The sequence below is a fragment of the Callospermophilus lateralis genome, chromosome 1 (genome assembly GCF_048772815.1).
Source record: "Callospermophilus lateralis isolate mCalLat2 chromosome 1, mCalLat2.hap1, whole genome shotgun sequence".
NCBI classification, from domain to species: Eukaryota; Metazoa; Chordata; class Mammalia; order Rodentia; family Sciuridae; genus Callospermophilus; species Callospermophilus lateralis.
Window position 1 is genome coordinate 144490273 of NC_135305.1, and position 72089 is coordinate 144562361.

The 72089-nt window shown below is 40.8% G+C and overlaps 4 pseudogenes; 2 read left to right on the forward strand and 2 right to left on the reverse strand.

Annotated features, from left to right (window-relative positions):
• Positions 1 to 16185: 16185 nt before the first annotated feature.
• On the forward strand, positions 16186 to 17802 carry LOC143642046 (KH domain-containing RNA-binding protein QKI pseudogene; annotated as a pseudogene).
• A 5354-nt stretch (positions 17803 to 23156) lies between these two features.
• Positions 23157 to 24280, reverse strand: LOC143637887 (hydroxymethylglutaryl-CoA lyase, mitochondrial pseudogene; annotated as a pseudogene).
• Positions 24281 to 42286: 18006 nt separating this feature from the next.
• On the forward strand, positions 42287 to 46230 carry LOC143642048 (carnosine N-methyltransferase-like; annotated as a pseudogene).
• A 2563-nt stretch (positions 46231 to 48793) lies between these two features.
• LOC143642049 (protein phosphatase 1 regulatory subunit 26-like) lies at positions 48794 to 49613 on the reverse strand (annotated as a pseudogene).
• Positions 49614 to 72089: the final 22476 nt, after the last annotated feature.

Consider the following 72089-nt stretch of genomic DNA (forward strand, 5'->3'; position numbering starts at 1 on the left):
CAAATGCCCTTCAATAGATGAATACATAGAGAAACTTGTGTATATATACACAATGGAATATTACTCAGAACTAAAAGAAAATGATATAATAGCATTTACAAATAAATAAATAGAGTAGCAGAATAAAATTCTAAGTGAATTAAGCAAATTCCAAAATACCAAAGGCCAAATGCTTTCTTTGATATGAGGATGCTGACTCATAACGATGATAGCAGAGCATGGGAGGAATGGAGGAAGTTTAGATAGGGCAAAGTGAAGGGAGGGGGTACAAATGATGATGAGAGAGCATGGGGTACAAATGATGGTGGAATTAGTTAGACATTATTATCCTAAGTACATATGTGAAGACATGAATTGTGTGAAAATACTTTGTGTACAACCAGAGACTTGAAAAATGGTGATCTCTATGTATAATATGAAATGAATTGAATTCTGCAATCATATATAACAAATTAAAATGAATAAATATTTTAATAAAAAAGTGAATAAATGAACAGGGGGAGGATATCCATCTTGTTTTTATGAAATTAAGAAATAAAGGCTGCAGCAACCATGGCAGTGGAGTTTGGTGACCATGCCAGGGGCTTTTGCCACAAGGAGGTGGTCTGATTCATTAATAATGAAGTTTTCCTGAGTGGTGGTGGCCCGGAGTTCTACATGGCCTTTCACTCTCATACCTGGAACAAGGTGGAGGGCCGGCTTCACATTGTGGTGGTGGACTCTCAGGTGCCTGGAGAACTCAAGAGGTTGTGCACCTGGAGCACAATGGTCCTGGCCATTCAAGTGGTGGCCAAGCTGTGGGAGCAGCAGGGGAGTGGGGTCTGTCAGCTACAGGATCAGGTGGAAGAGCATGAGGTTGCTTGCTGGGCTTTGGCCTCTGATCTGCAATAACTGCATGAGGAGCATGATGATGCTACCACTCAGCTTGCCTTGCAGCAGGTGAAGCATGAGTGTCAAGTGCTACATCAGAGGCTACTTCAGGCTGAGAGGACAGTGTTGGCAGATCCATTACTCCCAAAGGTGTTACCTGTTATGGGAGCCCAAAAGCATGGTCCTGTGGCATGGTCTCTGGAAGAAGAGAAGCAAGCAGAGGTGGTGGCAGCTGGAGCACAGGGCATGCCACATTTGGAGGCCCAGATGCCAGCCCCAGCACCTTTGTTTTATGTGCCAGTATACCCATGTCCTTGGTTCCAGGCAATGCAACCCCTTGTGCAAATGTCTGTTCCCCATCCAGTGCCAACCTCAGTGGGATTCCCATACTCAACACCTCTTCAAGCCCCTTTTGTGATGGAATCAGAATCAGCAGGAGCAAAAGTTACAGCAGTGGCAGCAGTTGCACCCCAAGTTCTTCCTGTAGTGACCTATCCACCTGGTTTGTGGGTCCCAGTGGGGTGCCAGGAGGGAATGGCTCCTCAATGTGTCCAGAGTTGCTGTTGTGTCTATAGAGTTCCCAGATTTGCTTTATTCAGAGTTGCCTGAGTTTCTGGGGCCAGGAAGAATATTCTGAGAACCTCCCAGGCAGATGCAACCTCGCAGACAGAAAAAGCCCCAAGCAAAAAGAAGGTCCTGAAGGTCCACAGGGAATGACTTCTCTGAGGGAAAGCATAAGCTAAAGACAGAAAGAGGACCACGAGAGGCCCCAGGGGAAAGATCCCATGTGGGAGAGCACTAGCCTTAGCCTGGTATTTTTAATAAAAAAGAATGTCATTGGGATTTTAATAGGAATTGCACTAATCTTTGTAAAAGTTTTGGTAGTATGGCCATTTTGTTTATTAATTCAACCTATCCAGGAGCATAAGAAATCTTTCCATATTCTAAGATCTTTTTAAATTTCTTTCCCTAGTGTTCTATTGTTTTCATTGTAGAAGTCTTTCATCTCCTTTGTTTGATTGATTTCCAAGTATTCTATTTATTTGAGGTTAGAGTGAATGGAGAGGTTTTTCTACTTTCTCTTGCTGTGGATTCATCGCTTATATAGAGAAATGCATTTGATTCATGGGTATTGATTTTATATCCTAATTTTCTGAATGCATTTATTGGTTCTGGAAGCTTTTGGTGGGAATTTATTGGATCTTCTAAATATAGAAGTATGTCATCAGCAATAGTGATAAATTGAGTTCTTATTCAATGCAAATCATTTTAATTTCTTTCATCTGTCTGATTTCTCTGACTAGAGTTTCAAAGAGAGTATCTCTGTCTTGTTTCTGTCCTTAGAGGAAATGCTTTCTGTTTATCTCATTTAGTAATGATATTGATCTTGGATTTAGCATAGATAGCTTTTACAATGTGAAGGCATTGCATACATTGTTTGTATAGACCCCATCAGGTGCATGTTCAACCATGACTTTTTGTGGTATGACATGACAGGGTAGGATGAGAAGCAAAAGAACGGATTCCACAGCAAGAGTCATAGAAGAGGAAGATAAATTCAAATGACTGGATTAAATCATACTAAATAGAAAATAGTTTTGTTTTCAAATTTCAATAAGGGGATGTGATCTTAAAAGTTCTCCCTTCGGAAAATTTTTTCAACACTTAAAAGATAATACTTTGTATATATTTTCATTTTGAATCAAAAAGATGTTTTAATTTTCTCTATCTACAAATGTTTGGATATTCAGAAAGATTGAGGCATGTGTAGGTTTAGAATTACAAACCAGGAATGGAATCTTTTTTGATTCTCAAAACTGTAGATATGCGTCCCTTTCATCCCATGATTTTATGATCAATGAAATCATTTTGGGAGTAAATCCTTTTTTTCTGATTTAACTTATTTTCATCAACAGGAAATATTAATGTGTGGGTCTAGGTTTCAGTTTTTGAAGCAATACACAAACTCTTCAACAACACACTTGGACATGTAAAATATACTTACTAAGAGTAGCAGCTCAGAATGTGGCATGTGCTAACAATGGAAGTTCCATATTGACCAGTCAACATATTAATGTGGGATGCACAACTTACCTTTCATTTCCACTTAATTGGTTGTTGTGGTGAGTGAGGTGGTGTCAGTTAAAGTTGGAGAAGACTAGGGAGGTTTTAAGTTCTTGATTGATTGTGGGAAATCTAAACTGCTGCAGGGAAGGTATGTTGTCTGTGTTATTTTCAAGGCTGTTTCTTCAAAGGGCAGTTAACCTTCACTGAATATATTTTCCTCTTGATTTTTTTATCTTCTAACACTGAATCTTCTCTCCTGAGATTAAAGTATTTGGTGATATTGTTTTATCACTCAATTTATATATTTACTTGTTCTTTTGACCTGGTTATTAAAAAAGTTCTTCTAAATTTATAAATTTGAACAATTCCTAATGGCAATATCATTTGTGCCCTTAAAGTGAATTTCAGGAGGAGGACATCCACCTTGCTTTCATGAGATTAAGAAATAAAGTGAGAGAGAGTATAGGGATTCTAAGTAAGGCAATATATATCCACAAAAGGGCAATTAGAAACCAAACTCATCTCAATGTATATGAACATCTAAAAATAGTGTTAGAGAGGTCTAAGTCCAGACATTTGTAAAAGAAAAGAGGACTGAGATTTCAGGAAAAGTTTCCAATTGGTTGATGACTACAGGATCCCTTGTGTTTGGGGGCAAAAAAACAGTGCCTTGAGGTCAGTATAGTGGATATCCGATAATGGAGGAAATGAGGGCCTCATTGGTCTTCAGGGAGGATCCATAGGTGGAGGTCTACAGATTGTAGTTACTCATGGGTCCATCTAGGCAGCTAAGTCTCTGGTATGTGGCCCTACAGGATCTAGGAAGAGGCTTGGGAGGCCAGGAGCAGGATCAGAGCTGATGCATCTGGAGAAATGACATTTTATCCAGGCCTTGTATGACTCTTCAGATGATGGCTCAGAATATTAGTTTGCAGACATGGGTGCAGGACAGCTTCTGACACAGAAACATCAAAGCATCAGCCCAGTGCATCTGTTTCCTGGATTGATTCCCACTAATAGGCCATCCAGGTGCAAAAGGCCCAAGGAAATCTTGGCTGAGCCATCAAGTGGCAGTTGGTTTAGAATGTCCCAAATTCTGAAACAGTTGGTGAGCCCCAGAGAGCTCTGATTATTTAGATGGTCAACTTCTTATCAGGAAGGCTTACTGGGAGGCAACTGGCAATGAGAAGACCCTGAAGGTGAATGGCTACAAGTATGGACTCTACTCTTGACCTTCAGATAGGATCCATTTGCATGAAATCGTCATTTTTTTTAAGTCAGTAATTGTAATGAAGAGACAGGAGCCTGGGTTATAACTTGAACATTTCTCATGGTGTCTGCTACTGAAACCTCATACCAAGGAGGCCTGAAGGAAGGAGTATTTGAAAAGAACTGAGAAGAGTTCTGGGTTCCTGGTTCTAGGATATCCACTAGAGGACTCACGTTCTCAGGAATCTCTGGTCCCAAGTAAATAGCTACATTTTGTCCCACATCCACCACTCATAATTGTTGTGAATCTGGGCAAGTCACATAAAATATACAAATTACAAACATCTAAACTCAAAATTGTGGTGGACAGACTCCTCCACCCATCCTGTCAGGATGATATGGAGTCACAGGAGGTCACAGACATTCTCCATGAGCTTTACAGATTTCCATCTGTAAAGAATGAGGAATAGACTTTCTTCACCCATTGCTCTGGAGGATGACCTGTTTGACACCTCTCTGTTCAACCACTGTCAACGATTGAGCTTAATATGTCCACAAATGTAATGAAGTGTCCTATTTAATGACATGACACATTAGCACCCACATGAAGTACCAGTCTTCTTAAGGGTGCCTGGTTGTGATAATTGTCAGCCTTATGCCATTACATGGATCAGATGCACATTTTTGCAAACAATTGAGAGAGAGATGGGTTTATTTAGCTGACAGGTATGTAATGTTTTAGGTAGGATTTGAACAAAAGCTACATAACCACAAACCACAGCTTCTGCTGATGATCACTGTTTTCTCTGCCTTTCTATGATTCCAAATTAGTAATTGTTTTTGCACATATAATATTGTGTTGGGTTGTAAACTTTACACATTTGCAATGTTATCCTAAAGCTCAATCTGACACAGGGGCTTTGCTGCTGCAATGGTGAAAAATGAGTAAAGTAGTGTGAAATCTAATAACATTCAAACCCCTCCTTCAAAATTTATGAAACATAGATTTATTATCTTTTTAAAAGTTTTATTAGTTATTCATGGACCTTTATTTATTTATTTATTTAAATATGGTGTTGAGAATCAAACCCAGTGCTTCACAAATGCTAGGCCAGCACTCTCCAAATGAGCCACAATGCCACATCCAGATTTTATTATTTTTAACTCTGCTCACAGACTTAAAAATACATCAGAACTTTTTTTCTAATATTCAATTGTAACATTGTCTCTCCTGCTCTTCTAACTAATATTCTATTTTCACCTTCTATGGTCACTTTTTTTGGTTTCCACAAAAGAGTGATATTATGCAGCATTTTTCCTTCTGTCTCAGACCTAATTCTGTTAAGATAATTATAATTCTTGTTGAAAATGACAGAATAAAAAATACAAGAAATATTTAAGTTGCTGGGCATGCTATTAGTGTATAATAAATCCTTGAATTCAAAGCTCAAATTATACCCCCAGATATTTACAATTATCACTTATCAATTAAAACTAGTTGAATTGTTATTTGAATTACTACTGACTACCCTATGTTTACTCGCAAGCACATTGTGAATAGCTAACTCTGTTTTATCACATTTCCAGGACGTTGCCTCCTGTGTAAGTATTGGAAGAACCCCCACAATACAGAAGACTTCTGCAGGCCTTGGTCCAGAGGAGTTCACCTCTGGCCACCAAAAAGTGTGTGCCCAAGGAAAAGTCCTACAAAGGTACTGTGGAAATCCTGTCATTGTGTCCATTCTGAAATAATGATTCTAGTTGATTCAGAGTTCCAATTCTTCTTTTAGCAAGTACAAATTTATGTGCTTTGAGTCATTCAGCAGTGCTATAGTTCCAGAAGATCTATTCACCTTTTAATTTTATGCACTTCATTCTTTCAACTGGTGATGGACATCTGTGTTGATCTTATAATGTATTATGGTGAATGCTATAAACATTGAAGTGATTGTATCACAATATCATGCTGACTTGAAGTTCTCTAGGGTATGCAGAGAGGAGTGTAATAGCTGAGTCCTGCGGGTTACACTCTTGGGCTTTTCACAAATCTGCACATTGCTTTCCAGAGTTGTCATAATAATTTACAGTCCCACCAACATTGTGTCAGTGTACCTTCTTTCCACTATCCTTCCCTGTATTTCTATGCTTATTTCCCAGCACCATTTGTTTAAACCATGATGTCTTCTCTAACACATATTTTGGTGTTCTTGTCTGGTATCAGGTGGCTGTATGTATGAGGTGGGTTTTCTCTGTGTGGAATATTCTATTCCATGATCTTCATATCTATTTTCAGTTCAATGAGATACTGTTTTTGCTACTCATCTCTGTAGTAAAATATAAGATTGGGTATTGGGTTGGCTTTCATCTTAATTTTTTTTTGCTCTGAATTGCTTTGTCAAATAATAATATAATTATTATTATTATTATTATTATTATTATCATCATCATCTCAAATAATTATAATTATTATTATTATAATTATTATTATTATCATAATCATCAGAATTTCAGGGCTGGTTTTTTAATACTGTATGAAATATCATTTGTAGTTTGAAGGGGATTATATTGAATTAATTGAATCTGGATATTGCCGTTGATAGTATGGCCACTTTAACAATATTAATTCTGCCTATCCAAGAACACAGAAGTTCTTTCCCCCTTCTGAGGTCTTCTTCCATTTCTTTTTCACGGTTCTATAGTTTTTGTTGTAAAAATCATACACCCTGATTGGTAGATTTATCCTCAGATGCTTTTTCACATTGTTTTAAAGCTCATTCTTTGCGGATTGAATTTGTGTGGTTAGTTCCTCTTCAAAATATACTTTCAATGCTTGGATTTGCTGTCTCATGTCTTCTCTAATATTCCGTTCCATCTGAATTAGGTATGCCTTGATTTCTTTCCCTGTCCATGTTTCTGATTCTTCTAGGCCCTCCTGTAAATTTAGGTTGTCCTCTATTGTTTGTAACCCTTTTTTTCCTTGTTTTTTCATATTGTTCACGTTGCTTTCCAGCTCTGTTTGACTGCTTAGTAACTGCTTTCTCCTATACATTTGTTTTGGCTTTGTATATCTCTGTTGTCTCTCTTTTGTGGTGGGAGATTATGCCTAGAAATGTTGGGCTTTGTTGTACTTTACAGCTGATTCATTCAATTCATATAAGGCTTCTTGGTTCTGTATGCATATAATGTTTTGCTGTTTGTTCTTAGGACTATATGTTTAGGTTGGGTGCTCTGGTGGTACGATGGTTAGTATGTCTTGGCTACTTTAGAAGATTGCTCCACTGAAGGTGGATACTACCAGGCAATTGGATCAGGGTGCTGATAGTAGCTAGGTATTTATGAGTCTTATAGACAGCCTCGAGACATTCACCTATTTGCATTTAGACAATTACACGCAATGGAAGATGTAATGCTTGCGATGAGAGTTGGGGGTTAGGGGAATGAGGGTGCTGTTAAAAAAAGAAAAAAGGTTAGAGGTAGAGATAGATTAGAGGGGAATGAAAAGAATAATAAAACTTGAAATGGGATAGAAAGAGAGAAGGAAAAGGGGAGAAAGGAACAGGGAGAGAAGAAGGAGAGAATAAAATATCGACAACAGCAACAAAACAAAACAAAACAAAACAACAACAACAAAAAAAAAAAAACCACCAAAAAAACACAAAAAAATTAAAGTCTTAGAGATCCACCTTCCTCTCTTCCAGTAGGCGGTGCTGTGCCCTCCAAGAGGAGCGTCTGCTCGCTACCAGCCAAGAGCTGTCTCTGTAGGGCGTCTCCTGGGGTTCTCTCAGACTTGTCAGTCCAGAGCCATTTCACTTCTCCAGCTCTTAACCCCCTTCCTCCTGACAGTCTACCAGCCAGGTCCTGTTCCCCAGAAGTGACTCCCCCAAGGTCTAGTTACACTTGCAGCCCCACCCTGTGTCCCTTTTAAGCCCCAGTGCTGTGGTAAACTGGTGGCTAAGACCTTGGGATTTGCCGCTGGTGATATGTGGGGCTGGGGGGCTGGGATCCCCTCTGCTTCCCTACGGACACGACCCCTGAGAAGTCAATGAGGTTTCCTGGCTGCCTGTATCAGTATGGGGAGTCACACACCTGCTAAAGTGGATTCTGCTGGGAAGGAATTCCGGCGGCCGAATTCCGATGACGTCACCTCTCTGCTATGGCGGGCCCCAGGCTCCTTGCCGGAGTGTCCGAGGGGAGGGGTGGGACTGGTCCGGCCGGGTTCGCCTCAGCTCCTGGCTCGTGGAGGTTTGGCTAAAGACTTCTTCCTGCCAAGCTGTGTCTCGGCGTCTAGCAGGACCCAGTCACTTTGGCTGCGGGCGGGTGGACGGATCTGCAGCTGTGCCCGCGGTGCGCGGATTGTGGCTGTTAGTTTTGGAATTCCGCTCTGACAGGTCCGGCTCGTCCGGGTCACACAGACGCTTCAAAAAAATTCTAGTAGCTCCCGGGCGGTCTCTCTTCAGAGGAATTTTGCTAGGAGAATCTCCGTTGGACGAATCCAAGTGTTATCCTTGCGATTTTATGTTCCCATCACTGGGTGTGCCTTAAAAGCGCAGCCTCTCTGCCCGCCGCCATGTTGGATCCCTCTCACATTGTTTTAAAAGAGAGGGTTTTCTTGAATTCTATATCAGTGCAATCAATGTCGGAGTATAGTGACACTATTGATTTATGAGTGTTGATATTTTATCCTGTTTCATTGCTAAATTTATTAGTTCTAGAACTCTTCTGGTGAAAATTTTTGGGCCTTCTAAATATAGAATCATGTCACCAGGTAACATGGACAATTTGACTTTTTCTTTTTGTATCCTTTTAATTTTCCACTTTTGCCTGATTGTTCTGATTTAATTCAGAAAAATATATTGAATAAAATTGGCAAAAGTGGAAATTCTTGTCTTGTTCCTGATATTTGAGGAAGAGTGTTCTTTTTTTATCTCTGTTCAGTGTGATGTTGGCTTTGCATTTCATTAGGATTGAAATTAAGTTCCTTCTATTCCAGGTTTCTCCATTATTTTTGAAATTAATGGTTTCTCCTTTTTAATCAAGAGCTTTTCTATATCTATTGAGGTGATTTTATGAATCTTGTTCTTAATTCTAACTATGGGTGTGCTAGACAGCTTTCTCCCCCCACCACTTAGCTACCTGTGGTGCAACCTTTCAATGCTTCCTGGGCTTATTGTCTGGGTAGCTCTTCTCACCAGCCCATTTTTACACCAGCTCCTTCAAATTCTCAACCACCTTCATCTGGTCCTAGGAGGCACCAGACTCAAGGGGGAAGGGACCAGGGCTTTCCTGCACATCTCTGACTTATGTTCCCCTGGGGAGAAGAGCTGACCACCACAAATGGGACAGTTACAGGGCACACTTGTGGTTCTGGTAGTCCTATCCAGCATGAAATATTGAGGGGAGTCCTAAGACTTAAGAAGGATAAGAGATGGGAACTTCACCTGAAGAATTAATATCTCTGCTAAAGGTACTTACATAGCTGAACATAAGTCCTAACAATGATATAGTTTTGTATTTTAGTTTCTAACATATTACCATATGAATTAAAGTCAGGAGAAAAAATTCATAGTTTGAATCAATAATGGAAATTAACACAAGAATGCCAGTATGCACACCATATTTATGACACCAGCATCATAAACAAGAAGGAATAGATGAAGGAAGGAGGAGAGGGAACATGTAGTAGAACTCAGGTAGCATTATTGCAAACTCTGTTGGTATTGATGTAAAGCACCTAGAAACCACTATAAAAATAAATTTCAAATATAGATAAAAGGATATGAAAGGTAACCAAAGTGGTATGATGGGAAAAAATAAACTAATCATAATGAAAGCTGCTAGGGGAGCAATGAGGAACTGAAAAAAAGAGATAAAACACATGTAGAAAAGAGCACATTGGCAGAAGTCTGTCATTATCTGTGATGACATTAGATAGAACACATGAGTCTTGGTTTCTCAATACCTAAGAAGCCTGCATCCACACAAAGTTTTACACAATTTCTCTACACTATTGCATGTGGGGAGATAGGCTTGGGCTTTCTGGATTCTCTTCTAATAGAAATAAAGCACCTGGTAACAGGAACTTGACTTGCCATGACTTCCCATGCACTGTGAATGCCACCAATCTGAGACACAAGACAGGGTACATTTTGGCACAACTGGCACTGAGTGAGGCTGGTCATATGATAATAGACTCTCCAGTGACAGAAGATTTGGGGTCCTCAGGAGGGTGGCTGCTACTCTGTGAATTCTCAACGAGCAAGAGGCAGTGGAAGGTCATTCAGAATAATCCAGGAGAGAAGTTGGGGTTGCACAGAGTTCAGGAGTGAGGCCAGCCCTGGGGGTGAACAGGAGTCCAACTTCAGTCCCTGGATGTACATCAGGACAGTTTAAACTGTGTCTGGGGTTGCAGTGACCAGGGTCACTGAGGATCAGACTAACACAGTGTCACCCCCAGGACAGTGGCAAGAGCCAAGGCACAAAGACCTCACCTGGGAAATGCACCAAAGGAGGCTCATTTTATGTGTAAGCATGGCAGACCACACTGGTTGAATTTCCTTAGGGAGAACACGCTAAAGTCCAGATGCTGTAGGAAGGAGCACAGTGTGAGGAGATGGGGCTCCTCGGGTCTATTTCCTTCTCCCAGCATGACTGCATGAGCCTCCTGCTAATCTCAGGGGACTTTTTAATCACTGTCCAGAAGTCATCCCTGGGAAGGCTTCTCTATCCTAGGGTCTTCCAAAGATGCCTGCACAGTCTTCTCTGGCATTTCCTCCCACCTCCAGCCATACATACCTTTCCTCAGGAAGAATTTCCTATGTGGTCTTGCATGAGGGAAGGGGACACTTGGTCACTTCTCCCTGCATGGACAGGCTCCCTGAGGAGAATCTCAGAGTAACACTGACTCTCACCTGCCTCAGTTCATATCCCTGACCCTGGAATTCACCTTAGTTCAGAGGCAGGACCCTCTCTGCTTGAGGAATACTTGACAACTCTTTTTTTAGAGCTCAGCCCTGGAAACTGTGACACTGATGAACTTCACAGACAATAAAAGACCTATTTTTTTTTTTTTTTTTTTTGGTCCATCAGGACTGGACGTGTGGTGCTTTCCAACATGTCACATAAAGCATGGAAGATTAAACAATAAGAATAAATGTGCCACTTATGGTACATTGCAGAATGAGATGTGTCAAGCACAATGTTTGAGAACAAAATTAGTGGTAAATCCATAAAAGTAGGCGGTTGATTAAGTGAAAAATGTGAAATGCATAAAAGCATGTCAACAACAAGAGGAACATTCAATGAAATGCCAAAGATGAAACCAAAGTCCATGAAGGAGATACTGAGAGGACTATGAAGAATGTGAGGGTCCATGTGGCCTTATGCTGAGTCACTTGTCATCAGTGGTCTCTCAGCAAGGAGCTGCCCAGCCCATGGACAGGACCATGAAAGGGCAACAGCCCATCTGAACTAGACCCAAATTTTTTTAAAAAAAAGCAGCTCAGAAGAATTGGAAGAGTGGAAAAGGAGTCAAGACCTGGAAAGTGACTATAACCAGAGGTCAGGGAAGTCAAGGTGATATTTTTCCCCAAAGCAGCTTGAAAATGTTGAATGCTGAACCTCCGACTCCTCAGTCTCTTCTTTTGTCCCCACAGCTGATTTGAATGTCTTCCTATTAGTAGGATGCCCAGAGGGTTCATAATTTGCATGTTGACCATACACACAGTTACCCCAAAAATCTAGAGATGAATGAGAGAGGTATCAGAGAGCCTAGCTGTGCCGTGCATTTGAGGACAGAAATCAATGAAGAGAGATGTCCCACAAAGGCGTTCAGGGACTCTTATTGTTTGGGTATAGGGTGTCCCACAAATCTCAAGGGTAAGGCAATGCAAGAATCTTGAGAGAAAAAAATTAAGATGATGTGAGGTGTAATCTAATCCATGAATAATCCAATGATACAGGTGTTAACTATATGCAGGTAGACTGGGGCTGAATGAGATTGTCACTGGGGATGAGACTTTGAGGTTTCTATTTTGTTCCTGGTCTCTCAGAGACTGAAGTCTCTCTGCTTTTTGATTGTCATGATTCAAGATGCCTTTCTTCTCTATGTCATTCAGCTGTGATATTCTCCCTCAGTTTAGAAACAGAGCAATTGAGATGGCCATATATGAACTGACAAATCTCAAAGCCAGAGTCAAAAACAAATCCTTCTCTAATTTATTCTTGTCATATTTTCACCACAGCAACAACATACCTGACTAATCATGGACCAGGAAGGCCATTCTATACTCAGAAAGCTGTACTAGGCTGCTAAATTCCATAGTAAATATTCAGATGCCCCATCTAGTACCACTAATTCTTTGCATTTGGTAAAATGAAAATCGAGCCAGATGTCCTAGTTATTCTGGGTTATGAAAGAGTTGAAGCATCAGAACCATGCTAGAGGTGAATCCAAGGACATGTTGGACTACTCTACATAGTGGCCCGTCAGTACACATAGGCAGGCATGAGTCAAAGGATTGAAAGGATTCACTTCTAGCCTCCATGGCTTATACAACAGAGAGCATTCTTTCTACTACCAGAAATAAACATGTGATCAATTTTGAGAAATATACTGAAGCTATCACATTTGTAACTAGATATGGCACCATATTACACCTGTGTCGAACGGAAACTCATTGCCACTTCCAGGATCACTCAATGTCCACCTAAAGATAATTATGATATCCAGCTACATCTAATAAGATGATCATCAATTTGCCACCCCCCAAATGTGCATCTTTTCCAAGCAAGAGAATACAATATACTTTTTGACCTCAAGTATGTTCATTTTCCTCCACTTATGGTATCCTGAAAATTAAATATTGAAATAAAATGTTGACTATTTTTTACCTTTTGAACCAGGGATTGAACTCAGGAGCACTAGACCACTGAGTCATATCCCCAACCCTATCTTGAGTTTTATTTAGAGACAGGGTCTCACTGAATAGCTTAGTGCCTTGCTTTTCTTGAGGCTTCTTTGATCCCATGATCCTCCTGCCTCAGTCTCCTGAGCAGCTGGGATTACAGACTTGTGGCATCCAGCTTGGATAATTACTTATTTTTAACACACCTATGTTAGATGACACTAGAATCAGAGGAAGGAAAACATATTCAAATATATTCACATTAAAATATTTTTCCATAGAATTCAAATTCCTGTGATCATCATTGGTAATTTCTCACTTCCCTATTCTAATTCCCTTGACCACAAAAAATGCTTTGGCTAGTGTTGATCTCTAGCTAATAGTACCAGGTGGAATGCACAAATCCTCACTCCAGACAACATAGGTGCACCAATAGCCCTGCTGAGTTGGATTGTGTTGGTATTCTGACCTTAACTGCAGTCCAAGGAAGGATTAGAGAACATGCTTCTTTCCATGCATTGCCTCCTTATTTTGAATCAGCAGTGGCAACCTAATTCCCCTGATTATCAGGACTAATTGTGACACAATAGCCCCAACTTGGTCTAATGTTCCTTGTCATGAGTAGCAAAAGGGAGGCTTGGACTCAGGTTAGAGCAGTCATTCTTGTGTTTGGAGCTAAGTCATCTGCATTAGACCAATATAGGGTTGAATTACTGAAATGGGAAGCAAACATTGTGCTAGTGAGTCACTAGTGTGTGGAGTCACTCCCAGTCCCAGGCCCTCATTCCAGCTCCAGTAATCCTGCCTGTGCCACAAACATCATCATGTATTGGATATGGGTATAACCAGTCACCAAAATTCATCTTTGATTCCTCAAAAGTCAGTCAACCTTTTTGTCAGACCTGGTGTTTTAGGATGTTGGGGTAATGTAAGAGTAGTAATGGCAGGAATATGGCTTGATTACTGCCCTTTATTGTCTGTGACATAAGCATTGTGCTCAGAAGCCCTATGTTGAATACTATGGTGGTGGTTAAGGTGTTCACTAAGTCCATGGATAACAGTTTTGGCAGAAGCACTGCAAGCAAGGAAAACAAGCTCCCTCAAGGGTAAATGTATGTTTCACTGAGAACTAATGTCAGTCTGCCATGATGAAAGGTCTAGTGTCATCAATCTGCTCTGAGGTACCTGGCTGCTTCCCATAGGAAATAACCTCTTAATAGAACTCATGGTTGGATTCTGCTGTTGCCTCCTGGCTATAGGCAGTCATCTCTATGAGTGTAAATATGTTGTCATGACCACATGAATACTCTCTCTTCATGAAAGTTGGACATTTTGTTCATGAGCTGCTTGGGCAAACATGTGTGTGTCTAGGGATGGAAGCCACCTGAGACACACCAATTGAATTAAGATCCACAACATCATCAGGATAATTTCCTTCTCAAGTCACTCTTTGGTGATTATGACCTGGCACCAAAATACCTTCATGACTTTGCAAACACAGAGTTTATTTTCTTTATAGTAAAACCGTGATGATGAAAACAGTCATGTAAAATCAACACTGCATTTCTGTGAACATGTATGAGAAAATACCAGAAGCTTGAAACATTGAGCAATGAAAAGACTGCTTTTTTTATATCCCCAATTAGACTATTTATATAACTTCAGTCTCTATATATGAATACACAACCAGTGTAACTCTGCATCATGTATAACCACAAGAATGGTAAATTATATTCCATATATATCCAAAACCATTCTACTGTCACGTATACCTAAAAAGAAGAAATAAAAATTTTCAACAATTATACTATATAGATTAAGAAGTGTTGTGTTAGTATACTACTTAAATTATGGATTTTAATAAGATAGTTGGTAAAACAGTAATTTTGAAACAAACATCCATTTCCTTCAAAGGAAGGAAATGCCTTTATATTATTTATTATATGTGGACACAATGCCTTTATATTATTTATTATATGTGGTGCTTAGGATCAAACCCATGGTCTCACATGTGTGAGGTAAGTACTCTACTGCTTAGCTACATGCATTGAATTTATTCTAATAAACACAAATCACATTTACATATTTGCTGTAATATTATCAAAGGGTAAATATTATTTCTGTTAACAACTTAGTGGTTAAAAAATTACCAATAATGCTTTGGTTATTGGGTTAAGTAAATTTACCTTAAAAATGTAAATGAGAAAATAGAAAACAGATCAAACATTTCTGAGAAAAAATTTACTATCCAAATTGACATGTAACATAAATATATAAAATCTATTTCAAAGAAATTACATAAGAATATAAATTATATCATAAATAAGTGTTCATCCAATCTTTGTGGAAATGATACTTCTTTGTTATAGTCAGTTATATAACATTATTAAAATAATTATGCATTCATTTTTAATTTTAATGTGGTTAGGAGACTTTGCATAATCAGCTTTCCCTGTATTACTATTAGACATTGTTGGACTGGAGCCCTCAGGTAGCAGTAGTCTCACACTCACCTTGTACCCAAAGCTACATCTCCTCCCATGGGACACACATTGGACTCCTGGGATAGTGTCTGGTACTGGAAAGTTGGAAACATGGGGCCTTTACCATGTGCCCATGCAGAGTACTGGGAGGGAGCCCTGCTCTTGTTCCTTCCCAGATGCAAATTATCCACGATGCTGAGCCTCCTTGACCTTCTGACTGGCAAATCACACAGTTATGGCCTCATGTTCAAGTGATGACTGATGTTGTTTTGTACCTACCAGCAACAGGCTTTGCACCATGAGCTGTTCTTCAAAAGGGTGCATAATTCTCTACAGCAGGTGACATGACCCTCTATTAGCACATATCTAGGGAATAAGATTGTCCATAGAGCTGGGGACCAGAACCACTGTGGCATATGTCACTGTGTCTTCTCTCACTGGAATACATACACATTCGTCGACTTTCACTGTAGCTTATATACAAGCCTCCATGGGCCTCAGCTCTATGCCCAGAGCAAAAGCCAGAGCAGAGAGGTACACTGCATCCTCAACAGACAGTTCCCAGGGCTACCCCCATCCATTCCTCCTCTCTGGCACTGGTGCCAAGGCATAGGGTAATGTGATCTGTGGAGCCTGGAATATGGTCAGGGGAAATGGTAATCCCAGATAACCTGATGCAGTTAGTGAAGGACAAGAAGCTCTTGAGTATTCTATCAAAATTCTGAGGGATCTTCAATCAACTCCAGTGGCTGCCAAAGGAAGGAATTAGCAGAGTACATTAAGTCATGCACATACATTAAATGGCAGTACAAAAAAGAAAAGGTGTGCCAAATTGCCTGATTATGTGGGGACTATTGTTCAGTTATGAGAGAAACAAAAAGTGCTGTAAGAGAATATTCTGATTTTTGTGAATCCAAAATGGTGTGACCACTTTGGAAACCAAACTGGAGATTGCTTAAAAAAATTTTAATAGAATAACCATTTGACCCAGCCTTCCCACTGTTAGGTGTATATGCCAAAGACTAAAAATCACACCATAATTATGCAGTGACATCAGTGTTCATAGCAGCTGAATTCACAGTAGCTAAACCATAGAAACAATCTAGATGCCCTTCAACATTTGAATGTATAAACAAATTGTGGTACATATGCAAATTGGAATATTACTCAGCCTTAAAGTAGAATGAAATTATAGTATTGACAGGTAAGTGCACAGAGTTGGAGAATATCATGGAGCAAAATAAGTCAATCCCCAAAAGCCAAAGGCCAAACATATTCTCTGATAAGTGGATCATGTCCATAATATTCCGGGGGAGAGTCAAGGGAAGAATGACAAATTTTGGATTGAGCAGAGGAGAGGATGTCAAGGGGACGGTGTGTGAGGGCGAGATGGTGGAATGAGAAAGATATTACTACCATTTGTATGGTATGATTTAATGAATGGAGTGACTTTGCATCATGTAAAACCAGATAAATGAAAAGCTGTGCTCTATTTGTGTAAAAACTTCAAAAAAAAATAAATATCTAGATTTTCATTTTCTTGGTAGTACCTTTGGCCCCAGAGGATTTACAGCTAAAGAGCTTGAGGCAGAAACTGGAGGTAAAACCATGGCCTGAGGCAAAGGCTCAATGAAAGGTAAAGAGAAGGAGGAGCCAAATAGAGCAAACTGAATTGGGAGCATATACATTAAGATTCAGATGTACTAATTACTGTGGAAGGTGCTCAGAATAGAGCAAAGAAAAATATAGATGGCTTTTGAAGAATTGAGGCAAATACTGGTACCTGCAGCAGAAAGGGAAAAATGTTCAAACTGAGTTAAAATTATAGAACATTTATTTTATCCATCCTTAATAAAATTTTGAGAACAAGGTACATCCATGATGTGTCACTGTATTGGGCAAACTTAAGAAGATGCAGCTGATGAAGCTTCTGATTCTGAATGACACCTGCAGAGGTGCCAACATTAAATCATCTGCCTTTGCCTTTTCTCTTGTTGCAACAGCCCAGGCTGCTCCTAGGATCATACCTGGGGATGCACATTTTCTTTCACCAGTGACATGAGTACTCGTCTCCAGCTGACCCTACCATAATACCTTTGATCAGACTAATACAGACCTCTGTCCTGCCAAAAGGAACTCCTCACAATACTGCTGCAATTGTCCCTCCAGGGCCAGAGGCTGGGTTGATCTACACACCCTGCAAAATACCTTACATGTTAGCACCAGCCACTTCAGTTCTTGAGTACCCTATTGAACCCAATGGTGTGTGAGGTGCAGTGGCTACTAAAGTTCGAAGGCACAATATGTGTCTCCATCCTTTCCAAAAAATTGTGAATGAAGGTGGAGATGACACTGGCAACTAACCTATGAACTTCTGATCTCTGAACTCTTTGCCCAGTAGTGACCTGACCATGCCTGCCTGCTGATCACTTAAATGGTTATTGCTTTTGTTTGCCTGTGGTCAGTGCAGCAGGCTGAGGGACTTGTCTGTTCATTTATCGTACAATCTAAGGAAATAAAAGATAAATAAAATGTTGTCTTCCAGCTCAGTTTTTTGTCCCTCAACTCCATCCCTGTGTGGATGAAAGGGGTTCTAGAACCTGCACTGAATAGTAGTAAAATATTAGGTCCCAAATCATCCCACAGCACTGATCATCTTTCAATGTCTCACCCCAAGATTAAATTACATTTTCATTTAATGTGCCACTGCTCTGTGTTACACATGCTGTTGTCTTGATTTATTTATAATACATGTTGTGCCAATATGATTTTAGTTTTGTTGTGTTGGTTGAATAACTTGCAATACTCAAACACTTGAGGTGACAGTAAAAAAATGACACTAAAATTTCTTTCAGCTTCATTTAAAATATACTTAACCTGAATATTTTGTATGTTTAAATCAAAGGTTTTTTATGGGGAAAAGTAAATTTATGAAATAGTAGATGAGTAATATATATGAGTAATGTTGGCTCTGAACAAATTTTGAAAACTTAGTTGACAAAATATTGGATCAATGGAATAGAAGCATGAAATTTGAAATCTGAGTGCCTTGGTTCTCAGTATTACCATTTTTTTCTTACATATTTTTTTAATTATCAATGGACCTTTATTGTATTTATTTATATGTGTTGCTGAGAATCGAACCCAGGGCCTCACATAGGCTAGGCGAGTGCTCTATCATTGAGCTACATCCCCAGCCCATCATTCTTTTTTAAAAAACATTTTTAGTTGAAGATGGACACAATGCCTTTATATTATTTATTATATGTGGTACTTAGGATCAAAACCAAGGCCTCACATGTATGAGGTAAGTACTCTACTACGTAGCCACAAAACCAGTCCTTGTATTATCATTCTTTATTGAATTTATTTCTTATTAAAATATATAGTTTTAAGACATAGTTTTTACAGTATTATGTAATTTTGTCATGTTTAGATTGGAGTGATGCTTATATGTTACAATAGTGCAGACATTATATTTTGTCTAGAATTTATTATATACACCAACCAACCTATTTCCAATGAGAAACATGTCAGTTAATGTATTTAATGCCACTGGTACAAGTTCATAATGTTTGTTTCCAACTTGTTTTATATGTATGTGATATATTATGAAAAAATTCTTCTTGATTGAGAAAAGGATACAAACTGTAAAACCACAATTTTCATAAATGAAAATTGCCAATTGTTTCCCAGCCTTTTCTTATATGAGATTTAGTTGCTAAGGAATGGATCAATTAATTAAAGACTTATGAAATTTAGTTGGGATTTTACTTAGCTTGCAATTTAATTATTTATTTCTTTATTGTAACTATTCACCCACATCATTAATTTAGAGAATGTTATAATACCAACCACAAAAACAACCTAAAAAGCAAACTGAGGGGTATGGGAGGAGAGGACTGATGGTGATGGGGGTCACCAGAGTAACTGCTTTTGTAATTCATTGAGATCTACCTCAGGAACATCTACCTCTGTTTAGTGTGTTTTATTTAACAGAATGAATTTAAAAAGCAACTCTTACCAAGGAAATATAATTTTATATAAAAATTTAACAAGTACTAATATTAAAATTATTAAACAAAGAACACATAAATCTGTAAATTCTACACATAATAGACTGTTATGTCTTTGGAACCATAAAAACAGCTCCTTGCCCAAGTCTTGCTGGCTAATTCCAGGTGCTGTGCACTGCAGGTATCATCTCTCCTGTGTCCCGAGGCCAAAATCACTTCTGTCCCAGGTGATTTACGGAGTCTATAACACAGAATCATGTAAAAAAAGGTCACTTGGGATGAGTTGCTGGCCACAAAGAGTGTCCAGGACCACAATTGTTCTCAGGAAATGCAAGATGAATTTGGGCCCTGATCTCTCCTGGGGTCTGGGCAGGGGGCACTGAGGCTGGTATGCTGCCCTCAGCTGAGGGTGTTGTCTGTGGGAAGAGTGTCTATGAATGTCCTCAGCAGCAAATTCTCATAGACATTCACCTGCAGAACCTTCTGAGGCTGCTTCCCTAGAGAGTGAACATGAGGCAATGGGAAGGGTTCTCTAGGACATTTGGGTGTAAAGGCTGAGTAGCACACATCTGGGACCTGAGGAGCAGCATCTGTGATGACACAGGGTGGAGCAAGGACCCTGGCTCCTCCAGCCCTACCCTCTGTAGCTCCATCCTAAGACAGCTTCTTGCACTGATTTTAACCAAATTATACCTCCTCTTGCATGGCCATGGTCACATGTAACTGGGGCCACTTCAGTGCTCTATTTCTTCTGATGGATTGCATAAAGTGCAACAAAGAAACTTAAGGAAGCAATGGAGAATATGTGATTTTGACCTCTCCTCTCCCTCACGTTTTTTCCACACGCAAATTTCCTCTTCCTAAACTGCTTTATCACTTTTGCTGCATTGAGCCCACATTTTAAACCAGGAGAGGGCCCCTGGAAACAATTCATGTTATGGGAACCACTTTTCAATTGTGTAATCTTGACCTAGGAAAGGAAGGGTAAATTCATGCATGCTCAAAGCCAGCAAAGGCAGGAGAACCCAGGTATTCAGTGGTCGCTGGAACAGAGCCAGATTGTTTATGTCTCATGCATCAAGCAACAACTCAATATTTCTGAAGCCTTCTACAACTCAAGCTCACTACATGGCCATGCAGTTTTGCTCAGCATGATTCTGTTGTGTGGCCTGTGGTCAAAACCAAGGCAAGACTAAGAATGTTAGTGCAGAGAGATTTTCTAACAGACATTGAAGGTCCAAGAACTTCAAAGATCTGGATGAGGAAAGCACATTTAGAAAAGTCATAAATGTGGGAAAGATAAAAATGGAAAAGCTACAGAGTCTCTACATAAGAAATGATAAATAAGAGAAACCAAGAGGAACAATTACGTACAGATTACTGGTCCTTTTCTCCTCCTCCTCCTTCTCCTTCTCCTCCTCCTCCTCCTCCTTCTCCTTCTCCTCCTCCTCATCCTTCTCCTCCTCCTCCTCCTCCTTCTCCTTCTCCTTCTCCTCCTCCTCTTCCTCCTTCTCCTTCTCCTCCTCCTCCTCCTCCTTGTCCTCCTCCTCTGCATCAGTTTCTACGTCTTCCCTATGGACCATGGCCTTGATGGTGATGATGTGGCCTTAGAAAAAGGAAAGGCAGAGTTAAAGTCAAGGTGGGAACTTGTGTTGCTCCTACTCCTGGTGTCCTAGAGCCAAAGACAAAGCTCTCCATTCTTCCTCTTGTCTGCACTTCTGTCTCCTGGCCTCCATCACCTCACTTCTGCAATGAGAAACAGATCTAGGATACCAAGAGCTCTTTACCAGTTCACATTCTGCCACTGTACTCAGTAGGGATGTCTGTGTCATCCTGTTCCTCCATGAGGCAGTCACAGTCTCCCTGATTTTCCAGAGTTAGGCCTCTTGAATACAAGAACATTCAGATGTTCCTCCTAGTAACAGGGCTTGGCAATTAGATGAAGACTGGAGGTTAGAAACATGCTCAAGGAGGAACTTCTCCCCACTCTTTTATAGGAGAACACAGTGTCCTGTCAAGGGAGCACTGAAACAATGTTCTTTAAGTTGCTCACATTTGGGAGTTTATTTTAAACCAGGAGTAGACAAAACACAGAAGAGAACATGCAGAGGAAAATTGTGACTTCTTACACACTGCTTAGCACTAGTCAGAGCTTTGATTATAGGTTCATAATGTGACTCTTGGAAAGTTTGTTCCACTAGGTTCCTTCCATTGTAAGTCATACCTAAAGTGCAGATCTCAGTTCTTTCATGCACAATGCCAAAAAAATAGCCAACAATGACAACCAAGCTACTTGATAGTAGAGGCAAATTCAGGACAGATTAGTACTTGCATGGAAGATTGTATTTAACTGGGAAAGCAAAAAAAAAAATGAACAGAATGCTCAAAATCACTAGGTCTACTAACTCTTATTTTTATAAAAGCAATAAATATTTCTGTTCATTGTTATCATGGCAATTACTCATTTCCCACATGAGCAGGTGAAGTCAACTCCTAGAAGGAAACCTTTCAAATTTTGCCAGTCCTCTAGGGCTGTTCCTACCTGCAGGCTCTTCCTCATCACTGCTTGAACCATAATCTTTGCTCCATGTCCAACCTTTAGAGACACAAATATCAGAAATAGCATTACTTAAGGTTGTCTCATGTATTCTTTGTCACAATTAAGCTCATGATGGATAGTTGCTAGGGTTGGATGTTGTTTGTCCCACACAGGATTGTGTGATTGAGGCTTGGCCCTCAGTACAGCCATAATGAGAGTTGTGAAACCTATATGAGGAAGGGTCTGCTTGGAGGTGATGAGGTCTTTTGAGGGTATGAGACTCAGAATTAAGAACATAGATTTCTCAAACCTTATTAGATCCTGGTTATATAAGAAGAGCAAATGAATCATCTGATCCCTGCTGGCTTCCTGTTTCTGCATGTGATGTTTCCCTCTTGCACCTGCATCCATGCTGACATCACCAGTCATGCAATACAGCTAAGAGGGCATTAACTAAAGCCAAGTGTTTGCCAGTGCCATGCTCTTGTATCTCTAGAATTGTAAGCTAAACACACCTGTATAAATTATTCAGTCTCAAGCGTTTCCTTACTAGCAAGAAAAACATAGTCATACTAATATTAATAGTCAGGATCACCCTGATCTCTGTTCTGGATTCTCAGACCCTCTCTGAGCTTTGAGGAGTCAGAGGTCTCAAACAGGATGCTGCAAACAATTGCAAGACTTTCAGTTTGAGAGTGGAACTGAAACGTCAAATTTTTTTTTATTGGAAAATTAAACCTTTAATTACATAACCTCTTTTCAAAAATCACATTCAGAGTGGAGATTTTCCAGGGATGATGGAGTCAGCAGATGGCCACCACAGAAGCTCGGCCCTCATTTCTCTGCAAAAGTCCTCTGCCAGCCTTGAGAAAATTCCCCACCCCTTGCTTTAAGAAGGCAGAAAGCAGTGGCCTGGAGGCCAGGCTGGATGGAGCATGTGGTTAGACAGCTGGCAACTGCACCCAGAATGAGACCCACTGCGCCCAGAATGAGACCAACTGTGCCCAGAATGAGACTTACGATCATCCCAAGTAGGTTCCCAAGTGACCTCAGGCACTTGACTTCTGGGCCATGGGGTCCACAGTGAAGGGAACTGTTCATTCCCAAGGCCACTCACTCCTACTTAGGTCTGGCAGGGAGGGCTGAGGCCAAGCAAGTCCCCTGGCCCTCACTTCCCTTCTGCCAGGGACCTATGTGCAGAGCTGGCTGGGAGGCCCTGCTCCTTTAATTTCATTCTCTTGTTCATTTCCCACTCAGGAATCATCCATGCCTGCTCCTACTCCCATACAGTTCCCGGGCCTCAGATGGCCCAAGGGCTCAGAGTTTACAGCTAGCCTGTGCCACTTTGGAACTGGTTTTTCTGTTCAGGACTTGACAGATAAAGTCTCCAGCTTCCAGGAGCTTCTGAAGGTTCACACCCGTGTGAATGCCCAAGCCAGTTAGCATGTAGACCAGGTCCTCAGTGGTCAAGTTCCCTGATGCCCCCTGTGCATAGGGACAGCCTCCAAGTCCTGCCACAGAAGAGTCCACGACACTCACACCCATCTGCAGGGCCATCAAGGTGTTGGCCAGGGCCTGGCCGTAGGTGTCATGGCAGTGGACAGCCAGGGCAGCCACAGGTACCTCGTGCATGACAGCAGACAGCATGTCTTTCATGATCCCTGGGGTGCCCACGCCGATTGTGTCCCCCAGGGAGATCTCGTAGCAGCCCATTGAGTACAACTTCTTGGCAACCTCAGCTACTTTAGCCGGGGGGATCTTCCCTTCATAGGGGCATCCAAGCACACAGGAGACGTACCCCCGCACTGGAATATTGGTGGCCTGAGCTGCCTTCAAGATCACGTCCATGCGCTGGAAGCTCTCGTCTATGGAGCAGTTGATGTTCTTCCTGGTGAAGAGCTCTGAGGCGGCCCCAAAGACGCTCACTTCCTTGGCGCCTGCAGCCACCGCTGCCTCGAAGCCTTTCAAATTTGGGGTCAGGACTGGGTAGTTGATGCCAGGAAACTTCTGAATTCCCTTCAAGACTTCAGTGTGGTCAGCCATCTGGGGAACCCACTTGGGAGACACAAAACTGGTGGCTTCTACGACAGGGAGTCCTGCTTCCGAGAGCATGTCTATCAGCTTGATTTTCACTGGAGTAGGAACGATATTCTTTTCATTTTGCAGTCCATCTCGGGGACCAACTTCCACAAATTTTAACTACTTCCTCCATTGGCACATTATCACTCTCTCCTTGAAATAGATCAAGCTGACATGCAAACCGTGATGCTAACATTTTCAGGAAAATAAACTCACAGAACATACACTGTGCCATCATCAGAGCAGCTTCCCACAAGAGAATGGAAATGTCCTCTCCTGTCTGCACATGGGTCTACTGGCCACTTAAAATGTGGAACTGGGATGAGAATTTGAAAGTTTTATATTAAAATTTAAATAAAATTAAAAATACACAGCATATCCATATAGTGATTGTTATTTGGCATGGCCAAGACCTGGAGTTCAAAGATGAAGCAGGCATGAATTTCCTTCCCCTGGGTTTCCTTGAACAGTAGTTTGCTAGCATAACCTCACTCCTCATTCGTAAGTAGACTATAGACTCATGCAAAAGGGCCAGGAACTCTCTGAGGGACTGAGTGCTCTACATCAACAATGTCAACATTAAGATCTAGATGGCTCCCCACCAGGTCAGGCACATCATACCTAGAGCTGATGAGAAATGTGGGTGCAGAGCTTGGAAACAATGCTCTCTTCTTAACTTCCCTACTCATTCTGGCTGATCCTGGTGAAATCCCAGATGGATAACTGGCTCACTGTAGAGCCCCACATGCTGGACAAGTGAGGTCTTAGCACAGAGTGGCATTCAACAAATGCTGATAGGGACTAAGATGAAGACACTCTGCTCATGGATGAGCTCAGAAATGAGGAGGAATGATGAGCACAGTGGTTCCACCCTCCCAGTGACCAGTCAATGTCAGTATCCATGTGTGTCTGATTAGAAGGACCTGGATAGCATTTGAGACCAACAATGTGAAGACGTATCAGAGACACTGTCAATGTGATATCATTCAGGCCACACAGGGAGCAGCACAGACCTAAATTGTGGGATCAGACACCACTGCTGAGCTGAGCTTGACTTTCACTGTATCCCATCTTTAGCTCTGAAATTAGATGAGCTGGAGCTGCACTGTTCATCCCCATGAAAGTCCCTTGAGTTTAAACATGTTTCTCACAAAGTATTATCTACAAAAGGACCCAATAAGGCAGGTTTCAATGTCAGTTGGAACATGCAGACAAAGCTCTTCCTTAGCTACAGGAAAGTCTGGTCTGTGCATCTCCTCAATCTCAGATGCCCACCATAAGTGAGAACAGTGTGCTGGTGGACCTAAGGGTCACTGTTAAGGATTGACCCTGTCCAGAACTTTGTGCTTAGAATGGGGTTTGGAAAATAAATTCTGATACCTCTCAGAGAAAATGTATATGTACATGAAAAACTGTCGTGAGTGTAGTGTGATGAACAATCAAATGCCCTGAATAAATACAGGGCCTATTGACAGGTGAGGTTTGTTATTAAGTGAAGTTGCTACTGGTGCAGTGACAGGAATGAAACTGAGCTTTTTCCTTATTGAGTGTCATGAAAATTTTCCAGGTTTGGATGGGATATATTTTGCATGTTAATTGAGGTATTCTTGGCGTGGAATGAATTGTACACATGGAAATTTTATCATTTGCTCTATTTACTCATATGCAAAATCATGATCTAATGGACACGGCATTTTTTTTATAAACATGTGGACATTGGCATCTTGATGTATATATATCTTGAGAAACATACAATGTGCAAAAACAAAAACAAAAACCACACTCAGAATCAAATCTCATGGATATACACAGAGCAACATGTATAAATCTCTCATTGAACTAACCACATCATTCAACTCATACAGGTACTTTCAGGAACTATGGAGAATCGCCAGAGGGTTTTTGTTTGTGTTTTTGTTTTTGTTTGGTTTTGTTTTGTGTGTGTGTGTGTTTAATCAATTTGGACCACAAGCTCCTCACTTCTCATTCTCAAGGAGGTAGTAGAATTACTGAGACTTTGACTCAAAAAAAAAAAAGGAAGATTATCTGACCCTTGGCATCATCTACATTTTGCATCAGAAAGAGAGTAAGGCCAGGATACATACCACTTATGGATCCTCTTGAATCCTCCTGTGAATACAGAAAAGGAGTCACTATGAAGGTCAAGCCATGCTCTGTCCTGTGTGCACAAGTCTTTTTTTTTTTTTTTACTTGATGACATTAGAAAATAAAATGAGAAAGCACTCAAATCAAAGGAATTCAAAGGCAAGGACAAAGCATACGTACACTCACAAATATTATAAGAGTCAAGAATCTGGATCTTTTGACTCAGCTTCTCTAGGGTAATTTGTGTCACAGGTCTATATTAGGTGATAAATAAGGAATTCAATGGCTAGGAGGGAAAACCATAGCCAGGCACAAAGCTTGCTACCATACATTGTGTAGCTGATACTTTTCCTTGTTAATGTTGCCTTCAGTGAGGTCTCAGTTGGCATCAGACACCCCCGTGAGAATCTGCACACTCAAAAAATTGTGTATGTCATCTCCAAGATACCATATCATACTACAATAGAAAGAGAAACTAAAGAGCAACACTTGGATTTCAGAGGAAGATAAGCAACCTTACCATGGCTTTTGATGGGGCCTCCTGACCCATGCTTTCTCCAGGAATTAACTCCGCCGTGCCACTTGGGGAAACTAGGAGGATTCAGAATGACTATTAGTATACAGACTTATTGCTTATGAATTGTTCAGGGAATTTGTTGGTATGGACAGCAGTGAAAATATACCACAAAGAAGAGAACAAGAATGAATGAGAAGCACAGCCTTTAGCATTCCAGCTAGACTAGAACCACATGTGACATGTACATTTGATATTTTGTACACCAAGGGTTATACATGTCTAGTGATAACCACTGAGGCCACTTTAAAGTATGCAAAATATTGCACATCTCTGTAGGAGATATGAGTACACTAATATATTGGAATAACCTGGAGTGTGATTTATCACTAAGTGATGAATATATTCCCTATCCCAAAGCCTCACCATCAGGACAATTCCCTGAATTCTTATAGCTTCTTTCACTTACAGAGTCAAGAACCTGGATCTTTTGACTCAGAATCATCTCTATCTACAGAGTGGACATAGTAAGCAGAACTTAAGGTCTAGGTGTCATGAAGTGTGAAGGAATTGTATCACACAACTCATGCATCAGTGTGGGTTTTTATTTTTAGAAAATAGATGCTTGTGCTGACCATGTTAGAACAGAATTTCTGAGGAAGCTCTCAGCCTCACAAACACATAATTATTACCCATGGACATGCTCAGTGATACCTTCCCACCTTAATTCACATAAATGCACACCACCAAAAAGACAGCTGTTTCAGGATCATGGTAGACGGCCATAATCCTTCACTGGATTATCACTTTATCACCACATCCCAATGCTCATTTCCAAATAAAATCTAAGGGAAATACAGTGTAACTGTCAGTACATTGGTTTGCTGATGAATTACTCCAGGGGCTTCCTTACTGTGGATATGGGTCTAGAGTTTAACACACACAGACTCAGTTGCTGCTGGAACATGATTGTTTCTGAATGGCAAGAGAAGGAGCATACCAGGAAACAAAAATTAAAAATAGATAATAAGTGAAAGGAACTACAATGAGAAATGAAATATTCAACTGTTAAACTAGAAGCATTCCTTTATAACACTTGATAGATCCATCAGGAAGAAAAGAACAAGTATAATGTTGAATCAATCATCTCTGTTATTGGTCAAATTACTTCCACCCAAATACAAGTACAACTTTAAGTCATAACACAATTACCTCCAAATTTTACTGGGTTTGTAATAAGAGTCATTGTGATCTTAGCAATTAAAGGTATCCTCTTGGAGCAGGGTAGACCTATTCTGCAAATAGGGCATCTGTTCTCATAAGAAGATGGGGCACATTCATGAGGGACTAATGCCATGTGATGATGGAAGCAGAGAGTAAAGTTCTGCAGTTGAAAACAAGCAGAACACGGATGGCCACCAAACCATAGAAGTTAAGAATGGGCAGGAAAAATTCTTCCCAAAAGTTTTCAGAAGGAGCATGTTCCTGCTAACAGGTCAATGTGGAATTTCTAGGGAATAGAGCTCTAAGGTAGTACACTTGCATTACTTCAACCCAAGAAAGCTGGTACTTTGATATGGCAACCCTAGTAATTTACCAAAACCTTTATCACTCACATAGATCTAATTGGCATTGTACAAATACTTCATACAACTATGAAAGAATAAAATTTGTTTTCAAGTTCACATGAAGTATTCATCAAGACAGAGTATATTTTGGCCTTAAGCATTCTTTGGCATCTTGAGATATTGTGCAAATTTGCTGTCAGGAGAAGGGAAGTTGGCAGTTTGGAGGAAGCATGCACCCAGGGCAGTTCTTCAGTGCCAGACTTAAAAGTCAGGAAGACTGCTTCTCATTGAGGGTGGTGGCTACTAAAAGAACTCACCAAAACTTAATAGTGAAAGGAAAAAATTCTAGAAGCATATGAAGTCAGAATCTTAAGTAAAAGAAATAATGCCTTACAAGATAGAAGCAAATTTAAGGTAGAGAGAAACTTTATTTCTTGCAGCTCCACAACCTGATATGCAAACAGCGCAAATACTCCTTTTCAGGTGAGCAAAAGAGGGATTTCACTAAAACTCAATAGTGAACACTCAGGGAGTCTTAGAGAATCAGAAACTTGGCTACATTAAACAAAGACAAAAAAAGAAAGCTGGTGGTGGCAGAAGCAGCAGCAGGAATAGTGTGGCACTGCTAGGTCACATAGGTAGGGAACATGCACAGAAACAAAAGAGACAGATGTAGTGTAAAAATCCTGAGGTCAGAGAGGCAGCATTTCCTTGGCTGAAGAAGAGGCTTCTTTGCACTGTACACTGATGCAAGAAGGGAGCTCTGTGATTCCTGCTGTACTGAGAGAGGATCCTTCTTGAAACAAGTCAAGCTGATGCAGCCACTGCAAAAGCCAGGTGCTGGGAGATCTGAGCATCTATGTATGCATTGTCCTGAAAGGCACCTGCCACAGTACCTAGGCTTTCCCTGACTGAGCTAGAGCAAAAAGCATGGAGAGCATTTTCCCCAGGGAAACTCAAGTCAGAGATGTGGAGGAAAGCCTGTATCCCTTCACCTTTGAGTCTGGTGCCTCCCAAGACCAGCTGAAGGGGGTTGAGAATTTGAAGGAGCTGGTGTAAAAATGGGCTGGTGTGAAAAGCTGCCCTGACAATAAGCCCAGGAAGCATAGAAAGGTCACTCCACAGGCAGCAGACGGGGGGAAAGAAAAAAATAAAGCTGACTATCACACCCACCGTTGAAATTAAGAAGATTCATAAAATCACCTCAATAGATGTAGAAAAGCTCTTGATTAAAAAGGAAAAACCATTAATTTCAAAAATAATGAATTAAACAGGAATAAAAGGAACTTAATTTCAATATTATAAAAGCCATATATGAGAAATGCAAAGCCAACATCACACTGAACAGTGGAAAAGATGAAAAGTTCCTCAAATTCAGGAGCAAGACAAGAATGTCCACTTTTGCCCATTTTATTCAATATTTTTTTCTGAAGGGAAGTCAGAACAATCAGGCCAAAGTAGGAAATTAAAAGGATACAAAAAGGAAAAGAAAAAGTCTAATTGTCCCTGTTACCTGGTGACATGATTCTATATTTAGATAACCCAAAAATTTTCACCAGAAGAATTCTAGAACTAAAAAATTTAGTGAAGTAGCAGGATAAAAGATCAACACTCATAAATCAATAGTATTACTGTACTCCAACATTGATGCCACTGATACAGAATTTGAGAATATCATACCTTTTACAATAATCCGAAAAAGCCCCTAGGGATGAATCTATTGAAGAGGTATAAGATCTCTACAATAAAAACTATAGAACACTGAAAAAGAAATGAAAGAAGACCTCAGAAGGGGCAAAGAACTTCTGTGTTCTTGGATAGTCAGAATTAACATTGTCAAAATGGCCATACTATCAACGGCAATATCCAGATTATGAATTGAATACAATTCCCTTCAAACTACCAATGATATTCCTTATGGTATTAAAAAACCAGCCCTGAAATTCACTTGAGATAATAATAATAATAATAATAATAATAATAATAATAATTTGACAAATCCATTCTAAGCAAGAAAATGTAATGTGAAAGCCATCACAATACCCAATCTTAAATTTAACTACACAGATGAGTAGCAAAAACAGTATGGTATTGAACTGAAAATAGATATGAAGATCCATGAAATAGAATATACCACACAGCCATAACCCACCTGAAACTTACAGCCACATGATACCTGACAAGAGTACCAAAATATATGTTAGAGAGGAGATCATGGTTTAAAGAAATGGTGCTGGGAAAACTGGATACCCATAGAAATACCAGCAAGGATAGGAGAAATAGGGTACACTGACACAATGTTGGTGAGACTGTAAATTATTAGGACCAACTCTGGAAAGCAATGTGCAGATTCCTGAACAACCCAAGAGTGGAACCCACAGGACTCAGCTATTACATTCCTCTCTGCTTATCCTATAGAACTACAAGTCAGGATACTATAGTGATACAATCACTTTAATAGTTGTAGCATTCACCATAAATACATTGTAGGATTAACACAGATGTGTCCATCAACAGTTGAATGAATCAAATGCAAAAAATTAAAAGGTAACTAGATCTTTACTTCTGGATCTACAACACTGCTGAATGACTCGAAGCACATCAATTTGTACACATCAAGCAAAAAAAAAAAAAAGAAGTGTAACTCTTAATAATCTAGAATCAATTTTGCAGAATGGTCACAATGATAAGATTTCCACAGTACCTTTTTTTGACTTTCCCCTGGGCACATCGCTGTTAGGTGGCGACTGGTGGACTCCTCTGGACAAAGGCCTACGGAAGCCTTCTGCGAGTTTTGATGTTTTCCAACTCTTATATGGGAGGCAAGAGCCTGGGCAATGTTATAAAACAGAGTTAGCTGTTGACAACATGCTAGCAAGAAAACATAGGGTCATCAATAGTAATTCAAATAACAGTTCAAACAGTTTTAATTGATAGGTAACAATTGTACATATCTGGAGGTACAATTTAAGCTTTGAATTCAAGTATATATTATACACTAATAGCATGACCAGCATTTTAAATAATTCTTGTATTTTTGTTCCCAGTGAGAGGAACTCTGTCATTTTCAACAAAAAGAATGATAAATATATTGACTGAAACAGGTCACACACACAGGACAAATGCTGCATAAAATCACTTTTTTGTGAAAACTAAAAAATTGATCTAATAGAAGGTGAGAGTAGAATATTAGTAGAGTTGGGGAGACAATGTTACAAATGAATATTAGGAAAAAAGTTCTGATGTATTTTTGCAGTCTGTGAGCAGAGTTAAAAATAACAAAATCTGGGTCTCGGGTTATGGCTCATTTAGAGAGTGCTTGTCTAGCATGTGTGAAACACTGGGTTTGATTATCAGCACCACATTTAAATAAATAAATAAATAAATGTATGTCAACAAGGAAATAATATAAATTCTAAGATAACAAAATCTGTGTTTAATAAAATTTGAAGGAGGGATGTGAATATTCTTAGAATTCACACTAAATTCAACATTTTCACTATTAGGACAGCATCTGAGTCACATTAGGCTTTAGGATGACATTGCAATTTGTGAGGTCTAAAACCCAACAAAATATTGTATGCACAAACACAATTACTAAGGCAGAATCATAGAAAGGCAGAGAAAACAGTGACCATCAGCAGAGGCTCTAGTTATGTGGCTTTTGTTCAAATACTACCTCAAAACATTACATACCTGTGCAGTTAAATAAACCTCTCTCTCTCTCTCTCTCTCTCTCTCTCTCTCTTTCTCTCTCAATTGTTTGTATCTCTCTCTCTCTCTCTCTCTCTCTCTCTCTCTCTCTCTCTCTCTTTCTCTCTCAATTGTTTGTAAAAGTGTGCATCTGATCTATTTAATGGTATTGGCTGACAATGATCACAACAGGCAGCCTTAAGAAGAAGACTGGTGCTTCTTATGGGTGCTAATGTGTCATGTCATTAAATAGGACACTTCATTACATTTGTGGAAATATAAACACAATCATTGACAGTGGTTGAACAGAGAGGTTTAAACAGAGATCATCCTCCAGAGCAATGGGTGAAAAAAGTGTATTTCTCATTCTTTAGAGATTGATATCTGTAAAGCTCATGGAGAATATCTATGATCTACTGTGACTCCATATCAGCCTGACGGGATGTGTGGAACAGAGTCTGTCCAGCACAATTTTGAGTTTAGGTTTTTAAAATTTGGAGATTTTATGTGACTTGCCCAGATTCACAAAAGTCATGAGTGGTGGATGTGGGACAGGAATGTAGCTATTTACCTGGGACCAGAAATCCCTGAGAAATTGAGTCCTCTAGCAGATACCCTAGAACCAGGTACTCAGAACTCTTCTCAGTCTTTCTCAAATACCTCTCTCCTCAGGCCTCTTTAGTATGAGGCTTCAGTAGCAGACGGTTGAATGACACCAAGAGAAATGTTCAAGTCATAACCCATGCTCCAGCCTCTTCATCACATTTATTGACTTAAAAAATGATGATTTCATGAAAATGAAGCCTATCTGAAGATCAAGGATAGAGTACACACTTTTAACCATCCTCCCCAAGGGTCTTCTAACTGCCAGCTGCCTCTCAGTGAGCAGGCCTGATGAGTAGTTGACCAACCATATCATCAGGGCTCTGTGGAGCACACAAAGTGTTTCAGAACTTGGGACATTCTACACCAACTGCCACTTGATGGCTGTGCCGAGAATGAAGTTTCCTTGTGCTTTTCCCACCTGGATGGCCTGCTAATGTGAAATAATGGGGGGAAACAGATACCCTGGGCTGATGCTTTGGTGTTTCAGTGTCAGAAGCTGGCCTGCCCCATGTCTGCAGACTAATATTCTGAGCCATCATCTGAGCAGCCAGACAAGGCCTGGTTGAAAATGTGGTTGCTGCAGATGCACCAGCTCTGATCTGGCATATTCCTTCTCCTGGTCTCCACATCTCTTCCTAGATCCCACATGGCCAGGGGCTAGATGTATCTGCCTACATGAAACAATGCTAACTACAACCTGTGAGCCTCCGTTGATGGATCCTCCCTGATAGACCCCTGAGGCCCTCATTTCTTCCATTATCACACATCCACTCCACTGTCTTCACCCACTGTCCTTTCTGCCTCCTCTCCAGTAGCCCCCAAACACCAGGAATCTTGTAGTCATCAACTACTTGGAAACTTTACCCAAAATCTCAGTCCTCTTTCCTTTCTACAAATATCTTGATTTTGACTTCTCTAACATTATTTTTAGATGTTCATATACATTGAGATGAGTTTGCCTCTAATTGCCCTTTCATGGGATATATATTGCCTTACTTTGAATCCATATAATCTCTCTCACTTTATTTCTTCATCTCATGAAAGCAAGGTGGGTGTCCTTCCACTGTTTTTTAATTAACTTTAAGAGCACACATGACATTGGCATTAGGAATGGTTCATTTTTCTAAATTTGGAAAAACATTTTCAATAACCAGGTCAATAGAACAAGCAAATATATGAATTGAGTGATAATACAATATCACCAAATACTTAAACCTCAGGAAAGAAGATCCACTGTCAGAGATGAAAAAAAAATCAAGAGGAAAATATATTCAGTAAACATTAACTGACCTTTGAAGGAACAGCCTTGAAAATATCACTGACAACATACCTTCCCCGCAGCAATTTAGATTTCCCATGGTGGACCAGGAACTCAAAACCTCTCTACTCTTCTCCAACCTTAACTGACACCAACTCACTCACCACACCAACTGAGTGGAAATGGCAGGTAAGATGTGCATCCCACATTACCATGGTGACTGGTCAACATGGAACTTTCATTGTGAGAACATGCACATTCTGAGCTGCTAGTGTTCTCTTAGTAAGTGTATTTTCATGTCCAAGTGTGTTGTTGGAGAGAGTGTTTATTGCTTCAAAAACTGAAACATAGGGCAGGGGTTGTGGCTCAGTGGCAGAGTGATTGCCTAGCTCCTGTGAGGCACTGGTTCGATTCTCAGCATGACATAAAAATAAATAAATAAATAAAGTCATTATGTCCAACTGCAATGAAAGAAAAACATTAAAAAAAACTGAAACCTAGACCCACACATTAATATTCTGTGTTTACGAAAATATTTTAAATCAGGAAAAAGGATGTTGCTCTTCAAATAATTTCATTGATCATAAAATCATTGGGTGAAATGGAGACATAGCTATAATTTTGAGAATCAAAAGAGATTCCATTCCTGGTTTGTAATGCCAAACTTACAGATGTCTGAGTCTTTCTGAATCTCCAGACATTTGTAGATAGCAAGATTTAAAACTTCTATATGATTCAGAATGAAAACATATGAAAAGCATTATATTTTAATAATTGGAGAGATTTTTGGAAGGGGGGATTTCAAGGTTATATTCCCTTATTTAAAATTTGAAAACAGAAATATTTTCTATTTATTAGCACTTAATCCAGTCGTTTGAATTAATCTTCCTCTTCCATGATTCCTGCTGATGAATCTGTTCTTTTGCTTATCATCTCACCATGTCATCTCATACCACAAGAAGCCATGCTTGAAGATGCCCATGATGAGCTCTAAACAAACAAGGATGCAATACCTCCACATTGTATAAAGCTATCTATGCTAAGCCCAAGGCCAACATCATTCTAAATGAGAAAAATGAAAAGCATTCCCTCTAATGTCTCGAGCAAGGCAGGGATGCCCTCTTTCACCACTTCTATTCAACATAGTCCTTATACTCTAGTCAGAGCAATTAGATAAATGAAAGAAATTAAAGGAATATGAATAGGAAAAGAACTCAAATTATCACTATTTGCTTATGACATACTTCTATATTTAGGAGATCCAAAAAAATCACCTAGAAAAAAATTTGGAAACAATAAATGCAATCATCAAGTTAGGATATAAAATCAATACCATGAATCAGATGCATTTCTATACATAAGCGATGAATCCACAGCAAGATAAATTAGGAAAACCTCCCCATTCACTCTAGCCTCAAAACAAAACAAAACTTGGAAATCAATCTAACAAAAGAGGTGAAAGACCACTACAATGAAAACTAAACAATACCAAAGAAAAAAAAGTAATTGAAGAAGATCTTAGAAGATGGAAAGATTTCTCATGCTTTTGGATAGGCAGAATTAATATAGCCCAAATAGCCATACTACCAAAACATTTACAAATATTTAATGCAATGCCTATTAAAATCCCAATGACACTCTTTTTTTTATTTAAAGCACCAGGCTAAGGCTAATGCTCTCCCACATGGGGTCTTTCCCCTGGGGCCTCCTGACCCTCTTTCTAGCTTTGACTTATGCTTTCCCTCAGGGAAGTCATTCCCTGTGGACCTTCAGGACCTTCTTTTTGCTGGGGGCTTGTTATATCTCCCAGGTTGCATCTGCCTGGGAGGTTCTCAGGATACTCATCCTGGTCCCAGCAACTCAGGCAACTCTAGACAAGACAACTCTGGGAACTCTGGACACACCAGCAACTCTGGAAACATTGAGGAGCCATTCCCTCCTGGCACCCCACTGGAGCCCACAAGCCAGGTGGATAGGTCACTACAGGAAGCACCTGGGGTGCAAATGCTGCCACTGCTGTGCCTGTTGCTCCTGATTCTGATTCCATTACTACAGGGGCTTGTAGAGATGTTGAGTATGGGAATCCCACTGGGATTGGCACTGGATGGGACACAGACATTTGCACATGGGGTTGCATTGCCTGGAGCCAAGGACATGGGTGTCCTGGCACATAAAGCAAAGGTGCTGGGGCTGGCATCTGGGCCTCCAAATGTGGCATGCCCTGTGCTCCAGGTGCCACTACCTCTGCCTGCTCCTCTCCTTCCAGGGGGCCATTTTACAGCACCATGCTGTTGGGCTCCCATAACAGGTACAACCTTTGGGGGCAATACTGACCTGCCAGTGATGACCTCTCAGCCTGAAGTAGCCTCTCACAGAGCACTTCACACTCATCCATCACCTGCTGCAAGGCAATCTGAGTGATGCTCAGCTGAGAGGTAACATCATTATGCTCCTCACACAGCCATTGCAGCTCAGAGGCTGAAGCCCAGCAAGCCGCCTCACACTCCTCACTCCCTGCAGCTGACAGACCTGACTCCCCTGTTGATCCCCCTGCCTGGCCACCACTTGCACATGTTATCCACACACTTCAGTTTTTCTCTTTTAGTACTGCCTGTGTTTCATATTGGTTCTATTGTGAAATCTAAAGCTCTTCACAAGCATTTCAGTGAATGAATGAATGATACTCATTTCCCAATGTTTACACTGTGATCTTAGTTTTCATTTGTATAATAAATTGTTCATTTCCCATGAAGGATGGGGATGGAGCCAGACAGTATCAATTTGGTGACAAAGGATCTTTAGGTGTGTAGATATTTGAGCAGGTGAAGTCAGGTATTTAAAGCAGCAGGCGTCCACCAACCTCTGGTGGTCCTGGGGCTAACTTGGAGATCCTGATAGGTTAATCTAGGGCATAGGAGATGGCCACCAGGGTGCTCAAGCCAGTCCCCTGTTATCTACCTGACTCTGGAGGAGGCTGAGAACCTCTGGGGCTGTTTGCTGTGGTGCCCCTATGGCTGGCCTGCAGCAGGGTTCAGAGAATCTTCTGGCCATATCTCTGGGCCTAGTCTCCTCTGCAGGGTCTGGCAAGGAGCAGAGGGAAAAAGAAGCCTGGGTGTGCAGAGGGGAGGGCTTGAGACAGGCCATGGAGTGGAGACCCATGAGGTGCAGAAAGGGGTGAGAGTGGTGGGAGACGAGAGACCCTGCAGAGGGTGGAAAGAGCCTGAACATGCTCCAGACAAGGAGCTCCTGCAGGGAGGATCATACTCAGCTCAGGCAGCCATTGACCTGGTTGGGGGAGCCATTGACCCAGTCTGTACCCCACACCAGCAGTCCACTGGGGGATCCTTCACAATTCCCTTTTCATCCAAATGTGGATAAAACCTGCAGGACTGGGATGGCTGACCCAGCCCCTCTCAGCCTTGCTCATGATTATGTGTCTGTTTCACTATGTAAACCTCACATCCTCCTCCCTGTCTCATGATCACTGACATCCCATAGTGAGTGTGTTTGGTGCTGAGGACTGAGGCCATCTGTGTCAGCCAGACACTTGTGTTCAGGAGGATGCAGAAGTAAATACTACCTAAGTAAATCTTTACTTCGGGACATTCTTGAAAAACAGTTGTCCAGAGAAACAGTTGGCTGCATTGAGCTCTCAATTTTCACCCATGCAAGTTGTTTTATTATTAAAAACTGATCATCATATCTTTTCCCCTCATATCCTCACCAACAATTACTGTTGCTTATATTCTCCATGATTGCCATTCTGACTGGAGTGAGATGAAATCTTAGAATGTTTTGATTTACATTTCTTTAATTGCTAGACACGTTGGATTTTTTTCATATAGTTTTAATCAATTGTATTTCTTCTTCTGTGATGTGTCTAGTTCTTTAGCTATTTATTGTTTGGGTTATTTGTTTTTGTTTGTTTTGTTTTGTTTTGTTTTTCTTTTTGTGTTAAGTTTTTTTTAGTTCATTAGGTGCAACCATTATGGAAAGATGTATGGAGATTCCTCAGAAAACTTGAAATGGAACTACCATTTCACCTAGCTTTCTCACTCCTTGGTTTATACAAAAGGACATAAAATCAGCATACTTCAGTAATGCATCCCCATCAATGTTTATATCAGGTCAATTCACAATAGCTAAACTACAGAATCAACCTAGGTTTCCTTCAACGATTGATCGATAAAAAAGATATAGCATATATACACAATGCAATATTACTCAGCATTAGAGAAGAATTAAATTATGGCATTTGCCTGAAAATGGATGGAGCTGAAGAATATCATGCTAAGAAAAATAAGGCAATCGTTTTTGATAATGTTAATTCTTTCTGTCCAAGAGCAAGGTAGATATTTCTGTACTCTAAGATCTTCTATGATTTCTTTCTTTAGGGTTCTGTAGTTTTCATTGTATAGGTCTTTTACTTTTTTCTTTGATTCCCAATTATCTTATTTTATTTTGAAGTTTATGCAAATAGGGTAGTTTTCCTCATTTCAATCTCAGAGGATTTGTCACTGGTATACAGAAGTGCCTTTGACACATGGGTGTTGATTTTATATTTTGCTACTTTGCTGAATTCATTTACTAATTCCAGAATTTTTCTCGTGGAGCTTTTTGGGTCTTCTAGGTGTAGGATCATATTGTCAGCTAATAGTACTAATTTAAGTTCTTCTTTTCATATACATATCCCTTTAATTTCTTCCATCTGTCTAATTGCTCTGCCCAGTGTTTCAAGAACTATGTTGAATAGAAGAACAAAGGCCAAATGTTTTCTCTGGTAAGTGGATGCTGATCTCTTAAGGGGGAGTGGGAGGAAAGAATGAAGTAACTTTGGATTGGGCAGAGGAGAGTGGAGGAGATGTGGAGCTGGGAAGGATGGTGGAATAAGACAGACATTATTACCTTGTAAACATTAATGATTTTGTTTCTGGTGTGTCTCTGCACCAGGTATATTCAGAGGAATGAGAAGTTGTGCTCCATTTGTGTACAAAGTGTCAAAATGTATCCTCCTGTTATGTAAAACTAATTGGAACCAATTTTTAAAAATTTAATAGCATTGAAAGACTAGCCATAGATTAGGGCTGAATCCCATGATCATTCACACATTCTGGTTTCTTGATCTCTTTCATGGACCTGTCTTTGCTTTATTTGGTGCCATTTTTCCCTCCTCCTAGGGGAGTACACTATGAAATAATCTGCATCCCTGTCCCAGAATGTATCTCCACAAGGACAAACATGTACTTGCTTTTGTGCTACACAATGTTTAGTTTTGATCTGATTTAGGAGGCATGTGAGCATTTCTTCTTGGGTGTAAGAATATGGAGGTCCTTGCTCTCACCTAAGTCCCATGTGCACACTTCTTCATTGTATGAGCTGTTGGACAACCTTGTCCTCAGACACTGAGAACTGCTTTGGTCAGGTCAGCATGTGTCATGCTGTCCATGCCATCCTACAGGCTCACAATCTTTTGTTTTCTCTGCCAAGGCCAACCTGTCAAAGGAGGTCCTTTTCCTGACACATTCTGTTCAAATGCAGGGAAGAGAGTGTGAGTGCCTAATGCAGAAACCAGGTTCTCTAGAGACACTGTTCATCCAGAAAACTGTGTACTATTTGCTTCATGGTTATGGATGGAAGTGATATGACTTTCAATTTAAAATCCAAAAAATTATTATTCTTTTCTTTTTCTTTTGGTACTGCAGTGTGAACCCAGGGCTGTTTCACCCCTGAACAACAAATTCAGCCCTTCTTATATATTTTCATTTAGAAATAGGGTCTTTATAAGTTGCTTAGGGCCTCTCTAAGTTACTGAGGCTGGCTTTAAACTTGGAATCTGCCTGCCTCAGTCTCCTGGGTTGCTGGGGTTACAGCCATGCACCACCTCACCTGACTCTAACAAATCCGTTGGGATAACCCAATTTCCAGTCAGTATCTCCATGCTTATTCCATAGCTTGGATGTAGTAGGAAACCAGCTGAGTGAGTGGAGACCAAGGTCATGCCCATGGCTCAGGGGGTGGTAAACAGAATAACACTGGGCAGGTGTTTCCTGTCCCACATACCCTTCTGTGTCACCATGAGTCACTGCCAGCTGCTCCCACTGCCATGTGCGGTGGTACAGAAGTAGCCTCATCTGTGACCTGAGTCCTGCTGGTGGTCAGGGTGTCAGGTTTTCCATGTTGAAACCTGAAATCAGACCAAGGATAGTGTATGTCATTTGCTATCATCATAATTGACAAGTAAAGGAGCCTGGAATGGCTTCTGCTGGTACTAATGTCCATACTTATGCCCCAATGTGCCTTTAGAGCAGTGTTACTAGCTGTCTTACTGATGGCCAGGTACTGAGGATGGCTGAGTCAGGTCAGAGGAGGCCAAGGTGACTCCAGAGAGAGAAAAGGAGAGGTGGGATTAACATTGAGAAAGACTTCCAAAGGATTTTCTGCCTGCCTGGTCTAGACTCACTTCAAGGATGCTCTTGGCTTTCTGGTAGCCCCCTCCCTTCAGTGTAAGTCCAGTGTCCCATGGGCTGACTGGAGGGTGGTGTCATTGAGCATGTGAGCAGCAGCTCCTCTCTCCTGGCAGCTATAGCCCCTCAGACTCACCGCAACCAGTAAGCAAGTGTGGGGCTAAAATCCTGAGGATCCTGTCCCCCAAAGGCAGAGCCATGCTGAGCTGAGAGCCAGCTCCAGGTTGATCCCAGAACCCTGGGCTCCATGGGTCGGTCCCTTGAGGAAGAACTTGTGCAGTATCAGAGAAGCCCAAGAAGCAGGGGCGTGCAGACCATGGTGGAGGTTCCCCTGAGTCTGCATCCTGAGGACTTCGCTGGGCTGGCTTCTCAAGTCTTCTCTTGTTCCAATCTAAGAGATTGCTGTCCATCATGCAAATTATCCTTAGCTCCAGGCTGATTCTGGAGGAGATTTTTTATAAGCAGCACTTATCCACAGGGGACAGGGAGAGGAGGGACAGCCCTTCACACTCACCCTCAGCCCCTAGGATGCTTCTTCATGGTGTGGTCTCCTAGCTTCTGTTGACAAACGCTGCCCAGACTTCTTAGATGGACTCTGTGCTCAGGAGGGCCTGGAGGTCATTGGGATTATCAGGAGATTGAAGCACATGCAGGTAGGAGGACACCTGCATGACCCAGGTGCTCTTCGTTCCAGTGCAACAGGCTCTTATAAGAAATATTCATGATAGTTTTTTTGTATAACAGTATTCTGAACAGAGGTCATATAAATGTGTATTACCGTCTGAAGCAAGGTAGATACTTCTGAGTGGTTATCCTGGGGTCTGATCTTCAGAGAAAAGTGGGTGAGATCAGCATCTTTTTGGCTAGGAGAATGGCAACCAGCATGTTTTTTTTCTCTTGGTTGATATTTTTCTATCTTTACTCCCCTGCCCCCACTGCAATTTATCTATACTCCCCTATTCTTCACTATGTAATATAATAGTAATGTTGCAATCTTTAGTAATTAATTTCTCAACAAATTCCAGATCATTACTATGATTTTATACTTAGGGTTAGAGGAACTGTGAAAAACAGTTTTAACTAGTTTTTGTTTCTTATTAGTATATGGTTTGTTGTGAAGTGCTTGTGTAAACAGGGTTAAGTGTTTATACCACTCTCTCATGTGCTACTGATGCTGAGAAGAGAAGAGGACACACATTGAGTGTAGTAAGTATGAACAACTGGATAGTCCCCCAACCAGGTTCTCTTAAGAGAAAGCAGCTCATAAAATATTCCCTTGTATAAAAGTAGAAGCAATAATCATCCCAGCACATGAATAGACATATAAGTGAAAAAGTAAGGTATCAAACAATCTCCAAATAGCCGACAACACTGATCAACAACTGATCCCATTGACATCACAGTTAAGGAAATGAAGAAAGAATTTAGAAAGTTTGTACTTAAAATGTTCAGTGACCTAAAAAATTTAAGGAATGAACTAGAGATAAAATACAGGAAGTGAATGATCATTTCAATAAAAAGAGAGATTCTTAAAAAGAACCAAATGGAAATCCTGGAAATTAAAGACTCAATAAATCATTTTTGAAGGCAGAATGTCAGGCTTTGAAGATAAAGTATATAACACTGAACATAGAGTCAAAAATAAAGAAAAGATGTTAAGTAACCCTGACCAGAATATTGAAGAAATCTGGGACAACATTAAGCGACCAAATCTAAGAATCTTTGGTGTTTTCAAAATACAAACCAAAGGAGTGCACAATGTTTTCAATGAAATGCTCAGAAAATTTCCCAAATCTTAGGAACAAGGAGAAAATTCAGACTTCAGTCACCCAAAAGGAGCTAGGGGAGGACTGGGGCCCACGAAACTCGTGGTAAAGTGGTGGCAATGTCCAGGATCAGGTGGCAGCAGCAATGGGGCCTTGCTCAGAGCAGAGTGCCCTGGGTGTTAGCCTGCCCTTGGTTCCCTGGAAGAGGACCAGTGACCAGTGTAAGAATGGCAACAGCAGCAGAAGCAGATGCTCAAATGCTTCTCTGTATTTTTTAGCCTAAGACAGGGGAGGCCAGGCCATGTGGCCCAAGTAGCTGGAGGGGGTCAACTGCACAAGATGGGAATTCTCTAAACCAGGATATGGAGGCTATTCACTAATCAGCGTAACAAAATTATCACTGTAGGTCTGGACAATGCAGGGGAAACTAGCATCTATAAAAACTTTTCTTTTTTAAATTTCAAAATTATAGGTTCTCCTTAAAATTTTTCAAGAAGAAAATTATAGTACATTAAAAAAGGTACTTAACTCTCACAATATTAATGAAAACCATAGTTTCTTGAAACATTTGAAGACATCATAGAAAATATGCTCTTACTGACATAAGGATGTTAGTTTTTCAATATTTTTATAATTTCTTTAGCTTTGCTCTATGTCAAGGGAAAGTCATTTTTGTGTGTGATTAAAGACGTGGAAAATATCTAATCAATTTCCTTCAGATAAATATTTTTTAGTTTATATGATAAATATTGAAGACTAGTGCCAGTTTTCAATCTTTATTCTCTATTGTCTGAGCTTCCATTTCACTTCTTCTCTTTTTGGCTGTGGTGTCAAAATATGGTTACAGGAAAAGTTTAGCTTTAAAATGGTCACACTGCATAAGAAGTATAATAGTCACTTGGTCACATTGCATAAGAAGAAGACCACAGAAGCCATAAGAGTGATTACCAATATCTGACACATTTTAACTCAAAAAGAATAGAAAATGGAAACAAGAATCAGTAAAACTCAAGTAAGTGTTTGCCTTTTTTTAAATTTAACATTCAAAGTTTGCTTAAATATCATCTTTTCAGTGTGGTATTCAGTGACTTCTTGATTTTTAATTGCTAATTCTCATCTATTTCCTGGGGAAATATCTGGTAGACAAACTGAAAAAAAAATGAAAAAAAAATAAAGCAGACTTTTAAAAATAATAAAAATAGTGGAAAGGAAGGGTTTACATTGATTTTAAGGGGGAAAGCATACTTCAATAGTGATATCCACCTTTAATAATTTTATATGAATAAAATTGTACATATATCCTCTACAGTAGGAAGTAAAGTAGAAAAGATAGTGATTAATGATGTACATTTCCTAATGTGGGATATTGGTGGCCAAGAATCTCTTTATTCTTCCTGGAATACTTATACTAACACTGACTTCATAATAGAATTAATGAAAGTGTAAAACTACCAAAGATCAATGAGATTTTGGGTCCTTTTAAAAGATAAGACTGATAAACTCTTAGCCAAATTAACTAAAAGAAAGAGAAAGAAGAGTCAAATCAACAAAACCATAGATGAAAAAGGAGATATCACCACAGACAATTCTGAAATTCAGAGGATCATTAGAAACTGTTGTGAAAACTTATATCAATAAATTAGAAAATCTAGAATATATAGCCAAATGCTGAGACACATATGACTGACCCAAAATGAATCCTGAGTATCTAGAAAATTTGAACAGACCAAGATCAAACAATATAATTGAAGCAGCAATTAAAGCCTTCTAACAAAGAAAACCTAGGACCAGGTGGATTCTCAGCTGAGTTCTGTAAGACTTTTACAAAAGAACTAATGCCATTTCTCCTCAAAATTTTCCATGAAATAGAAAAGGAAGGAACACTGTCAAATTCACTCTATAACCCAGTGTCACCCTGAAACCAAAACCAGACAAAGACACATCAGACTGATATTCCTGATGAAAATTGACGTGAAAATCCAAAATAACAAGCTGACATGCCACATTTAAAATCACTTAGGAAGATAGTACAACATGATCAAGTATATTTTATCTCAGGAATGTAAGCGTGGTTCAACATATGCAAATCAATAAATGCCATTCACCACATGAATTATGTGATTATTAAGTATAAGAATCATGTGATTATCCCAAGTGATGCAAGAAAACTATACAAAAAAGTCCATCACCCATTCATGTTGAAAACACTGGAGAAACCCTAGTGTTTACACTAGGGATGGAAGGAACTTATTACAATACTAGAAAGGCTATATATGACAAATTCAAGGCCTTCATCATACTTAGGGATAAAAGCTGAAAACATTTCCTCTAAAATCAGTAACAAGTCAGGGTATCCACTTTCACCACTACTATACACTATAGTCCTTGAAACTCTCACCAGAACAATCCGGAAAAAGAAGGAAATTAAAGGGATACAAATAGGAAAACAAGTCATCTCTGTTTGCTGTTGATAAGATACTATATTTAGAAGTCCCAAGAAAACTCCACCAGAAAACTTCTAAAGTTGAAAAACAAATTCAACAAAGTAACAGGATAAAAGGTCAACTTACATAAATTAATTGCTTTCCTCTTCTCCAGTAATGCATCTGCAGAGAGAGAAATCAGGAAAAGTATCTCATTCACAATAGCCTCACAAATACTTGGGAATAGAAACTGGGGTTAGTAGCTCAGTGGTGGAGTGCTAACCTAGCATGCATGAGGCACTGGGTTGGATCCTCAGCACCAAATACAAATACATTAAATGTATTCATTTACAACAAAAACTATTTTTAAAATACTTGGGAATAAATCTTATCCCAGCTAGCCAACAATTTATACTGCAGACCTGCCAATTTACATATATCTCTGATGCTCAGGTACAGGCAGTGTCAGACAACAGATAATTTGGTAAGGCATTGACATCAAACTTCATATACTACAAAAAAAACACTCAATATTAGCTTGACAATTTGCAAGAATTTTTTGTCTTACGTTCATGTAAATTTGTTAATTATATCATGAAAATATACATTTAAACACTTTATTGTTAATCTATATTCTTGAAAGCAACTACAATCACTCCTTGAAGGCCATACAAGCTCAGTAGCTGAAAACCAGTGGGACCCCAGTGTGTTTGGAACCCTGAGGTTGGTGGGGGCGGGGCGGGCTGCCTGTTCAGGGCATGTCTGCGACGAGCGCCATCTGGAGGAAACCAGCCGCCACAGCGCTTTCAGTAGCTAGGAGCAGCAAGGCTGAGGTGCCTAGGGCCAAGCAGGCAATCTAGCAACACTGTTGCCTCCCACTAACCCTTTCTCAGCTGCACAAGGGCTGCAGGGGAGGCTTGGGCAACCTCCGTGAGAGTAAGAAAAATGCAAGTGCAGTTCTCTGCCTGGCTTTTGAGCTAGTCATTAAAGAAATTTTGAGTTTTTCTAAAAGACAGATGGGATCCTACTAAAGAACTTATTCTGGTACCTGTTGCTGAACTAGGAAATCTGGACTGGGAATTAGCTGTGCTAGGTGATCCTTGTCAAGGATAGGAATGAAGTGTTGTTGTTGTTGTTGTTGTTTTAAGCTCTTTTATTCCAACCTTGTTCTGAACAGATGTACTAAAATTAATAAACATACACTTTATTCCTGGATCTATCTGTTTAGCAATAATGGGAGATCAGAAGATCAGATGCCACCCATTTTTTCCCTGATATTGACCCCCATAGTTTTCCTCCTCGTTCTAAATTTTGACAGTAGGAGATTTTCAGGAGATTTATTCATAATGCAGGAGATGGCACAATATTGCCACCTGTTTCTGCATAGGCACAGCCCACAATGGGATTGACTATTTTGATACAATATGAAAAACATTCAAGCCAGGTGAATTTTGATAAATCTTGGTTCTCTGCTGTACTACTTTGAAAATTTGGCAAAGAATTCTCCATAGAATTGAGCTATGAGGATATAAACAATGTTCTCCAAAATAGATTCCAGGTACAGGTGGACAAAGAATCCATATTGTCAACATAGACTGTGAAGGATTTCTCTATAACGAAATACTATTATGAATTTGTCTTATTTGTAGTTCATAAGCCACAATAATGGTTTTAGATTATACCACTCAGAAAAGTTTAATAAGAACAAATGCTGAGATAAACAACTCAAAATCAACTTTCAGTGATTACAAGACATCAAATCAGTAGTGCCTTCTTATTCCTAATAATATGTAGAAATAGTGTCTATTCACTTTAAGTTACCTATTCTTTTGTTCATAAATAAAGTATGCAATGCAGATTTCCATTGCACAAGTAAAAATGGAGGAAATAACCTTCATATATACTTTTTCACTGAAGCCCACAAAATGATCAGGTGTTGATTTAGGGGTGGCAGGACCATTCTGTCCTGGTATTGTCTAGGCTGGGGCATAGATGAAAAAGACAATTGACCAAAAGGAGAATCAGGGGCAGACATCTGTTCAGTGATCATGATCCCTGGATTCTATGGGTGGTGATTCTCCACCCATTGGCCCAAGTGAATAGGTCAGAGGACATAACTTATTAAGGCTGTGTTAACCATGTTTATACTTACTGCATAGGTAAGTTCCTCCTCCCAGAATCTGGATGTCACAGCAGCATCATGTCTAGTGAGGCAACTAGAGAAATTACACACTCATTACAGAGTGGACAGGACAAAGAAGTTGGCTATAGGTCTTCTTGTACACATCCTGGGGATGGTTCTAGAACTAGGTCCAGGTCCCTGTAACATAAAACCATCTACTCACAACATAGGGACCCTCTTCTAGCCTATGCACATAATAAAACCATCACTGCCCTTGTGTGCATCTGAGTGTGTGCATATATGTATATGTGTGCATCGTTATAAAGTGTGTGCCCAGCTGTGCCTCCTCATGCCCTCCCCTGACCCTAGATGACCTGTACAAATCCTGCTACAACAAAAGCAATACCTATGTTTAGCATAATTTTCTTAGTTTGAAAGAAATGTTCTCAGTTATCCTGTCAATAGAGTCTCCTTGGGCCTCAACTATATCTACATGTATGGCTTTCTAATTTTGTTTTCAAATTAAATGATATAATAACAGAAAGGGTCTCGTTAATTGAAAAAAGGCTCACCTAGATCTCAGTGAGTGAGATGATTCTTGGAGTCTTGACCTTCCTCTAGAGAAATGTGGAAAATGGGATCCACAAATAGTTGTTTTTATGTGTGGTGGGAGAACACTTCCCCCATAGAGATGGGAAGGAAGTCCCCAGTTTGAAGAAAGGACACACTGAGTTGATGGGGAAGTCCTCCACTATACACTGCAAATGTGCATGGTGGAGTAAAATAGTTGTAGCAGAGGTTATAATGAGGAGGAGGAAGAAGATGGTGATGGTGATGGTGATGGTGATATACACACAGTTGGACTGCTGTGCCAGAGCAACAGCTGTTCTGAGGACATTGCTACTACTGCTATTGGAGCAGAGGAAAGCATCAGTCTTGATTCCTGCATAAAATGTGAAGGTGGTAAGTGCACCGAAATGTGTCACAAAAATTTCTGTAGCTCTGGACACATTAAAGAATAGCTATAGTTTATTCAATAGGCTCCACTTTCTATTAAAACACAAGGCTGAGACAGATTTTCATACTAAGACTCAGTTACAGGAAATACACCAGTGTCCCTCCATGCACGGGACAGAAGCTGCCTCTCTGTGCTGTGCAGGACAGGGTGCAGCTGGCACAGTGAGGCAGCACTCCTGTCCACATTATTGCAGGTGACAGAGGCTTTTGGTGTCATCTAGAAGGAATGGCAAGCTCTTGGTCTCCTCCATCAACAGATAGCAGCAGAGGTTCTACTCCAGGTCAGAGGATAGAGTTGCCCAGGAGAGACAAAGAGGAGGCCAGGGTGGGGGTTCAGAACAGAAGATTAAGAGTCAGGCATTGAACTGGAAGTCAGGACAATCCATCCTATGCCCTGGGCTACTGTAACCTGAGTCTGAGGGCCGAATCTCTGGGTCTCTCCAGGACATTTAAAGAAGCCCAGGACATAGAACAAGACTCACCTAAGAAAGGCACTGGAGGAACCTGGCCTCAGGTATCAGCCTGAGTAGATTTTATAGGGCTGAAAATCACACAAGAGACAAAGCTGAGGTGCAGGTACCTTAGAAGGGATCTCTGGAAGGTAGGTATATAAATATCCCTTAAGCAAAGAGGATCCTTTCACTTAAGCAAGTTCAGGCCCATGATCATACCTGAGGCCCTGAGGCAAATAAGATTGTAGAGCACTCTGCAGTCTCCTCAAGGAGGCTGTGCATGCTCCATCCAGGGAAGGGGCCCAAGTATCCCCTCCCCCACCTGTTACTGAACATGATCAAAGAGCCTTAAGGGATGATGTGAGTGGGCATGGAAGGAGAGGCCAGGGATGAGTGGGAAGGCATCTCTGCAAGTTCAGCAGCAGGCTTCCTGACTGTGCCTTCAGAGCCAAAAACATCTTGATCTCCTGCTCTATGCTGTCATAATTGTCCACAGAGCTGCTGTCCCCATTAGAGTGGGAAGGCACATTGGAGGAGCAGAAGAGTGTGCTCACAGATGCAGGTCCATTGCTGCCCTCCACGGGTGGTCTTGGAAATACCCCGGATTGCTTCAGTGCACATCAGCTCAGCAGAAGTGTCTACCCCGCCAAGGTCACTTCCATAGGCTCCCTCCTGGTGGTGGTGCTTCCTGGAGGTGCAGCAGCTGTGGCATCCTTTGGTGGCTTGGAGAGGTGGTGAGAGTCCAAGCCCCTTGGGATGAGGTCTGTGTCCCTGGGTACTGCTGAGTTCCTCTTGCTGGGTGTTCTCCTGGGGGCTTCAGGGAAGGTACTTTGCAGTGAGGTGCCCAGGCTTCTGGCAACTTTCAGCCCCTTCTTGCTGAGCTGGGCTCTTGGTGGCAGATTTCTGCTGGCCTCCTTCCTGGTCTTCTCCAACTGACACAGCTGGATGGCCTCTTGGATGCCATCATCGCTGCTGGAGTCAGAGACCTTGTGCTGGGGGTCCAGGGTCCTGGAGCTGCTGCCCCTCCCATCAGCCCCGCAGTTCCTATTGCCTGTGCCCCTGCTCTGTGCTGCCTGGGATTTGGGGACAGCAGGCCTTGTGCTGCCCAGGTTCTCAGCTCTGTGGTAACCTTAGGCCTGAGGCTGCTGGGTGCTGTGCTCATCTTTGCTGACCTGAAATTTCATGGAAGACAAACTCCTAACAGGCTCCATCAGACTGTGGCTTGCAGCGCATGACAGGGGGCTCCTGGGTGGGTTTCTGTGTGGATTCGGCAGAATTTTCATTTGAGTCTGCTTTCTTATCTACAGACCTGTCACACTTCCGGTTTTCATGCTGTCTTTTCTCATTCAGAAATAGTTCTATTCCTGCCTGGATGCTCTGCTCAAAGGAGTCGTCGCTGCTCACCCTGACTGGGGAGGCCCTGTTTCCCGCCGGCCTCCATGGGGCTGCCAGGAACATTGCATGATGCTGGGGTAAGTTTTGGGGACACAGGGCGGGCAGGGTGCCACTGTGTGGAGGGTCTGTTTTGCCTCTGCTGTCCCCGCTGCAGCCCGGCCAGGCTGGGCCCCATTGGGCATGGGCTATTGTTCTAAGGAGAGCAAGAACCAGAATCCTTGTACATAGCCCTGCACAAATGGACACTAACATGATGTTTTTATTTAACAGATGTGTCCTGGTAAATAGGATTTTTGTAGCTTTTTGTAAATTAGTTATGCTGCTGTAAAAAATATTTTTGGAAAATGTTGTCTTTTGATTTTGGAGGGTGTTCCTAACTGCAGCTTTCTGTGGTCCAATCAGGAGCCATTGCTGGACATGCAGTTTGGTTCTACCTTCACAGTGAGGGTCATCCTGGCTGGAACTCTGGTCAGTTGGTAGTTCAGATGCTCAAGGCTGAGGAGGCAGTGGCCGCCTTCTAGGAAGCACTAAAATGCCTTAGTGTCTGTCAGAAGCTCCCAGAACAATGCTTTTAATAAAAGACACGATGGTCCCTAGCAGCCAGAGCAGTTCCTCTGAAAATTGTCATCACAGCCTTGGATTAGTAAAATGTTTCTAAGCACAGTGACTAGGAAGCAAACTGACCAGCCAGTGTGTGCCTCTTGGGACCCCATTGAGACAGTGGCTCTCTCTGCAGCCCAGTCCTTCTGTGTCCAGTCTCCTGCAGTCACTAGGTGATTCTAACATCTACAAAAACCTCTTTTTGTAGGAGAGCTGCTGTTCTCCTCTTTTGATCATGATTCTAAGAGATCACACCTCATGTGCATTTTAACTGTCCTTTTCTTGATTTGTGCACAGAAATGAATAAGTACAGCAATTGGGTGGTTTGTTCCACAGACAACTTGGCCAGAGCTCAGTGCTCATTTGCCTTGCATATCCCCACACCTGCTATCCAGGAGCTGAAGGCCAATCAGGGCTCTGACTGTTAACAGAGCCAGTGCTGTCAATGCCTCCTGCAGCCCACCTCCTGGGACAGAAGGGTGCTGGTTGTAGGCCATGGCTTCTGGTCCCCTGAGTCAAAGCCAGGTGTTGCTGCCTTGGTTTTCATACCGTCTTCCCTGTGGTACTAAGTTATCCATGGTCACTGAGGGAACAGGGTGCACTGGCCACTGATGTCCTCCAGTCACCCCATGTTCTGCGACTCTGATTCAGCTGTGAGGCAGAGTCTACCATGTAGCCAGAGGATGTTGTTGGTATTCTAATGTGGATGTGAGTCTTGTACACCTCCTGCACCCCTGGGTATAAACAGAAACCCAATTCTGTACCCAAGTGCAGACCCCCACCCACAGTGAACATCGGCTGGGTGAAGCTGTGGTCCTGAATATCCCAATGTGCCTGTGATAGCTTCCTTGTGGTGCATTCACTCACTTAAGTGCTTATGAGAAAAACAGTTCCATGTAATACATGTTCTTTTATTTAATTTTTTGAAGAGTACTTTTAACTCTTAGAAACAAAAATCTGCTTGTTTTTCCATAAGTGCTGTTTTAAAAGATGAATAAATCAAACATCACACATACCAAAAAAAGGATCACAAACAGGCCACTTTTGTTGATTAAAATCTGAATTATTTCTGCTGCTAGACTCTAAGCAGCCAAAGAGCACAGATCTTGCCACCCTCCCAGGCCCTGAGCCACCCAGGATTTACTTGGGCCAGTGACCCCACAGGTAGTGGGATGAACTGGCTGAGTATTCACCATATATACACCCTTGCTGAGCCCACATGTGTTTCCTTGTTTAGTCAAAGTGATTATTGTCAGTTTACCGACATGGATCTCATCTACTTCTGGTTAATGCTCTGGTCATGAGGCTTCTTTGGTTTCATGACATTATCCCTCTGATTGGAGGGATGCCTTACTACCCACCCTCAAGAGCATAGCTCTGTGCAACCTCAATGCTGACAAAATTCCCAGAAACCATGGGGACTCAGTGCATTCCTTAGGAAAGTCCAGTTTTTGGCACTTGGACTATATTATGCACAACACTGAAGCAATGGGAGGGGAAAATAAGAAATTCCCAGTGACAGTTGACAGTCTACTGTGGTAAGGAGGCTCCCAAAGAGAGGAACAGACACCACCTATGAAGTTACACTAGATAATGTGAAGAATCAACAAAAGCAGGAGATTGCTTAATAAAGAGAATGCCACTTATTAACTCATTTCAAAAATAGAATGAAATGAAGCAGTGTCACATTGCAACAAAATCGCAATCAGTGGACACAAATTAATGGGGTGACCCAGAGTGTAGGAGGACAAGGTGGTTTTCTGCTGAGTAAGATTTTATCAGTGGTCTCAGCTGCCCAGCTCCATCCTGGAGAGGCTCCAGGAAGGTCCACAGCCTTACTGAGCTGGGCCTAGGGCATATGATAGCCCAGGAGGGTCAGCACAGTAGTCATGGGTCAATTCCTGGAAGGAACCTCTGACCTGGGTCCCTGGAGACTAAGGCTGATTCTATGCCTAAAGGAGCAGATGGAGGAAGTTGGGGCTCCAACACCCCCCCTTTGCCTTCTCTTGAACCCCAATGCTCACAAGAAGGCTCCCCAGTAGTCCTGAATCAGCTGCTCCATGAGAGGAGCAAGTTTGCATTATCACCAAAGGCTGGCTGCTCCCAGAATCATGAGGGAGCATAAGATGATTTGAGGGGACCAGGTGTGCTCTGGACATCAGGTATTTGAGCTCTGGGAAATTTCCAACTTGGCCTGGCTCCCCATCCTACTTCCATCTTTCTCTGCACAGATGACATAGTCAGTCCTGTCCCTAGTCTCACCCTTTACAGGACCCTCAATAGAATCCATCCCATACCCTGTCTTAGCCCAGGCAGAGCCTCAGGATGGAATGTTGGAATGGGACCTTTATCCTCAGGCACCCTCTTGTCTCCTCTCTTACAGGCTCTGTGTCTGTCTTTGAGCTGACACAGCTGGCCTTGGTGTCAGTTGCTCTGGGACAGATGGCCACCAGAGTCAGCTCTGGAGACAGCCTTGCCAATGAATATGCTGGGCACTGGTACCAGCAGAAGCAGAAGCCAGGTCTGAATCCTATGTGGATCATCCAGCTCTTGGTGTCCACAGCTTCCTTGGTGTTAGCAGAGGCAGCACTGCCCATAGGTCCCTGTGTTGTAGAGCTAATTCTCCTGGTGGTAGTGCCGGTGTTTGTCAGCCTCACCTTCAGAGTTCAGCTTCTCCTCCCAGGCAACAACCAGCAGGTTCCAACACCTTCTGCTCCATGCTAGGCCTGCAGAACAAGGAGGGCACCAACAGACACAACAGGGGTGCACAGGGGTGAGTGACCCTGTCACTGCCACCTGTTCCTCCAGAGAATGCCCCCTAGAGGCTCAAACAACAGAACCCAGAAGAGCTTAAGTCCCCAGTTCTCTGTGATCATGACTTGAACTGATCTCTTCCACCACACTCTTCTGCCATGATGTTCACGCTTGCCTCAAGACCTAAGGAATGGAGTCAATTGTTTATGGATTGTGACGTGGGAAACCTTTGAGAATCCAAATACATTTTTTATCTTCTAGATATTGGGGTTTTTTTCTTTATTCTTTCTTTCTTTTCTTTTTTTAACAGTAGAATGCATTTTGACAGATTGTACACAAATTGAGCACCACTGCTTCCTCTGGTGGTACATGTGGCAGAGTCACTCCACTAGTGTAATCATACATGTACACAGGGTAATAATGTTTGTCTCATTCTACTGTCCTTCCCATCCCCACAGCCCCACTTCTCCCCTCAGTTCCCTCAACACAAACCAAAGTGCCTTTCTGATTCTACCTGATCCTCCCAGCCCCATTATGGATCAGCAATAGCTTATCAGAGAAAACTTTCAGCTTTTGGATTTTGGGGATTTGCTTATTTCACTTAGCATGATATTCTCTAGTTCCATCTATTTACCTGCAAGTGCCATAATTTCATTCTTCTTTTAGGTTGAATAATATTCTATAGTGTATATGTAACACATTTTCTTTCTCCATTCATCTGTTGAAGGGCATCTAGGTTGGTTCCACAGTTTAGCTATTGTGAATTGAGCCACAATAAGCCTTGATGTGGCTGCAACACTCTGGTATGCTGATTTTAAGTCCATTGGGTAGAAACTGAGGAGTGGGATAGCTGGGTGCTTCTAGTCCAAGTTTTCTGAGGTATCTTCATACTGCTTCACATAGTGGCTGGAACAATTTGCAGTCTCACCAGCAATATATGAATGTAAATTTTTTCCCACATCCTTCATGACACTTGTTATTGCCTATATTTTTTGATACATGCCATTCTGGAGTGAGATGACATCTTATAGTAGTTTTGATTTGCATTTCCTTCATTGTTAGAGATGATGAACATTTTTTCCAATGTGTGTTGATTGGTTCTATTTCTTCTTCCATGAAGTGTCTATTCAGTTCCTTAGCCCATTTGTTGATTGTGTTATTTGGCTTTTGGTGTTCAGGTTTTTAAGTTCCTCATATATCCTAGAGATTAGTGCTCAGTCTGAGGTTTATGTGGTAAAGACTTTTTCCCATTCTGTAGAATCTCTCATCACGTTATTGCTTGTTTCCTTTGCTGAGAAGAAGTTTTTTAGTGTCTGTCCATCCCATCATTGATTCTTGATTTTACTTCTTGCACTTTAGAAGTCTTGTTCAGGAAGTCAGGTCCTGAGCTAATGTGATGAAGCTTTGAGTGAAAATTTTCTTCTATTGGGTGCATGGTCTCTGTTCTACTGTCAGTCTTTGATCCACTTTCAGTTGATTTTTGTGCAAGTGAAAGATAGTGGTTGAATGTCATTTTGCTACATATGTATTTCCAGTTTTCCCAGCATCATATATTGAAGAGGCTATGTTTTCTCCAATGTATATTTTTGGCACCATCGCCTACTATGAGATAAGCATATCTATGTGGGTTCATCTCTGTGTCTTGTATTTTTGTGTTATTGTTCCACATGTGTCCTTTGGTACCAACACCATGCTGTTTTTGTTACTATTGCTCCATAGTATAGTTTAAGTTCTGGTATTGTGATGCCTTCTGCTTCATTCTTCTTGCTGAGGATTGCTTTGTCTATTCTAGGCCTCTTATTTTTCCAAATGAACTTTGTGGTTTATTTTTCTAGTTATATGAAGACTGTCATTGATTGGTAGAGATATAATGCAAATCAAAAGTACTCTAAGATTCTCACTCCCATCAGAATGGCAGCCACCAAGATTACAAACAACAATAAGAGTTGGCCAAAATGTAGGGGAAAAGGCACACTCATACATTGCTTGTGGGACTGTAATTTGGTGTAGCCAATCTAGAAGTCAGTATGGAGATTTCATGGAAACTTGCAACATAACCACCATTTGACCATTCTATCCCACTCTTTGGCTTAGATGAAAAACAGCTTACTACAGGAACACAGACACATCAATGTTTATAGCAGCACAGTTTATAATAGCTAAATTGTTGAACCAAACCAGATGCCCTTCAGTAGATGAATTCACAGAGAAACTTATATATATATATATATATATATATATATATATATATATATATATATACACAATGTAATATTACTCAGAATTAAAAGAGAATAAAATAATAGCATTTACAAATAAATGGTTGGAGTAGGAGAATATAATTCTAAGTGAAGTAAGCCAATCCCAAAATATCAAAGGCCAAATGCTTTCTTTGATATGAGGATGCTGGTTCACAATAATGATAGCAGGGCATGGGAGAAATGGAAGAACTTTAGATAGGGCAAAGGGAAAGGAGGGGAATGGAGAGGGCATGGGGGTACAAATGATGGTGGAATGAGTTAGACACCATTACCCTAAGTACATATATGAAGACATGAATGGTGTGAAAATACTTTTTGTACAACCAGAGACTTGAAAAATGGTGATCTCTACGTCTAATATGAAATGAATTGCATTCTGCCATCATATATAACAAATTAAAATAAATAAATATTTTAATAGAAAAGTGAATTAATAAACAGGGGGAGGACATCCACCTTGTTTTCATGAAATTAAGAAATAAAGTCCACAGCAGCCATGGCATTGGAATTTTGCGAGCATGCCAGTGGCTTTCTCCACAAGGAGGTGGTCCAATTCATTAACAATGAAGCTCCCCTGAACAGTGGTGGCCAGAGTTCTACACGGCCTTTCGCTCTCATCCCTGGAACATGTAGAGGAGCGGCTTCACACTGTGGTGGTGGACTCTCAGGTGCCTCGAGACCTCAAGAGGAAATGCACCTGAAGTGCCCTTGCCCTGGGCGTGCAAGCGGTGGCCAGGCAGCGGGAGCAGCAGAGGCATCGTGCCTGTCTGCTGCAGGATCAACTGGAGGAAGGTGAGGCGTCTTGCTGGGCTTTGGCCTCTGAGCTGCAGTGGCTGTATGAGGACCGTGATGACACTACTACTCAGCTGCACTTCACTCAGGTTGTCTTGCAACAGGCAATGGATGAGCGTGAAGTGCTACGTGAGAGGCTACTTCAGGCTGAGAGGTCAGCCTTGGCAGATCCATTGCCCTCAAAGGTTGTACCTGTTATGGGAGCCCAACAGCATGGTGCTGTGGCATGGTCCCTGGAAGGAGAGGAGCAGGCAGAGGTGGTAGCGCCTGGAGCACAGGGCATGCCACATTTGGAGGCCCAGATGCCAGCCCCAGCACCTTTGCTTTATGTGCCAGGACACCCATGTCCTAGGCTCCAGGCAATGCAACTCCATGTGCAAATGTCTGTGCCCCATCCAGTGCCAATCCCAGTGGGATTCCCATAATTAACCCCTCTACAAGCCCCTATAGTAATGGAATCAGAATCAGCAGGAGCAGCAGCCACAGCAGTGGCAGCAGTTGCACCCTAGGTGCTTCCTGTAGTGACCTATCCACCTGGCTTGTGGGCTCCAGTGGGGTGCCAGGAGGGAATGGCTCTTCAATGTGTCCAGAGTTACCTGTGTATCTAGAGTTCCCAGAGTTGCCTTGTCCAGAGTTACCTGAGTTGCTGGGGCCAGGCAGAATATTCTGAGGACCACCCAGGCAGATGCAACCTGGGAGATAGAAAAAGCCCCAAGCAAAAAGAAGGTCCTGAAGGTCCACAGGGAATGACTTCCCTGAGGGAAAGCATAAGCCAAAGCCAAAAAGAGGGTCAAGAGAGACCCCAGGGGAAAGACCCCATGTGGGAGAGCATTAGCCTTTTTTTGGTGTATTTAATTAAAAAAAGAATGTCATTGGAATTTTAATAGTAATTGCATTAAATCTTTGTAAAAGTTTTGGTAGTATGGCCATTTTGGCTCTATTAATTCTGCCTATCCAAGAGCATGAGAAATCTTTCCATCTTCTAAGATCTTTTTCAATTTTTTTTCTTAGTGTTCTATAGTTTTCATTGTAGAGGTCTTGTACCTCTTTTGTTAGATTGATTCCCAAGTATTCTATTTATTTGAGGCTAGAGTCAATGGGGATGTTTTCCTACTTTCTCTTGCTGTGGATTCATCGCTTATATATAGAAATGCATTTGATTCATGGGTATTGATTTTATATCCTAATTTGCTGAATGTATTTATTGGTTCTAGAAGCTTTCTGGAGGAATTTTTTGGATCTTCTAAATATAGAAGTATGTCATCAGCAAATAGTGATAATTTGAGTTCTTATTCTATGCAAGTCACTTTAATTTCATTCATCTGTCTGATTGCTCTGACTAGAGTTTCAAAGAGGGCATCCCTGTCTTGTTTCTGTCCTTAGAGGGAATGTTTTCTCTTTTTCTCATTTAATAATAATATTGGCCTTGGGGTTAGCATAGATAGCTTTTACAACGCGAAGGCATTGCATACATTGTTTGTATAGACCTCACCATGTGCATGTTCAACCATGAATTTTTATGGTATGAGATGACAGGATAGGATGAGAAGCAAAGAATGGATTCCACAGCAGGAGTCATGGAAGAGGAAGATTAATTCAAATGACTGGATTAAATCCTACTAAATAGAAAATAGTTTTGTTTTCAAATTTAAAATAAGGGGGATGTGATCTTAAAATTTCTCCTTCCTGAAAATTTCGTCAACTCTTAAAAGATAATACTTTGTATATATTTTCATTCTGAATCAAAAAGACGTTTTAATTTTCTCTATCTACAAATGTTTGGAGGTCCAGAAAGATTGAGACATGTGTACGTTTAGAATTAAAAACCAGGAATGGAATCTTCTTTGATTCTCAAAACTATAGCTATGCATCCCTTTCATCCCATGATTTTTTGATCAATGAAATAATTTGGGGACTAAATCCTTTTTTTCTAATTTAACTTATTTTCATAAACAAGAAATATTAATATGTGGGTCTAGGTTTCAGTTTTTGAAGCAATACACAAACTATTCAACAACACACTTGGACATGAAAATACACTTACTAAGAGAACAGCAGCAGCTCAGAATGTGGCATGTGCTCACAATGAAAGTTCCATGTTGACCAGTCACCATGGTAATGTGGGATGCACATCTTACCTGCCATTTCCACTCAGTTGGTGTGGAGAGTGAGTTGGTGTCAGATAGAGTTGGAGAAGAGCAGTGAGGTTTTGAGTTTTTGGTCGACCATGGGAAATCTAAACTGCTGTGGGGAAGGTATGTTGTCAGTGATATTTTCAAGGCTGTTTCTTCAAAGGTCAGTTAACATTTACCGAATATATTTTCCTCTTGATTTTTTTCATCTTCAACACTGAATCTTCTCTCCTGAAATTTAAGTATTTGGTGATATTGTTTTATCACTCAATTCATATATTTGCTTGTTCTATTGACCTGGTTACTGAAAATGTTTTTCTAAGTTTAGAAAAATGAACCATTCCTAATGCCAATATCATGTGTGCCCTTAAAGTGAATTACAGGAGGAGGACACCCACCTTGCTTTCATGAGAGGAAGAAATAAAGTGAGAGAGAGTATATGGATGCTAAGTAAGGCAATGTATATCCCATGAAAGGGCAATCAGAAACCAAACTCATCTCAATGTATATGAACATCTAAAAATAATGTTAGAGATGTCTAAATCAAGACATTTGTAAAAGAAAAGAGGACTGAGATTTCAGGAAAAGTTTCCAATTGGTTGATACCTACAGGATCCCAGGTGTTTGGGGGCTCCTGGGAAGAAGGCAAAAAGGACAGTGCCTTGAGGTCAGTGGAGTGGATGGAGGAAATGAGGGCCTCAGTGGTTTCAGGGTGGACCCATTGGTGGAGGTTCACAGGTTATAGTTAGTGGTGGTTCCATCTACGCAGATAAGTCTCTGGCCCCTGGCCATGCAGGATCTAGGAAGAGGCTTGGAAAGCCAGGAGCAGGAATATGCCTGATCAGAGCTGGTGCATCTGGAGAAATGACATTTCAACCAGGCCTTGTCTACTGCTCAGATGATGGCTCAGATATTAGACTGCAGACATGGGGCAGGCCAGCTTCCGACATGGAAACATCAAAGCATCAGCCCAGAGTATCTGTTTCCCTGATTAATCCCCACTAACAGGCCATCCAGGAGGGAAAGCACAAGGAAACTTCATTCTTGGCACAGCCATCAAGTGGCAGTTGGTTTAGAATGTCCCAAGTTCTGAAACAGTTGGTGAGCCCCAGAGAGCCCTGATGATTCAGATGGTCAACTGCTCATCAGGAAGGCTCACTGGGAGGCAGCTGGCAGTGAGAAGACCCTGGGGGAGGATGGCTACAAGTGGGGACTCTACCCTTGACCTTCAGATAGGCTTCATTTGCATGAAATCATCATTTTTAAGTCAGTAATTGTAATGAAGAGACAGGAGCCCGGGGTTATAACTTGAACATTTCTCATGGTGTCTGCTACTGAAACCTCATGCCAAAGAGGCCTGAAGGAAGGAGTATTTGAAAAGAACTGAGAAGAGTTCTGGGTTCCTGGTTCTAGGATGTGCACTAGAGGACTCAAGTGCTCAGGGATTTCTGGTCCCAGGCAAATAGCTACATTCCTGTCCCACATCCACAGCTCATCATTCTTATGAATCTGGGCAAGTCACATAAAATCTCCAAATTACAAACACCTAAACTCAAAATTGTGGTGGACAGACTCTGCTCCACCCATCCCTTTAGGCTGATATGGAGTCACAGGAGGTCACAGATATTCTCCATGAGCTTTACAAATATCCATCTGTAAAGAATGAGGAATAGACGTTCTTCACCCATTGCTCTGGAGGATGACTTCTGTTTAACACCTCTCTGCTCAAACACTGTCAACGATTGAGCTTATTTTTCCACACATTTAATGAAGTGTCCTATTTAATGACAGGACACATTAGCACCCAAATGAAGCACCAGTCCTCTTAAGAATACATGGATGTGATCATTGTCAGCCTTATACCATTACATGGATCAGATGCACACTTTTTGCAAACAATTGAGAAGGGGTTTATTTAACTGCACAGGTATTTAATTTTTGAGGTAGGATTTGAACAAAAGCCACATAACCACAGCCTCTGGTTATGGTCACTGTTTTCTCTGCCTTTCTACGATTCCACCTTAGTAATTCTTTTTGACCGCACAATATTGTGTTGGGTTGTAGACCTCACACATTGCATTGTTATCCTAAAGCTCAATCTAACTCAGGTGCTTTGCTGCCCCAGTGGTGAAAAATAAACTCAGTAGTGTGAAATCTAATAACATTCAAATCCCTCCTTCAAAATTTATTAAACATAGATTTTGTTATTTTTAAAAATTTTTATTAGTTATTCATGGACCTTTATTTATTTATTTATTTATTTAAATGTGGTGTTGGGAATCAAACCCCTTGCCTCACACATGCAAGGCAAGCACTCTCCAATGAGCCACATCCCGAGACCCAGATTTTATTATTTTTAAATCTGTTAACAAACTGCAAAACTACATCAGAACTTTTTTTCTAATATTCAATTGTAACATTGTCTCCCCTGCTCTGCTAACTAATACTCTACTCTCACCATCTATGATCAATTTTTCAGTTTTCATGAAAGAGTGATATTATGCAGCATTTATCTTTGTGTCCCAGGCCTATTTCTGATAACATAATTATCACCTCTTGTTGTTGAAAATGACAGAACAAAAAAATACAAGAAATATTTAAGTTGCTGGGCATGCTATTAGTGTATAAATACATACTTGAATTCAAAGCTCAAATTATACCCCTAGATATTTACAATGATCACTTATCAATTAAAACTGGTTGAACTGTTATTTGAATTACTATTGATGACTCTGTTTTCTTGCTAGCACATTGTCAACAGCTAACTCTGTTTTATCACATTTCCCAGGCTGTTGCCTCCCATGTTGGAAAAAAACCCCAAATGTAGAAGACTTACGCAGGCCTTGGTCCAGAGGAGTCCGCCTCTGGCCACCAAACAGTGTCCTGCCAAATGAAAAGTCCAACAAAGGTACTGTGGAAATCGTCATTGTGTCCATTCTGTAATAATGATTCTGGTTGATTCAGAGTTCCAATTCTTCTTTTATTTAACATGTACAAATTTACGTGCTTTGAGTCATTCAGCAGTGCTATAGCTCCAGAAGTAAAGATCTAGTTACCTTTTAATTTTGTGCACTTGATTATTTCAACTGTTGATGGACATCTGGGTTGATCATACAATGTATTTATGGTGAATGCTACAAACATTGAAGTGATTGTATCACTATAGTATGCTGACTTGTAGTTCTATAGAATAAGCTGGGAGGAATGTAATAGCTGAGTCCTATGAGTTCCACTCTTGGGCTTTTCAGGAATCTGCACATTGCTTTCCAGAGTTGTCATAATAATTACAGACCCACCAACATTGTGTTAGTGTACCTTCTTTCTCCCATCCTTCCTGGTATTTATATGCTTATCCAGTTTTCCCAGCACTATTTGTTTAAACCATAATGTCCTCTCTAACATATATTTTGGTGCTGTTGTCTGGTATCAGGTGGATGTAAGTATCAGGTGGGTTGTCTCTGTGTGGTATATTCTATTCAAGGATCTTCATATCTATTTTCAGTTCAATAAGATACTGTTTTTGTTACTCATCTCTGTAATAAAATATAAGATTGGTTATTGTGCTGGCTTTCACCTTACTTTTTCTTGCTCAGAATTGCTTTGCCAAATAATAATAATATTTATTATTATTATTATTATTATTATTATTACATAATAATAAATATAATACTTAATATAATATTATTATTATTACTATTATTATCATCATCATCTCAAATGAATTTCAGGGTTGGTTTTTCAATACTGTAAGGAATATCATTTGTAGTTTGAAGGGGAGTGCATTGAATTCATTGAACCTGGATATTGCTGTTGATATTATGGCCACTTTGACAATATTAATTCTGCCTATCCAAGAACACAGAACTTCTTTGCCCCTTCTGAGGTCTTCTTCCATTTCTTTTTCAGTGTTCTATAGTTTTTGTTGTAGAGATCTGACATCCTGTTTGGTAGATTTATCCCCAGAGGCTTTTTTACATTATTATAAAAGAAATGATTTTCTTGAATTCTAAATCAGTGCCATCAATGTTGGAGTATAGTGACAATATTGATTTATTTGTGTTGATCTTTTATCCTGCTACATTATTTATTACTTCTAGAATTCTTCTGGTGAAAATTTTTGGGCCTTCTAAATATACAATCATGTCACCAGGTAATGTGGACAATTTGAATTTTTCTTATTGTATCCTATTAATTTCCTACTTTTGCCTGATTGTTCTGACATTACTTCAGAAAAATATATTGAATAAAATTGGCAAAAGTAGACATTCTTGTCTTGTTCTTGATATTTGAGAAAGACTGTTCATTTTTATTTCTGTTCAGTGTGATGTTGGCTTTGAATTTCTCATATATGGCTTTTATAATATTGAAACTAAGTTCCTTCTATTCCAGGTTTCTCCTTTATTTTTGAAATGAATTGTTTCTCCTTTTTAATCAAGAGCTTTTCTACATCTATTGAGGTGATTTTCTGAATCTTATTCTTAATTCCAACTATGGGTGTGATAGTCAGCTTCCCCCCACCCACTCTGCTGCCTGTGGAGTGACAGGCTTATGGTCTGGGCAGCTCTTCACAGCAGCCCATTTTTACACCAGCTCCTTCAAATTCTCAATTCCCTTCAGCTGGTCCTGGGAGGCACCAGACTCAAGGAGGAAAGGACCAGAGATTTCCTGCACGTCTCTGACTTGAGTTCCCCTGGGGAGAATGCTCTCCATGCCTTTTGCTCTAGCTCAGCCAGGCAAAGCCTAGGTGCTGTGGCAGGTGCCTTTCAGGTCCATGTGTGCCTACCTGCTCAGATCCCCAGCTCCTGGCTCCTGCAGTGGCAGCATCAGCTTGGCTGTGTCAAGGTGGCTCCTCCTTGCTCTCTGGGGACAGCAGGAATCACAGATCTCCCTTCTTGTACAGTGTACAGTGCAAAGAAGCCTCTTCTTCAGCCAAGAAAACGTTGCCTCTCTGATCTCAGGGTTTTCACCCTGAATCTTTCTATTTTGTTTCTGTGCATTTTCTCTCTTTCTGTCATCTAGCAGTGCCACTATTCCTGCTGCTGCTGCTGCTGCTGCTTCTGCCACAATCAGCTTGGATCCAATGTACTTTCTTTTTTGTCCTTGTTTAATGTACCCAAGTTTCTGATTCTCTAAGACTCCCTGAGTGTCCACTATTGAGTTTTAGTGAAACCCCTTTTTGCCCACCTGAGAGGAAGGAGTATTCATGCTGTTTGCATTACAGGTTGTGGAGCTGCAAGAAATAAAGGTTCTCTCTATCTTAAATTTGCTTCTTTCTTGTAATGTATTATTTCTTTTGCTAATTTTTTGACTTTATATGCCTCTATGATTTTTTTCCATTCACTATTAAGTTTTGGTGACTTCCTTTAGTTCCCCTCTTACTGAGAAGCAGTCTTCTTGCCTTCTAAGTCTGGCACTGAAGAACTGTTGTGGGTGCATCCTTCCTCCAATTTGGCAGCTTCTCTTCTCCTGACAGCAAATTTGCACAATTTCTCAACATGCCAAGGAATGTTTTGGGCTAAAATATATTTTATCTTGATGGATACCTCATGTTAACTTGAAAACAAATTTTATTCTCTCACTGTTGTATTAAGTATTTGTACAAATGCCAAATAGATCTGTGATTGATAATGATTTTGGTAAATTCCTAGGGTTGCCATATCTAAGTACCAGCTTTCTTGGGTTGAAGTAATGTAAGTGTACTGTCTTAGAGCTCTATTTCCTAGTAATCCCACATTGACCTGTTAGCAGAAACATGTTACTTCTTGAAAACTTTAAGGAAGGATTTTTCCTGCCCATTCTTAACTGTTACTGGTTTGGTGGCCATCCTTGATCTGCTTGGTTTTCAACTGCAGCACTTTACTCTCTGCTTGCATCATCACATGGCATTAGTCTCTCATGAATGTGCCCCATCTTCATGAGAACAGATGCCCTATTTGGAGAATGGGTCCACCCTGTTCAAAGAGGATACTTTTAATTGCTAAGATCACAATGACTCTCATTTCAAACCCAGTAAAATTTGGAGGTACTGTTTAAGTTCTAACTTATTCATGTTTAGAACTTAAACATGTATTTGCGTGGAAGTAATTTGACCCATAACAGAAATGATTGATTCAAAAGTATACTTTTTCTTTACTTCCTGATGGATCTGTCAAGTGTTATAAAGGAATGCTGAAACCTTCCAGTGTAACAGTAGAATATTTAATTTCTTATTGTAGTTCCTTCCATTTTTTGTCTATTTTGAATTTTTGTTTCCTGGTATGCTTCTTCTCTTGCTATTCAGAAACAATCATGTTCCAGCAGTAATTGAGCCTGTGTGTGTTAAACAAACATCTCCATACACTCTAGACCCATGTCCACAGTTAGGAAGCCCCTGGAGTGTTTCTTCAGCAAACCAATATACTGACAGTTACTCTATATTTCCCTAGATTTCTATCGAGTCATAATGGAGGTTGTACCCATTGATTTGGGAGACGACCAACAAAATTACATTGATGAGGTAATGTGACCCTTCTTTTTCTAAGATATAAGTGTTGTTTTCTTCCTTATAATTCAAATTCCTTCATGAAAATATGACAGTGTTCATTATGGGTGACTCATATGTGGTGGAATTACAACTACACCTCTATTCCCTGTGAGAATGATTCAAGATGACATTCACATATGAGAACAACCATTGTCAAATGATTGTAGTGAGCATTTTCTTCAGTGGCACTTTTCCTTGATAGAAAAAGAATTTTATGTATGTCATAAAATTGTACCTGAGAAATCCCTCATGCAAAGCTCATGTCTTTTCACAAATGCCCTCTCTGCCTTACTTTGTGATCTTTGCCCCAACTGCTGTTTCCCATCTAGTTATCTAATGTCACCATAGCCAACAGTAGACTTGTGCAAATGATCTCCTGCTCACACTGTCTTCCATTCTGTAACTACAGGTAGCCTCTGCAACAAATGAGCAAAGTAAGTATTCTCAAATCCCTAACATGCTGAGGAAAACCTCTGTATTTAGATAGGTCAGACATTCCTTCCTGTTTCTATGTAAAAAGTTATCCTGGATTTAGATTTTGTTTGGAAATCAGGATTGGGATATGGTGACAAAGTGATAATCCAGTGAAGGATTGTGGCCATCTACCATGATCCTGAAACAGCTGTCTTTTGGGTGGTGTGCATTTATGTGAATGAGCATGGGGCGGTATCTCTGAGCATGTCCATGCGTAATAATTGTGTAAGTGTTTGTGAGGCTATGGGAGCTTCTTCAGAAATTCTCTTCTAACATGCCCAGAACAAGCAACCATTTTCTAAAAATAAAAACCCACACTAATGCATGATTTGTTTGATATAATTTCTTCCCACTTCATGACACCCAAATGTAAAGTTTTGGTTACTAGGCCCTCTCTGTAGACAGAGATGTTGCTGAGCCAAAAGATCCAGATTCTTCACTCTGTAAGTGAAAGAAGCATTAAGAATTCAGGAAATTATCCTGATGGTGATGCTTCGGGATAGGGAACTGCATACATCACTTAGCGATATAACACACTCCAGGTGATTACAGTATATTAGTAATAACTAATCTCCTACAGAGATGTGAAATATTTTGCATACTTTTAAAGTGGCCTCAGTGGTCATCTCTAGAGACAAACATACCTGTAAAGGTACAAAATACAAAACACACACATCACACCTGGTTCCCATCTACTGGAAACCCAAAGGCTGTGCTTCTCATTCATTCTTGTTCCTATCTTTGCTGTATATTTTCACTGATGTCCATATCAAGAAATGCCCTGAACTATTCATAAGCAATAAATCAGTATACTAATCATTATTCTGCATCCTCCTAGTTCCCCCAAATGGCATGGTGGAGTTCATTCCTGGAGAAAGCATGCGTCGAGAGACCCCATCAAAAGCCATGGTAAGGTTGCTTATCTTCCTCTGAAATCCAAGTGTTGCTCTTTAGTTTATCTTTCTCTTGCAATATGATATGGTTTCCTGGAGATGACATACACAATTTCCTGAGTGTGCAGATTCTCACCGGGGTGTCTGTTGCCAAATGAGACCTCACTGAAGGCAACATTAACAAGAAACAGTATCAACTACACTCTGTATGATAACAAGCTTTGAGCCTGGCTGTGGTTTTCCCTCCTGGCCATCGAATTCCTTAATTATCACCTAATATAGACCTGTGACACAAATCCCCTAGAAAAGCTTGTGTCATTTGGTGAGAGAACATTTGCTATGTGTTCCCTTGATTTGCCCACATTCTCATTGGATTTTCTAATGTCACCAAGAAAACAAAAGACTTGTGCACACAGGTCAGAACATGGCTTGATCTTCATAGTGACTCCTTTTCTGTATTTACAGGAGGATTCAAGAGGACCCATAATTGGTATGTATCCTGGCCTCACTCTCTTCCTGTTGCAAAATGTAGATGATGCCAAGGGTCGGAGAGTCTTCCTTCCCTTTGAGTGCAGAGTCTCAGTGATTCCACTACCTCCTGGAGAATGAGAAGTGAGGTGGTTGTGGTCCAAATTGATTTAAAAAAAAAACTATGGCCATTCTGCATATTTCCTTGAAGCACCTGTGTGAGTTGAGCAATGTGGTTAGGTCAATGAGAGTTTTATACATGTGTCTCTGTGTGCATTCATGCAACATGATTCTGAGTGTGACTTTGTGTTCGTTTTTGCACATTTGTTTGTTTCTCTAGATATATACATGCCAAGATGCCAATGCCCACATGTTTAAACAAAAAAAAAAGCCATCTCCATTAGATCATGATTTTGTATATGTGTAAGTAGATCAAACTGTAAACTTTCCATGTGTGCAGTTCATTCCACACCAATTCCTCAATTAACATGCAAAATATATCCCATCAAAACCCAGAAAATTTTCACGACACTCTATAAAGAAAAAGCTCCATTTCATTCCTGTTACTGCACCAGTAGCAACTTCATTTAATAGCAAACCTCACCTGTAAGTAGGCCCTGTATAGAGTCAGTGCTTATGATTGTTCACAACACTTCACTCATGAAAAATTTTCACATTCATATACATTTTTTGTGAGAGGTGTCAGAATTCATCTTCCAATCCCCATTCTAGGCACAAGTTTCTGGACACGGCCAATCCTTAACAGTGACCCTCAGGTCCACCAATGCACTATGCTCACTCATGGTGGACATCTGAGACAGAGGAGATGCACAGGCCAGAGGTTACTGTAGCTAAGGAAGGGCTTACTTTGCATGTTCCAACTGACACTGAAAGCTACCTTATTGGGTCTTTTTGTAGACACTACTTTGTAGAAACATGATTTAACTGGATGGATTTTCATGGGGCATGATCAGCACAACTGCAGCTCACCTAGTTTCAGAGCAAAAGGTGGGCTCTAGTGAAGGTCCAGCTCAGCACAGCAGTGGTGTCTGATCCCTAGTTTAGGTCTTTGCTGCCCCCTGTGTGGCCTGCAGGATATCACATTGACAGTATATATGATAGGTCTTCATACTCTCAGTCTCAAATGCTGTCTAGGTCCTTCTATTCATACATACATGGATACTGACACTGACTGGTCACTGTGAGGGTAGAACCACTGTGGTCATCATTCCTTCTCATCCCTGAACTCCTCCCTGGGCACAGTGTCTTCATCTTAGTCCATGTCATCATTTGATAAATGCAACTCTGTGCTAAGATCCCTCTTGTTCAGCATGTGGGGCTCTACAATGAACCAGGTATCCACCTGGGATCTGACCAGGACCAGCCAGAATCAGTAGGGAAGTTAAGAAGATAGCATTGTGTCCAAGCTTTTCACACACATTTCTTATGAGCTCTAGGTGAAATGTGCTTGACCTTGGGCAGAGCCATCTGGATCTTAATGTTGACTTTGTTTATGTAGATTCCACAGGCCCTCAGAGAGTTCCTGGCACTTTTCACTTTTGCATGACTCCAGAGTCTACTTATAAATGAGGAATATGAGAAGTGAGACCATGCTAGCAAACTGCTGTCCAAGGAAACCCAGGGGAAGGAAGTTATTGTCTGCTTCATCTTTGAACTCCAGGTCTTGGCCATCCAAAATAACAGTATTTTTAATTTTATTTTAATTTTAATACAAAACTTTCAAAGTGGCCAGTAGACCCAAGTGCATAAAGCAGAGAACATTCCCATTGTCTTGTGAGCAGCTGGTCTGATGATGGGCACAGTGTATGTTCTGTGAGTTCATATTCCTGAAACTATTGGCATCACAGTTTGCATGTCAGCTTGGTCTGTTTCAAGGAGAGAGGGATAATGTTCCAATGGAATAGAGTAGTTAAAATTTGACTTCTTACAGCTCCACTCTCTCATTAGAAGGTTTGCAATTGTTTGCAGCATCCTGTTTGAGGCCTCTGACTCCCCAGAACTCAGAGAGGGTCTGAGAACCCAGAACAGAGATGAGGATGATCCTGACTATTAATATTAGTATCACTATGTTTTTCTTTCTAATAACAAAACCCAGAAACTGAATAAATTATACAGGTGGGTGTGTTTAGCTTACAGTTCTGGAGATATAAAAGCATGGCACTGGCAAACACTTGGCTTTAGTGAATGCCCTCTTACCTGCATTGCATGATTGGTGGTGTCAGCAGGGATGCAGGTGCAGGAGAGAGACATCACATGGGAAGACACGAAGCCAGCAGGGATCAGTTGATTCATTTGCTCTTCTTATATAACAGGATCTAACAAGGGTTTGAGAAATCTATATTCTTACTTCTGACTCTCATACCGTCAAATGTCCTCAACACCTCCAAGCAGACCCTTCCTCACACAGATTTCACAAATCTCATTGTGGCCATACTGAGGACCAAGCCTCAATCACACAATCCAGTGTGGGATAAAAAAAAATCCAACCCTAGCAACCATCATAACTTAATTGTGTAGAAGAAAGCATGAGTCAATCTTCAGTAACTCTGTTGATGGTGTCTGTGTCTCTAAAGGTTGGATATGGAACAAAGAGTATGATTCAAGCAGTGACGAGGAAGAGCCTGCAGGTAGGAGCAGCCCTTGGGGTATGACAAAATGGGAAAGGTTCCATGGTTAGATTTGAGTTCACCTACTCATGTGGGAAATGAGGAATGGGAATAAAATAGAAATAAACAGAAATATGTATTATTTTCATAAAAAGAAGAGTTAGTAGACCTTCTGACATCCTGTTCATAAGAAGACAACTTTTGCTTTGCCAGTTAAACACAATCTTCCATGTTAAGTCCCATTCTGTCCTAAATTTGCCTCTAATAAACATCAAGTAGCTGGGCTTTCATTATTGATTATTTTTTGACATTGTGCATGAAAGAAATAAGATCTGCACTTTAGATTTGACCCACAATGGAAAGAATCTAGCGGGACATACTTTCTTAGAAGCACTTTGCAAACCTGTAATTGAAGCTCTCACTAGTGATAAGCAGTGAGTAAGAAGTCACAATTCCCCTCCGAATTTTTTGTTTTTAGAGCAGAACTTTCTCTTCTGTGTTTTGTCTATTTCTGGTTGAAAATAAACTTCCAAATGTGGGGGATTTAAAGAAAATTGTTTCTGTGCTCCTTGAACAGGCCACTGTGTTCTCCTGTAAAAGAATGGAGAGAAGTTCCTCCTTGAACATGTTTCTAACCTCCAGTCTTCATCTAATTCCCAGGCCCTGGGACTAGGAGGAAAATCTGAATTTGCTTGTATTTAAGAGGCCTAAGTCCAGAAAATCAGGGAGACTGTGGCTGCCTCTTGGAGGAACAGGTGACACAGAATCTCTACCATGTACAATGGCAGAATGTGAACTGGTGAAGAGCTCTTGGATGCTAGATCTATTTCTCATTGCAGAGGGGAGGTGATGGAGGCCAGGAGACAGGAGTGCAGACAAGAGGAAGAATGGAGAGCTTTGACTGTGGGTTCTAGGACACCAGGAGTAGGAGCAACACAAGTTCTCACCTTGACTTTAACTCTGTCTTTCCTTTTTCTAAGGCCACATCATCACCATCAAGGCCATGGTCCATAATGAAAACATAGAAAGTGATTCAGAGGATGAGGAGGAGGAAAAAGGGACCAGAAATCTGCAAGTAATTGATTTTCCATTGGTTTCTCTTAGTTACTCTTTCTTATGTAAAGACTGTAGATTTTCCATATTTCATCTTTCCCATATTATATGACTCTTCTAAAGGTGCTTTCCTCATCCAGATCTTTGAGGTCCTTGGACCTTCAATGTCTGTTAAATCTCTCTGCACTAACATTCTTAGTCTTTCCTTTGTTATTTACCACAGGCAACACCACTGAATCATGCTGAGCAATACTGCATACCCATACACTGAGTTTGAGTTGTAGGGAGCATCAGAAATACTGTTGTTGCCTGATGCATGAGACACAAACAATCTGGTTCTGTTTTACTGACCACTGAATAGCTGGGTTCTCCTGCCTTTGCTGGCTCTGAGCATGCATGAATGTATCTTTCCTTTCCTAGGTCAAGATTACACAATTGGAAAGTAGGTCCCCTAACATGAATTGTTTCCAGGGGCCCTCTCCTGATTTAATATGTGGGTTCAATGCAGCAAAGGTGATAAAGCAGTTTAGGAAGAGGAAATGTGAGTATGGGAATAATGGGAAGGAGAGCAGAGGTCAAATCAGTCCACATATTCTCCATTGCTTTCTTAAGTTTCTTTGTTGTACTTTTTGCAATCCATCAGAACCAATTAGAGCACTGAAGGTTCCATAGTTGCATGTGACCATGGCCATGCAAGGGAAGGTACAATTTGGTTAAAATCAGTGCAGGAAGCTCTCTGAGGAATGGCGCTACAGAGGGTAGGGCTGGAGGAGCCAGGGTCCTTGCTCCACCCTGTGTCATCACAGGTGCTGCTCCTTAGGTCCCAGATGTGTGCTACTCAGCCTTTACACCCAAATGTCCTAGAGAACCCTTCCCATTGCCTCATGTTCACTCTCTAGGGAAGCAGCCTCAGAAGGTTCTGAAGGTGAATGTCTATGGGAATTTGCTGCTGAGGACATTCATAGACATTCTGTGCCCACAGACTACACCCTCAGCTGAAGGCAACATACCAGCCTCAGTGCTCCCTGCCCAGACCCCAGGAGAGATCAGGGCCCAAGGTCATCTTGCATATCCTGAGGACAATTGTGGCTCTGGCCAATCTCTGTGGCCAGCAACTCATCCCAAGTGACCTTTTTACCTTGTTCTGTTTTATAGACCCCATAAAACACCTGGGAGAGCAGATATTTTGGCCCTGGGACACAGGCGAGATGATACCTGCAGTGCACAGCAGCTGAAAGTAACCTGTAAGACTCGGAGCAGGAGCTTGTTTTTCGGTTCCAAAGACATAACTGTCTATATTGTATAGAATTTGCAGATTTATGTGTTCTTTGTTTAATAATTTTAATATTAGTACTTCATGTTAAATTTTATATTAAATTATATTTACTTGGTAACAGTTGCTTTTTAAATTCATTCTGTAAAATAAAACACTAGGGAAGAGAGGTGGGAGGGAAAGGGAGGGAGAAGGGGAATTGCACGGAAGATGGAAGGAGACCCTCATCGTTATACAGAATACATGTATGATGATGTGAGGGGGGAAAAAAGAAGTGTGTCACATTAGATTTGGTAGAGAGAAGTGGTGGGAGGGGAGGGGAGGGGAAGGGGGAAAGGAAGGTCAGCAGAATAAAAATACACATTATTATTGCTGTATGTATATACATGACTGCATGACCAATGTGATTCTGCAACCTGTACACTCAGAAAAATGAGAAATTATACCCCATCTGATTCAAAAATATGATATGTCAAGATCATTGTACTGTCATGTTTAACTAATTAAAACAAATTTTAAAAACACACACACTAAAAGAGGAATATGTTCCTGAGGCAGATCTTGATGAATTACAAAGCTTTTACCTGGTGACTTCCATCACCATCACTCCTCTTCTCCCATACCCCTCAGTTTGCTTTTTTGGTTGTTTTCTAGATTGGTATTATAACATTCACTAAATTATTGATGTG